Consider the following 68,665-nt stretch of genomic DNA (forward strand, 5'->3'; position numbering starts at 1 on the left):
CTTAGAGAAAGCTTTTGACAATGTTGATTGGAATACTCTCTTTCCAATTCTGAAGGTGGCAGGGGTAAAATACAGGGAGGGAAAGGCTATTTACAATTTGTACAGAAGGCAGATGGCAGTTATAAGAGTCGAGGGGTATGAAAGGGATGCAGTGGTTGGGAAGGGAGTGAGACAGGGTTGTAGCCTATCCCCGATGTTATTCAATCTGTATATTGAGCAAGCAATAAAGGAAACAAAAGAAAAGTTCGGAGTAGGAATTAAAATCCATGGAGAAGAAATAAAACTTTGAGAATCAAAATATCCGCAGGTGTACTGCCGGTCCACAGTGTCCAAGGGGCACAATATGATCGCCGAAATATTGTGCCCGTTGGACACTGTAGACCGGCAGTACACCCGTGGATATTTTGATTATCAAATACGCCGGAGAAACTCAAGAATCACAAAAACTTTGAGGTTCGCCGATGACATTGTAATTCTGTCAGAGACAGCAAAGGACTTGGAGGAGCAGTTGAACGGAATGGACAGTGTCTTGAAAGGATGATAGAAGATGAACATCAACAAAAGCAAAACGAGGGTAATGGAACGTAGCCAAATTAAATTGGGTGATGCTGAGGGAATTAGATTAGGAAATGAGACGCTTAAAGTAGTGACTGAGTATTGCTATTTGGGGAGGAAAATAACTGATGATGATCGAAGTAGAGAGGATATAAAATGTAGACAGGCAATGGCAAGGAAAGTATTTCTGAAGAAGAGAAATTTATTACCATCGAGTATAGATTTAAATGTCAGGAAGTCGTTTCTGAAAGTATTTGCGTGGAGTGTAGCCATGTATGGAAGTGAAACATGGATGATAAATAGTTTAGACAAGAAGAGAATAGAAGCTTTCGAAATGTGGTGCTACAAAAGAATGCTGAAGATTAGATGGGTAGATCACATAACTAATGAGGAGGTATTGAATAGAATTGTGGAGAAGAGTAGCTTATGGCACAACTTGACTAGAAGAAGGAATCGGTTGGTAGGACATGTTCTGAGACATCGAGGGATCACCAATTTAGTACTGGAGGGCAGTGTGGAGGGTAAAAATCGTAGAGGGAGACCAAGAGATGAATACACTAAGGAGATTCAGAAGGCTGTAGGCTGCAGTAGGTACTGGGAGATGAAGAAGCTTGCACAGGATAGAGTAGCGTGGAGAGCTGCATGACCACAATAACAACAACAGCCGGTTTTACAGACCGACCAACGCGCGTTTATTGTCGGGATGTCGGACAAGTAGGAACGTCCGACACCCGACCCCCACACCGCTGCACTCAGCAAATAATGCCGTGGGTCATGCCAGCCTTCCGGTAAAAGTTCGTCTTTTGTCTCTGCATGCAGGATAAAATGCTGTTATAATATACACTCCTGGAAATGGAAAAAAGAACACATTGACACCGGTGTGTCAGACCCACCATACTTGCTCCGGACACTGCGAGAGGGCTGTACAAGCAATGATCACACGCACGGCACAGCGGACACACCAGGAACCGCGGTGTTGGCCGTCGAATGGCGCTAGCTGCGCAGCATTTGTGCACCACCGCCGTCAGTGTCAGCCAGTTTGCCGTGGCATACGGAGCTCCATCGCAGTCTTTAACACTGGTAGCATGCCGCGACAGCGTGGACGTGAACCGTATGTGCAGTTGACGGACTTTGAGCGAGGGCGTATAGTGGGCATGCGGGAGGCCGGGTGGTCGTACCGCCGAATTGCTCAACACGTGGGGCGTGAGGTCTCCACAGTACATCGATGTTGTCGCCAGTGGTCGGCGGAAGGTGCACGTGCCCGTCGACCTGGGACCGGACCACAGCGACGCACGGATGCACGCCAAGACCGTAGGATCCTACGCAGTGCCGTAGGGGACCGCACCGCCACTTCCCAGCAAATTAGGGACACTGTTGCTCCTGGGGTATCAGCGAGGACCATTCGCAACCGTCTCCATGAAGCTGGGCTACGGTCCCGCACACCGTTAGGCCGTCTTGCGCTCACGCCCCAACATCGTGCAGCCCGCCTCCAGTGGTGTCGCGACAGGCGTGAATGGAGGGACGAATGGAGACGTGTCGTCTTCAGCGATGAGAGTCGCTTCTGCCTTGGTGCCAATGATGGTCGTATGCGTGTTTGGCGCCGTGCAGGTGAGCGCCACAATCAGGACTGCATACGACCGAGGCACACAGGGCCAACACCCGGCATCATGGTGTGGGGAGCGATCTCCTACACTGGCCGTACACCACTGGTGATCGTCGAGGGGACACTGAATAGTGCACGGTACATCCAAACCGTCATCGAACCCATCGTTCTACCATTCCTAGACCGGCAAGGGAACTTGGTGTTCCAACAGGACAATGCACGTCCGCATGTATCCCGTGCCACCCAACGTGCTCTAGAAGGTGTAAGTCAACTACCCTGGCCAGCAAGATCTCCGGATCTGTCCCCCATTGAGCATGTTTGGGACTGGATGAAGCGTCGTCTCACGCGGTCTGCACGTCCAGCACGAACGCTGGTCCAACTGAGGCGCCAGGTGGAAATGGCATGGCAAGCCGTTCCACGGGACTACATCCAGCATCTCTATGATCGTCTCCATGGGAGAATAGCAGCCTGCATTGCTGCGAAAGGTGGATATACACTGTACTAGTGCCGACATTGTGCATGCTCTGTTGCCTGTGTCTATGTGCCTGTGGTTCTGTCAGTGTGATCATGTGATGTATCTGACCCCAGGAATGTGTCAATAAAGTTTCCCCTTCCTGGGACAATGAATTCACGGTGTTCTTATTTCAATTTCCAGGAGTGTATATGACTAGGTACGAGGCGGGAGAAACGTTAAGGACTTTGTTTCTGAAGAAATTTAAAGACTGTAGATGTTTGTGGAATACATCTTGCAAGGAATAACGAATCTGTAATGGTTTCATGTGGCACTTAGAGAGAATAAAAGTGCATCGATATTCTGAATTTTTGTTTTTAAGTTTTATTTTCGATACTTATCGTTAATGAAATATAAAAACCGAAATATCAACATTCTATGGTTGTTAATTCAGTCCAGCCTATGACAAATTCCTCTGCTATGAAGACCAAGATTGCGGGATTTTTTTACAGATCTAATAGCTGCTAAGTGCTTCGTTTCTAATATACAGGGCGATTCACGAAGATATGCACATATTTAAATATTTTATTCAGCAAGTAAAACTAATGAGAAAAGTTGATATAAACATAGGTCCAAAAAAGTTTAGTTACGGAGTTACGGCTAATTAAAGATTTTGCTTGAAATTTAGCAACTTCACTAATATGAAGCCATAACCAAACTGTATGAGGTTAAAGTAAAGCACGATTTCCATTTATTTTGTTGCTATTGGTCTGGTGAATCTAATAAAATATGTCCCAGACATGCTTCTGCGTTAGTTCTCCAGAACATCCACAGAAGCAAAGATTATTATACAAGTAAATTTGTTTACTTTCCATTAAGAATGTAGAAACGTTTATGTCATTGTTTGCAACCGTTGGTGAGTTGTTTCAGTCGTTTTCCTAACCTTGAAAGGAGATGGGAGTTTATGAGGACAAAGCCAATATACATTTGGCATTACTTGCTCGCATCATGAATGCAATAGACAAAATTAAGAACAACCCTGTGAAACTGAAATAAGCAACAAAATCTGTTCATACACGTATAGCTAAATGCATTGAACTTGGTGGAGACATTTTGGAACATTTATTGTGAATGTATTGTGAAATTGTATGTACACTGTACAGCTTCCTTAACAATGAGCTTTGTTTTTTCCTGTTTAACACGAATTCACGTGTACTATGGTATTAATAAGAGCAGATTATCTGATACATTCATACAGTTTCTGTTAACGTTATTACCATCATTTTTCCAAAATTAAATTTCTGCGTCTTCTGTTGAAAACTTTGTGCAATTGTCTAGATTTAAAAAAAACAAATTGGGCAAAGTAGTTAGTAAATTTAAAAAATTAAGATATTACTTCTTTGCTTCTCTGGATGTTCTGGAAAACTACTGCAGAGACATGTCTGGGACATGTTTTATTAGATAACCAGATCAATAACAACAAAATAAACGAAAATCCTAGTTTCCTTTAACCTGGTACAGTTTTACAATAGCTTCATATTAGCGAAGTTTCTAGATTTCAGCAAAATCTTTTATTAGCTGTAACTCCATAACTAAACATTTGCAGACCTATGTTCATCTGAACTTTTTTCATTAGTTTTGCTTGTAGAATAACACATTAAAATATTTGCATATCTTCATGAATCACCCTTTATATAGAGATTGTGGGTATATAACTTCACTGAATGTGAGGTCTTCCTCACTACTGTCAGTCGCTAGAAATCATAAAGTAACTAAAAGTCTCTCTCATGACAGTATTATTTTTCGTTTGCAATGGATTGATGACGTTAAGCGACTCAGAATTGTATGAGTCAATCAGTATTATATAATAACAAAAATCATCGGACTCCCGTTATTTAAGTAACACAATGTGTGTGACTTTCTTCCCTTGAATTAGCCAATTCTTTGCCAACAGCTTTCTCTCGGCTTTTTTTGGCCTTGTTATGTCTAAAACAGTTAAGGGAAATCCTCGTTTTTCTTCCTGTGTAAAACCAAAAGGGATATCGTAGAATGAACTTAAAATAAACAAATCACAACAACATGGCGGCGAAGGAACTGCTGAGTGCAGTCGGTTGGCGCTTGTATAGGCTGCCACGAAATTGGTAGGTCGGCCGATAAATTAGTGCATGTCTAGAGGCCTTAATATCTACATCTTCATCTATAGTCTGCAACCCACTGTGAGGTGCATGACAGAGGGTACATGCCAATGCACCAGTTATTAGGGCTTCTTCTTATTGGCTTCATGTGTTGAGTGCAGGAAGAATGATGGTCTGAATACCTCTGTGCTTGCTGTAACTATTCTAATCTTATCCTCATGATTCCTATGTGAGCCATACGAAGGGGACTGCAGTATATCTTTAGAGTCATCATTTAAAGGCGGTTTTTTAAACCTTTGGCAGTAGACATTCTTGGGATAGTTTACGTCTATCTTCAAGTCTGCCAGTTCCATTTGCTCAGTATCTCTGTGACACTCTCCTATAGTTCAAACACTTCAGTGACCATTTGTGCTGCCCTTCCCTGTGTACGTTCAGTATCCCTGTCAGTCCTATTCAGTATGAATCCCACACACTTGATCAATATTCTAGAAATGTTCGCATGAGTGATTTGTGAGTGTCGCCTATGTAGGCTACACTTCCTCAGTATTTTAATAGTAAAACGAAGTCTGCCACCTGCTTTATGCACCACTGAGACTATATGATCGTTTCATTTCATATCCCTACAAGGTATTTGTTTGGGTTTGCTGGTTCCAACAGTGACTCATTGGCATTATAGTCATAGGATGTTACGTTATATCGTTTTGTGAAGTGCACAGTTTTACATTTCTAAACATGTAATGCAACTTGGCAATCTTTGCGCCACTTTGAAATCTTACCAAGATCTAACTGAATATTTTTGCAGCTTCTTTCAGATAGTACTTCATTATAGATAAGTGCCTCATCTACAAAATGTCTGAGGTTACTTTTAATATTGCCGAAAAGATAATTAATATGCAACATGAACAGCAGGGATCCCAACTGATTTTCCTGGGACACACCTGCAGTTACTCCTACATCTGACGATGACTCTCCACCTCTCTCCAAAAGTCTCTCAATCCAGTCACAAATTTCAGTTGAAACCCCATATGATCGTACTTTTGACAATAAGCATAGGTGTAGTACTGAGTAAAATACTTTTCGGAAATTAAGAGCTTTCAGTATGCGATGTGAGAAAAGTGTGAATTGAATTTCTTATGATCGATGTTTTCAGAAGCTATGCTGGTTGGCATGGCGGAGGTCATTCTGTTCAAGATACCTCATTATGTTTCAGTTCAGAATATGTTCTTAGATACTACAAGAAATTGATGTCAAGGATACTGGATGGTAGTTTTGTGGATCACTTCTACTACCATTCTTACAGGCAGGTGTGGCATTTGCTCTTTTCAAAGAACTGTGCATGTTTTCTCAATTTCAGTTCCTGTCTCATTCAGTAGAGACTGGTCACTAACTTTAGTGCCATTAAAACCTTTACATATGACCATAATTTCTTTGGATTTTGTGAAAGATCATTTGCTACGGTAGTCACTGAAGGGCTCATTCACTGCTCTCTTGAGAACCAAATTGTTTTCATTCATATCTCTCTCTCTATAACCCTATGCTTTGCTTTACGCCTACTACGCAGGCATCTCTTCGGAAGTTTCATTACAGTGACTGTATACCATAGTGGTTCCCTTCTATTATGTGCTGTTCTGCTAGGAATCTATCTTTCCAGCGAATGGTCAACTATGATTTAAAAATTTGATACATAGTTCCTCTGTATGCTCCTGTCCTGTGCAGAAAGTTTCAAGTTCGTCACTGAGATATGACACAACTGATTTTTAATCTAGTTTGCTGAACATATATGGCTTTTGTTTGTCTTAGTTGTACTTTGTACTTTGGTAATCATTGTTGCCACAACCACATCATTGTCACTATCAGTTTCGATGTGGTGATGTGGACATCCTCTAAGAGGCCAGGTCTATTTCTTCCATTAGATACAATATATTTCCATCATGAGTTATGTTCCTATCATTTCTAGGTAGTTTCCAAAGAAGGCATTTAATAATGTTTCACAGTATGTCTTATCATGCCCACCACTAACAAACTGTAATTTTCCTAGTTAATTGTTGGGTGATTAAACTCTCCACCGATGATTACAACATGATTGCTTAACTTATGTACAAGTGAACAGAAGTTTCCTCTAAAGTTTTCAGTTACTTTAGGAGATGAGTCTGGTCGGCGACAGAAGGATCCAGTTATCTTTTTATGGCCACTCCTGATACTAAGTCTTGCCCCAACGATCTTCTCACATGCAGCTTCAACTTCTATTCCGGTGGATTTGAGTTTCTTGTTTACTGAGACAAATACACCATTTCCATTTCCCATTAGCCTATCCTTACGACATACAATTACATTTTCCCTAAAATTCTCACTGCCATCAATTTCAGGTTTCAGCCACCTTTTTGTCTGTAGTATTATGTCAGCTTCACTGCTTTTCAGGAATGCTTCAAACTCTGGCATTTTGTTGTGAATGCTTTCTCAGTTAACCATTAGGATTTTAATATTCTCTCCTGTGAGTGGTAATTTTTTATCTTACACTGATACTTCTGTGTTTCCTACAGCTATCGTTGTCTGGACGGGTTTGGGGACTCACTTAATCTAAAAAACAAAAAACTGGTGTGCACCACACACATGCACTCAGCTACCTGAGCAGCAGCCTATGATGTGTAGTGCACATCTCACCAATTTAGGAGGACCTTACAGATCTCAACGCTGTGGTGCAAGTCCAGGTAGTTGCATCCTAGCTTGTCACAGTACCTCCGAAGTCTCTAGTTCAGTCTTTCAACTCAACTCAGAACCTAAGGGATTTGATCTGTTCTGGGGACAATGCTGCAAATTGTGAGCTTCGTTGACACTTCATGTCCAAGGCTGGTCTTCTCAACCATCTCTGCCAGTCGTTGGAATGAGCCAAGTATGACTTTGGAACCCAGACGATGGGCATCATTTGTTCCAATGTGTGCTACAGTATGGTTGCACCCTGTTCTCTCAATGGCTGCTGGAATAGACTCTTCAACATCTTGAATGAAGCCCCCAGGCATATACACTGAGTGCAGCTGCTGCCCTTTCCTGTCTCTTTCTGCCATTTCTGTAAGGAGAAGTATCATTTGCTGTACGTTTGAACTGCCAAAAATTAATAGACTTCTACACTTTTGCATTTAACTTCTCTTGACCTCAGCCGAAACAGGTGAAGTGAGTTCCACTGACTCAGTTCCAGTTTCAGTGAAAGACAGCACCTCAAACTTGATGATTAGGGGGATCAGAACAACACTGTGAGCTCTCCCTGATTCCCATCCACCTTGTACAGGATGTGTAGCTGTACCACTGAAACGCCACTCAAAGGCAAATGGACGGGAAATAACAGGCCCCATACATTCTGCAGAGGAGACAGATCCACAAGAGCAGACAGTGCTTGAGATAGCTTAGGTACTGGTACCACAGGTACGAGTCTCGGGAGCTTTTCCAACACACCGATTTGCAGCAACTACCAATCGGTTGATGGTAGTCAGGGCAATCTGCAGCTACTTATGAATGTCAAGCAACTCCTTCCATGTCCGAGAAACAGAATTCACAGAAAATTCCGAAGTCGGCTTTTATATATAAATAAAGGTGCTTATTGCACGGATTTTTCACTTAGCAGTTTCTGTGCATAGTTCTACAGCGGCGTGCCGAAGAAGGACTCTTCAGCGTGAGATTATCTCGGTCAAAATCGCTAATATGAGCAGCACCAACAAAGTTCGTCTTCTGCTAGCACCCCTTGTGGATACAGGGGATGCTGCTTCTGCCTGTTGCAGCCGAACTATTCTTACGGCGCTCACTAACGTTTTTCCGTCAGTAGGCCAGCTGGAATGACAGGGAGCCACTACGCCCACTACGGTGTTTCGACAAGCCACTTGACTCACCGATGCGATGGAGGGGATGTGTACATGCAAGTGATTAATGCCAGCCAATCATATCAAAGCAGAAACTGATCCGTACCGCAGTGTTAAATGTCAACTGCAGGATGGCGCCAGAATCGAAAAGCTTTGTTTACGTCCAAAGGTTCCCGTAATCGTTTTTGTTTCCGCAGTTTGATTGTGGTTTTTGAGGTATTTGCTTTAACTGTGTCTGCGCGATTAAGATCATTATAAAACCGCAACGAGGGTGTGATGGAGAACAGAAGAGCAAGACTTTACGGAAAGACGTTATCAACTATATCAGAAAAAATATTTCCTGGTTTGTCTACATGTTCCGCCCAAACATTAAACAGCCTGGAGGGAGTAGGTCAGAATTTTTCAGTAATTTTTTACATTCTGTTTGCAGTTCGTTTTCCTGTTCCTTACCACTGATTTTTTGAATTAAATTATTTTTCTATTACGCTGAGCCATATCGGGAAGCAAGAATCTTGATTGGCCATTGATTATTTTACAGTATTGAGTCGTTGACATTGATAACTGTTCATAATAATGTATACAAGTATTGCACGCAAAAATTACACACACGAAGGAAAAAACTTGCTTTAGTTATACCAAAATGCATCGTAGTAATAGAAACGGAGTAGGCGCACATACATTTTGCTTATTGGTGTTAATTTCTATTTATTTTACATTTTATATAAATAATCTTTAACTGTATAGTAAGTTTTTTTTGAGACGGTGTGCGTAAACTTCTTTTTAGCAGTCTGTTCCTCATGCTTCTTTAATGTCTTTTTATGTAATGTATTATATGATTTTAACAGTTATAATGTGTTGTCCCCCATTTCCCCATCCCCCTTCCCATGAAATCTTGGTTGTATTGGCAAACCGATTTCTAGCTCGACCCTAGGTCTAGGTTATGTTGGATGGTGACAATTTGATTGTGAGTTGGCAAAGCTAATGAATGCGAAAGCAGAAAGTTTGGTTGTAACAAATTAACTTTTAATGAATCATAATGCTTACATATAATTTGGTTGAGAGTTGGCAAAGCCAACAAATGCGAAAGTAAAATGAAGGTTGTGGTAGCAAATTGGTCGGTAGCGCAGCCTAATATTTACGTCCATGCTATATTGAAAAGTGCAAGGGGGATCAATAGTTAACACTGTTACTGTTTTGTGTTTTCTTTCTAAATGTATTCATTCTCTGGTTCTTGTTTGTGTATAGAGCTATTTGTGGCAGGTTGATGTATGGTTTTTTTCCTGATGTGCACTCATGTTTAGAAAATATATAACATGCAGGGGACGTTGAAATCCACAGGTCTTTAAAAAAATTCCGGGCAGTGGGCTCCCTTGTTCTTTTTCATTATTCTAGGATGACTCAATTTGTAAACTGAAAATTTCTTTTAAATGTTTTCTGTTAGTGGCCTAGAAAATTGCGCTGTCATTAGTGACTGAGTGATCATACGCATAATTTTTTATTTTGAGGCAGTTGTTATGACACAGTCTTTGTCTTCTTAATGTTAAGTGTTACTATATGCTGCTCCTACCATTTGTGTTTGGTAAGGTGTCCTAAAACTGATACAAATAAATGATAAACCCAGGCTCTGCAGAAGAAAACCATACATATCACAAATGTTCCAACTGTTATTTGTGCTGCCATTTTTTAGGAAGTGTCAGTGATATTTTTTCTGTTATTTACTTTACTTTCAATGTAACTGCAATAGCTGTGAAAGCGTACACAAGTGCGCGTGCAAATGCATGTGCCATCTGCTCTTCGCAGGTGAACTTCCTGTCAGTGATGTAACCAAGAAGTTTCGTGTCATCTGTATTAGGCCTTCCCAAGAATCCAGTGCCACCAAGACTACATAATACCCATGCAGCATATTGTCTTAATTTATTTTAATCTAGTCTACTGTGAACCATTCTTGGGCCATATTGAATTATAAAACCGCCTCATGAAATGCCTAATTACGGTCTTTCCCACTAGGTAATAATATTATCTTGTCAGTGAATAGTAATATCTGATCTCTACATCCAGTCATGTAGAAATTCTATCAATAAGGAGAAGCTCAAGTGCAGATCCCAGAGTGATGGTGTATTCTAGCTCCTTTTCACACAATATTGCTCTTTGGTCAGGTACAATCTGTCACCTTGTTTTGAAGTAGAGTTGTGTGATTGTCAGACTACAATCAACACCATAGTGTGGAAGTGTCTTAGTGCGGCTTTTCCAAGGCCACAGTGTCAGTGCTACTTACACTTTTACAATGCTATATCTTCCTTTCTTAAATCCGTGGCGTATATTGTAGAATATGCTACTTAACATGTAAATGGAAAAACTTATTTTTCAGTGCAGATTCCATCACTTTAGGCTGTACAGGAATGATTGATATTGGACTCCAGCATAACATTGTAATCAGGTCATCCTTTTCTGTAAACTGTTGTTACAGCTACTGGGGGAAGCATTTGTTTATTACTGTGACTAGCTGATAAATCCAAAATTGCCTGGATATTCATTTCGCCAATTTTGTATTAGAAATGAGAACAAAAAACAACTGTGTTTGTAGTGTAATATTGAAAAAATTTCAGTTCTATGTATTTGTGAAAACACCTTTGAGATTATGATACAGTTGTACAAGAAGTAGGCAGATTGTACCAATGTAAAAGTACAGCCCCTTCATCTATGACAGTACAGTTTCGTAAACATCTCTATGACAATGCCTCTTCATGGCTCTATAAATGGCTATAGTTTTCAACTATAGCTGTTTGTGATTCACAGTTGAAACCTGTTGAAAACACTGTCAGATGTCAGGAATTTCCTTACTTTGACTTGGCTGTAGGAGTGTCTTAGTAGGAAAGAATAAATTAATTAAAACTGTTTATGATGCGGCATTTTTCACGTATCTCAGTGTTTGTAATGTCATATGTCTTGAACTGTGTGTCTTATAATGATACATTGGGTGAATATATTCAGCAGCAAATGTGGATACTGTATCCGAATTATGTTGCAAATAGTTAGTAGCAAAGAAGCAATAAATTTAAACATTGTGCACAATGCAGCATTTTTTCACACATTTTAGTGTTTATGGCGCCGTTTCTCCTGAAGTATGTGTGGTACCATGATATAATTTTGTTGGTGCATTTAACAGCATACATAGATGTTGTAGTTGTGGTCTTCAGTCCTGAGACTGGTTTGATGCAGCTCTCCATGCTACTCTATCCTGTGCAAGCTTCTTCATCTCCCAGTACCTACTGCAGCCTACATCCTTCTGAATCTGCTTGGTGTATTCATCTCTTGGTCTCCCTGTACGATTTTTACCCTCTACGCTGCCCTCCAACACTAAATTGGTGATCCCTTGATGCCTCAGAACATGTCCTACCAACCGGTCCCTTCTTCTTTTCAAGTTGTGCCACAAACTCCTATTCTCCCCAATCCTATTCAACACCTCCTCATTAGTTATGTGATCTACCCATCTAATCTTCAGCATTCTTCTGTAGCACCACATTTCGAAAGCTTCTATTCTCTTCTCTAAACTATTTATCATCCATGTTTCACTTCCATACATGGCTACACTCCATACAAATACTTTCAGAAACGACTTCCTGACACTTAAATCTATACTCGATGTTAACAAATTTCTCTTCTTCAGAAACGCTTTCCTTCCCATTGCCAGTCTACACTCTATATCCTCTCTACTTCGACCATCATGTTATTTTGCTCTCCAAATAGCAAAACTCCTTTACTACATTAAGTGTCTCATTTCTTAATCTAATTCCTTCAGCATCACCCGACTTAATTCGACTACATTCCATTATCCTCATTTTGCTTTTGTTGATGTTCATCTTATATCCTCCTTTCAAGACACTATCCATTCCGTTCAACTGCTCTTCCAAGTCCTTTGCTGTCTCTGACAGAATTAAAATGTCATCGGCGAACCTCAAAGTTTTTATTTCTTCTCCATGGATTTTAATACGTACTCCGAATTTTTCTTTTATTTCCTTCAGTGCTTGCTCAATATACAGATTGAATAATGTCGGGGAGAGGCTACGACCCTGTCTCACTCCCTTCCCAACGACTGCTTCCCTTTCATGCCCCTCATCTCTTATAACTGCCATTTGGTTTCTATACAAATTGTAAATAGCCTTTCGCTCCATGTATTTTACCCCTGTCACCTTCAGAATTTGAAAGAGAGTATTCCTGTCAACATTGTCAAAAGCTTTCTCTAAGTCTACAAATGCTAGAAATGTAGGTTTGCCTTTCCTTAATCTAGCTTCTAAGATGAGTCGTAGAGTCAGTATTGCCTCACGTGTTCCAATATTTCTACGGAATCCAAACAGATCTTCCCCTAGGTCGGCTTCTACTAGTTTTTCCATTCGTTTGTAAATAATTCGCATTAGTATTTTGCAGCCATGACTTATGAAACTGATAGTTCGGTAATTTTCACACCTGTCAACACCTGCTTTCTTTGGGATTGGAATTATTATATTCTTCTTGACGTCTGAGGGTATTTCGCCTGTCTCATACATCTTGCTCACCAGATGGTAGAGTTTTGTCAGGACTGGCTCTCCCAAGACCATCAGTACTTCTAATGGAATGTTGTCTACTCCTGGGGCCTTGTTTTGACTCAGGTCTTTCAGTGCTCTGTCAAACTCTTCACACAGTATCATATCTCCCATTTCATCTTCATCTACATTCTCTTCCACTTCCATAATATTGTCCTCAAGTACATCACCCTTGTATAGACCCTCTATATACTCCTTCCACCTTTCTGCTTTCCCTTCTTTGCTTAGAACTGGGTTTCCATCTGAGCTCTTGATATTCATACAAGTGGTTCCCTTTTCTCCAAAGGTCTCTTTAATTTCCTGTAGTCAGTATCTATCCTACCCCTAGTGAGAAAAGCCTCTACATCCTTACATTTATCCTCTAGCCATCCCTGCTTACCATTTTGCACTTCCTGTCGATATCATTTTTGAGACGTTTGTATTCCTTTTTGCCTGCTTCATTTACTGCATTTTTATATTTTCTCCTTTCATAAATTAAATTCAATATTTCTTCTGTTGCCCAAGGATTTGTACCAGCACTTGTCTTTTTATCTACTTGAACCTCTGCTGCCTCCACTATTTCGTCCCTCAGATCTACCCATTCTTCTTCTACTGTATTTCTTTCCCGCATTCCTGCCATTTGTTCCCTTACGCTCTCCCTGAAACTCTGTAAAACCTCTGGTGCTTTCAGTTTATCCAGCTCCCATCTCCTTAAATTCCCACCTTTTTGCAGTTTCTTCAGTTTTAATCTACAGTTCATAACCAATAGATTGTGGTCAGAGTCCACATCTGCCCCTGGAAATGTCTTAAAATTTAAAACCTGGTTCCTAAATCTCTGTCTTACCATTATATAATCTATCCGAAATCTGTCAGTATCTCCAGGCTTCTTTCATGTAGTCAACCTTCTTTTATGATTCATGTACCAAGTGTTAGCTATGATCAAGTTGTGCTCTGTGCAAAATTATACCAGGCGGCTTCCTCTTTCATTTCTTAGCCCCAATCGATATTCACCTACTACGTTTCCTTCTCTCCCTTTTCCTACTACCGAATTCCAGTCACCCATGACTATTAAATTTTCGTCTCCCTTCACTACCTGAATAATTTCTTTTATCTCATCATACATTTCTTCAATTTATTCGTCATCTGCAGAGCTAGTTGGCATATAAACTTGTACTACTGTAGTAGGCATGGGCTTCGTGTCTATCTTGGACACAGTAATGCGTTCACTATGCTGTTTGTAGTAGCTTACCCGCACTCCTATTTTTTAATTAATTATTAAACCTACTCCTGCATTACCCCTATTTGATTTTGTATTTATAACCCTGTATTCACCTGACCAAAAGTCTTGTTCCTCCTGCCACCAAAGTTCACTAATTCCCACTATATCTAATTTTAACCTATCCATTTCCCTTTTTAAATTCTCTATCCTACCTGCCCAATTAAGGGATCTGACATTCCACGCTCCGATCCGTAGAACACCAGTTTTCTTTCTCCTAATAACGACGTCCTCCTGAGTAGTCCCCGCCTGGAGATCCGAATGGGGGACTATTTTACCTCCGGAATATTTTACCCAAGAGGACACCATCATCATTATCCATACAGTAAAGCTGCATGCCCTCGGGAAAAATTACGCCTGTAGTTTCCCCTTGCTTTCAACTGTTCGCAGTACCAGCACGGCGAGGCTGTTTTGGTTAGTGTTACAAGGCCAGATCAGTCAATCATCCAGACTGTTGCCTCTGCAACTACTGAAAAGGCTGCTGCCCCTCTTCAGGAACCACATGTTTGTCTGGCCTCTCAACAGATACCCCTCCGTTGTGGTTGCACCTACGGTACGGCTATCTGTATCGCTGAGGCACGCAAGCCTCCCCACCAGCGGGAAGGTCTATGGTTCATGGGTTGGCATACATAGATACTGTCTGCGAAATTTATTGCGAATAATGTTAGTAGCAGAGAAGTAATAAATTTAAATGTTATATATGATATGGCAACTTTTTGTGCTCGTTGTTTATGATGCCTTACCTCCTGAACTATGGTAGGTAGGTGGCTCTTACCCTCACAGCGATTGCTACCTGGCCGTTAGGGATGTATGTACCAAGTTCTGTTGAAATTGGTCCAGTGGTTCAAAAGGAGCAGTGGGACATATACATACATCCATTTTTATAATGTGTAGTTTATTGGTTTTGGAATTTCAAAAGTAATTTTCTTCAGGGAAGCACATGACACACCATAGGTATCTGGACTCTTCAAAGGCTTTTAAGTTTACACAATGCTAATGATAGTTTATGGTGCACTTTCTCCCATTCACTAATGGAACAATGGAATAGACCTGCTTGTAGGGCCAATAATCAAGCTTGGGATCTAAGTTTTTCAATTATTCTACAAAGAACTCATCAAATTAAGTAGAACTACTAAAAATATGAAAACGATAGTGTGCTACTCACCACACAGAGAAGGCGATGAGTTGCAGACAAATATAATGAAAATATTGCTAAACTTATAGATTTTAGGCAAAAAAAGTCCATCCCCAGAAGCAGAACACACACACACACACACACACACACACACACACACACACACACACACACAAAATAACTATCAGCTGTTTAGTTAGTCTTATGCCCATTGACTAGATCCCAAGCTCCTTTGCACAGCTTGTGGGCCTTTTCAGTGCAATTGAATCCTTTTTAGCCTCTTTACTCTACCTGTTGTACATTCCTTTTGCTTGTAAATAATGCAACAACACATATTCCTTATACTGAACTCTGTTGCCACTTTGAGGTGTTCATTTATTATTGGTGCAATGCATTTTTTATTAACTAGTTTAGGAATGTACTGTGGTTTTTGTTTGGTTACTTTTTGTCTTGAAATTTGCTCATAGGGTCTTTCTTAGGGAGTAGTGGGAAATGCTTTAAATTTAGCCGTGAGGACATTGAATACACTTGTTCTCCCTTAAGCTTATTGTTGCCAGTTAACAAATGTGATGCAGGTTTCAGATGATATACTTTCTCCTTTTTAATGATTCTGCTGCTGAACACCTACTTTAAACACCGAGAAATATTTGGTAAATTAATTACAGAATTTATACTTGGCATTCAAATGAATGGTTGGTTCCACTGTATTTATCCTGTTTCCCCAAGTAGTTTGACAAATAATAACAATTTCAATACGGACATCTCTTGTCAAAATGTACTTGTGGGTTAAATGAAGAGACATGAAATGTATCACATGTGGTTGTAAAATGACTATACAATTGATTCGTATGAGCACACTGAGTAAGTGTATCAATGTTTTTTAATTAAATCATTGGTGGTAGGTGGACAAATGTTTATTCACACATTGGTATATTTATAAGTATTGTGGACTTTTACCGCCCGTGCAAATGAAAATTACAGTACAGGATGACAAGAGTTCCCACCTATAAGGGGCATCGGCAGCAGCTGGTGGAGCAGTGACGCATAAAGCAGTTGCTGGCCCACCAATGAAGCCCCAAATACCTAAGCTCCTACCGGAGAAGACAGGTTAGATTTAGAATTCACACAGAACATCATTACAGAAAATTACACTTAATTTTGCAGTGGCTGTCAATAGCCTGGATGCAAGAGCAATAGAGACAGTGTCCAATGTTAAAATTAAAACTGCCCACACAAGACTGGTACCAACTCTTGAGAGACACAGTAAGACAACACCTATGCAAAACCACAAATCAACAGACGCAGCAGTTCCTGCACCCCAGAATGTATTGGTGATAGGACACCTAAGTTTTGGCGGCATCTCCGAAGTATTGTAGAGGAGAAGACAATGCCGAATGGCACATTAAGGCATGTATGGCTCACACAGCTGCCACTGTAGCTAAAAACAACGGTGATCACATGTAGCACTGATATCAATGCTGTGCTGTCGGTGGCGGAGAAAATACATGCAATAGAAGGACAAGAAGGCACATTCGTGACAATGGAAGATGGAGGCTGCAGGTGTAAGGCAAGTACTGAGAGTGAACGTAGACTTGCAACTCCGTGATCTAAGCTACAGACTCATACAATGCAGAAGCAGCTGTCAACACTAGAGGTGAAGAAACTTGGCTTCCCTGGATGACAGAGCCAGACACTGTGGGAATGAGATGACCAGATATGTTTCTACCACAAATAGTTTGCTCACTTTGCCTTGCTCTTTCCCAGATGAGCTCAACAACCTGCAATAGGCACAGTAGGCCACATGTTTTCTGAAAGTCGCCAAGATACAAATGAAAAAATCAACCCCCACAACTATAGTAGCTGAGAGTGAAGTTGTAGGAGATGAACAGGGTTCTGCACCAGTGATTGGACTGATTACATGTGACAGTTTATCCAGGAGTGAACAGACATAGGAAAATGTTTGCCCATTCACTTTGTTCCAGTGCCTGTACATTATAGACTGGGAGACCCTGTGGGGATTATAGTACATTAAACACAAGGACAAACCTGGACCACTATGCTGTTTCCAATCTACGTGTTAGCCGAAACCATTTTTTTCAGTGTAGTAGGTTGTAAAAAGGCCTACAACCAGATTCCGGGGGCTGAAGTAGACATTCTCAGGGCTGCCATCATAACACCTTTCGGTCTCTTAGAGTTTTGCTGCGTGCTGCTCAGTCTAAAAAACGCAGCCCAGTCTTGGCAGAGATTCATTGATGAGGTACTGAGGAGACTAAATTTCTGTTTTGCGTACCCGGACAGTATATTGATATTTTCATAAACGCCCAGATTACATGAAGACCACCACAAGACAGTGTTTCAGAGAATCCGGATGTTGTTGTTGTTGTGGTCTTCAGTCCAGAGACTGGTTTGATTCAGCTCTCCATGCTACTCTATCCTGTGCAAGATTCTTAGTCTCCCAGTACCTACTGCAACCTACATCCTTCTGAATCTGCTTGGTGTATTCATCTCTTGGTCTCCCTCTACGATTTTTGCCCTCCATGCTGCCCTCCAATACTAAATTGGTGATCCCATGAACTAGAAATAAACGAAGCTAAGTGTGTCCTCCGGCAGAAGCAAATCTGATTCATAGGGCATGAAGCGTCAGTGTTGGGGATATGTCCTCTCAAAGAACAAGTTGAGGCCATTAAAAAATCCCGTCGCCAACATGTTACCGTCAGTTTAGGAGGTTCCTGGGGATCATCAGCTTTCACAAGACACTATTTACCTGGGGCAGAGAAGATGCAGCAATTACTCATGGATGCGCTAGCGGGTAACAGGCACACTGGTTTTGTAATGCATCTTTGGTGGTTGTAGTGGACACCAGACAGTCTGCAATCGGTGTTGCCCTGTATTAAAAAGTTGAAAGTAGTTGGGAAACCTTCAGGGTTTTTCTCAAAAAATCTTTCAAAAGCACAAGCTGAGTGGTGTGCGTATGATAGGGAGCTGCTGACCGTTTATGAAGCTATCCAGTACTTCTGCCCTTTTGTCGAAGCTCACTCTTTTACTGTTTCTACCAACCATAACCTGATGACCTTCACCACTGAGGAGAGGAAAGAAGGTTATTCTGCACAACAATTCCACGAGCTGGAATTCATCGGGTAGTTTACCATTGATATTAAGCCCAAAAGGGACAGATAATATAGTGGCAGATTTTTTCCCAATAGTTGTTTGCAATTTATGAATTGTGAGATTACAATCAGCTAAGAAAAGAGCAAGCCACTGATGAACAGCTACAGCAGTTATTACAGGACACCTCAACATCCCTTAAACTCAAGCAAGTAGGAATATTAGGGAAGAAGGCACTTAATTTGGTGCGACATGTCCAAACACCATCTGACACCATTCGGTCCTATGAGGATGCGATGCTTGGTGTTTGACAGCACTTGCAACCTCACACTTCCAGGTGCTAACACAACCATCAGATTGTTGACAGAGAAATTTGTGTGGTCTGGTATAAAAGAAGTTGCCACATGTGGTTGAGGACATGCCCATCCAGCCAAAGGTGTAAAGTTGGTAGATATGCGTAAGATTTTAGGAGACTTTCTGGAAACAGGAAATCAGTTCTTCCATGTGCACACAGGTCTTGTAGGTACATTGCTACCACCTGAGGGATACTGGTCTTTGTTCATAGCATGTGACAGATATACGTGACGGTCAGAGGCAGTATCTGTCAGTGAGAGATTGGTGAAGACTACAGCAAGGGCCTTCTTGAACACATGGGTGTTACAATTCAGGCATCACCTGTGATCAAGGATGATAGTTTGGATCAATGGGGAAACATTGTGCCTGCTAGTGGAATTTTTCATAACTCAACCAACTGATAAGTCACCAGAATCATTGTATATGCTGCAGCAGGTTAAGGACACGTAAACCTACACAGCACCCTTCCACAGCCTCCATTACATGGAGAAAGAAAAGTGTTGGTACAGAAGGACATTGCAACATGTTTGTAACATGTTACGTTACAAACAGATATAGTATGCATGCTGTTACAACCACCTTATTTGGGTCCTTTCTGGATAGCACAACGAACATACAGTATATTTAGCATACAAGGATAAGCTGCTGATGGTATTATGGAAACGAGTGATGCCAACCTATGTGTTCAGTCCAGAAGCACCTGTACAGCAACAAGGTCAAGGAACAGCTACACCACGTACAGCAGCTGAACCTGAAGTGGGAAATGGGCAACCAACAGCAGCACAGCTGGTGAGTTTAGAAGAACAACAACAAATGTTAGTGAATTTCACAGGTGCAGATTGGTCGGTTTGTCATAAGGACCCGCACATACCAGGAGCTCCGCTCTACTGCAGAGGGGCTGTTTGGGAAGCGCCTGATATGGACGATGACTAGAAAGACATTTTTATTATTCTTTGGTCGGGCAGCTGAGTTGTAACAAAGTTATTGTGAAATTGCTGAACTGAAGTTTTGAGAGAAATATATAGTAGTGGTGTTCACAATTGCCTTTACATGCAGTAGAGAGATCCCAATGAGCTATACCTATAACACAAATACCCTGCATGTATTGTGAACTACATAGTGGAAGATACTTTTTACTGTCATTTGTTTACTAAACAGAGGAAACAATATTTAACATTCCATTGAGTTCGTTAGACTGAATAGTACAGGGTTATTACAAATGATTGAAGCGATTTCACAGCTCTACAATAACTTTATTATTTGAGATATTTTCACAATGCTTTGCACACACATACAAAAACTCAAAAAGTTTTTTTAGGCATTCACAAATGTTCGATATGTGCCCCTTTAGTGATTCGGCAGACATCAAGCCGATAATCAAGTTCCTCCCACACTCGGCGCAGCATGTCCCCATCAATGAGTTCGAAAGCATCATTGATGTGAGCTCGCAGTTCTGGCACGTTTCTTGGTAGAGGAGGCTTAAACACTGAATCTTTCACATAACCCCACAGAAAGAAATCGCATGGGGTTAAGTCGGGAGAGCGTGGAGGCCATGACATGAATTGCTGATCATGATCTCCACCACGACCGATCCATCGGTTTTCCAGTCTCCTGTTTAAGAAATGTCGAACATCATGATGGTAGTGCAGTGGAGCACCATCCTGTTGAAAGATGAAGTCGGCGCTGTCTGTCTCCAGTTGTGGCATGAGCCAGTTTTCCTGCATGTCCAGATACACGTGTCCTGTAACGTTTTTTTCGCAGAAGAAAAAGGGGCCATAAACTTTAAACCATGAGATTGCACAAAACACGTTAACTTTTGGTGAATTGCGAATTTGCTGCACGAATGCGTGAGGATTCTCTACCGCCCAGATTCCCACATTGTGTCTGTTCCCTTCATCATTAAGAAAAAATGTTGCTTCATCACTGAAAACAAGTTTCGCACTGAACGCATCCTCTTCCATGAGCTGTTGCAACCGCGCCGAAAATTCAAAGCATTTGACTTTGTCATCGGGTGTCAGAGCTTGTAGCAATTGTAAACGCTAAGGCTTCTGCTTTAGCCTTTTCCGTAAGATTTTCCAAACCGTCGGTTGTGGTGCGTTTAGCTCCCTGCTTGCTTTATTCGTCGACTTCCGCAGGCTACGGGTGAAACTTGCCCGCACGCGTTCAACCATTTCTTCGCTCACTGCAGGCTGACCCGTTGATTTCCCCTTACAGAGGCATGAAGCTTTAAACTGCGCATACCATCGCCAAATGGAGTTAGCAGTTGGTGGATCTTTGTTGAACTTCGACCTGAAATGTCGTTACACTGTTATGACTGACTGATGTGAGTGCATATCAAGCACGACATAGGCTTTCTCGGCTCCTCTCGAGTGCTCTGGCGGCAGAAACCTGAAGTGCAGCTTCAGCCGAACAAAACTTTATGAGTTTTTCTACGTATCTGTAGTGTGTCGTGACCATATGTCAATGAATGGAGCTACAGTGAATTTATGAAATCGCTTCAATCATTTGTAATAGCCCTGTAGTTCTGAATCTATAAGAACAAAGAATAGAATTTTGTTACGCCTACGTTTAAGGAGCTCCCCCAGCATTTGACTTAAGTGATTTACTTAAACCTATATGAGAATGGATGGGCAGGGTTTGAAGCCAAGCCCTCCATTTGGTCAAATATCAATTCTTTAACTTTCCTGAATAGTGTTTGGGAAAGGGTAACTGTGTTTTCGAAAGATTCTCGTGTAATATCTCTGAGCATCCCTAACATTCTCCTTCTGTCTGATCTGGCAGTTACAAATAAAGCAGCATGTCTAAGAATTGCTTGGGCAACATACTATAAACTAAGCTGATGACAGTGCCATATGCTCAGGATGTTCCGATGACTGTATTACATAAGAATCTTGAATGGCGTCATTGCAGCTACATTGCTTTTTTCCTGTCTAATTTGTCCATTTTCCATCCCTACAGTTGATTTTGTGTACTTCATCTTATGTAATATACCTTTGTTGCTAGGAGTATGAGTGTCGGGGCTTGACAGAGGTAAAGAAGAATTGTGTTCAAGGGAGAAGGGATAGATGACAATCCTGTGTAAAATTTTAAAAATCAGCGGGCATGTGGCAACCAAATGATAAATTAGGTTAGTGTGTAGAATTAAGACACTGGAAACGTAATGCTGGACTTTTGGAAAAATATCCACACAATCCTGAAAATAGCAAGGGTAGATTTATGTGAGATCTATTGCACACTGAGCTTTTACAGTTAAAGCAACCAAGTTTCTGTCCAATGTAATATACAGAAGAATAAAAAAGAAAACTGAGGATCTATTAAATGATAAGTTTGGCTGTAGGAAAGGTACAGGCACTAGACGGCCATTTCTAATAATGTACTTGATATTGGAAATAAGACCTAAGAAAATCACATCCACTTTCGTATGATTTGTTCACCAAGAAAAAGTTATCATAATATAAAATGGCGCAAAGTATTTGAAACACTCAGAAAAATACGTGAATACTACAGGGAAAGACAGGTATCAGGTGGTTAATACGAAAGTGCAGTTACTCACAGAGGTCCAATATGTGCTGTAATTATCATACGACAGCGAAACTTTGTAGATGTTGTAATGCTATTGAAAAAACTAGTTCCAATTTTAGCCACCAGTTGCAAATCTGGCACTGCAAATGCAAGAAAGATGTATAGAAATGTTTCCATATGTAATGGATTAGGAACAATTCATGGGCAGAAAAGGTCAAACAAGTGAGTAAAGGATAACATTGATTTTACTGTTAACTGCCGCTTGAACAGTTTGTTCAGTATGAGCATTGGAGGTGTTGATGAGGTGCTGCATGCATAAAATAACTTGATCAACAGTTGCTCGCAGCAGTTCTGGTGGAGTCTGATCAATGTGTTTCTTCTTACTGGCCCGAATGTGTCCCTGGTAAATGGATTCTTTTCATTATCCCCAGAGCTAAAAGTCACATGGATTCAGATAACGTGATCTTGCTGTCCATGCATCTGGAAAACCTCCAGAGGTAACATGTCCATGGAGAGTTGCATTGAGCAGATCTTTCACTGGGCAAGTGACATGAGGTGTTGCCCCAGTATTGCATAAAAACAGTGAGTTCCTCACATTTTCACTCTTCTAAAGGAGGAATCATGTCCTGTACAAGGAGGTGTTGATAACATGCAGACATCACAGCACATCTGACAGGCCCTCTGGATGTATTCTCTTCAAAGAAGAATGGACCAAGAATAAAGGTGCTTGTAAATCCACAGCAGTCAGTCACGTAAGGCGAATGCAATAGCTCTTAATGCACAACATGTGCTTTAACAGTACCCCCAGTGCGGCAGTTCTATCTGTTCACTGCACTGTGGAGTGTATAAAGTGCCTTGTTACTCCAGTGTTGAGTCACATGTCATCTACTTCATTCTGTGCTAGTAACCGAAGAGCAAATTCAGAATGTTGCTGTGGATAATGGGGTTTCAGTTGCTGCACCATCTGAATCTTGTATGGGTACCAGTGTAAAATAGACTGCAAAACTTTCTGTGCTGTTGACTAGGGGTTGGACAATTCTTGTGGCATTGCACAAGCACTAGCACATGCTGCCTGATCAGTTACAGCAACAGCAACTTCGTCCTTAACTTCCACTGGGATAGGATGGATTCGTCTTACAGGTGCCACACCAAGCTTACCGTGTTTCTGATTTCATAATCTTCTTTAAACCATGTAGTGACATTAGGCCTCTCCTCAACCTTTGTCAGTGATACTTTCCCTGTACAGCACTGTAATTGCTGCCAAATACAGAAAACAGTTTCCCGAACCGTGCACAGTTTCTTTTCTTGATAGCCACACTGTTCACTCGTGTGATGGCCTGTCATATGACAGTGTGGGTGTCATATTGTCATACAAACAGTGTACAGTGCCAGATTTGCAGCTAGTGGCTGCAATTGGACCTAATTTATTTCCCAGCATAAATAGATTCTGCATTAACATATCAGCAAATGTACCAAGTTTCCCTGGCATGTGATAATTCAGCCCATACTGGACCTCTGTGAGTAGCTGCACTTTAATTATAACAACACGGTATTATACAATGTATACAAGAACAAAGATGGAACAAAAATATTGGAGACCAAGAGAGACGTGTTCTTTCTCTCTTGTTAAACATTTATATTGAAGATGGAATGAAGGGAATAAAAGGAAGGCTCAGAACTAGTATAAAATATAGAATGAGAGGATAATGAGGAAACATTGCAGGGCATGTTTAGTGTTATTTACAGTGTGCTGAGCACATAGTATGGGTTGAGAGCAAATTGAAGGAAGATAGTATTGAAGAGTAGCAGGAGTGTGATTGGCAACTAACTTGACTTAAAAATTGGGAACCATGTAATAGAGAAAGTTAAGGAATTCCCCTTCTGTGGAAGCAAAACGACATCATTTATGAAGTGTGGAAGATTTAAGAAGTGTACTATCATAGATAAGGAAAGTATTCCTCCTCAAAATAAGTCTACTACTGTCATATACCAGTCCCATTGGGGCTCACAACTCTCTTGTGAGCAAGTGCTTGGCAAGCATGGAGCCCCCAGTCCTTGCAGTACTATTTCCTTTCCCACACTGCGAGTCTGTCGTTCTACTGCTATTTCCATGCTATTCTCCCTTTCTTTTTTTGGGCTCTGATTTATTAGATTTTCGCTCTGCTTCAATGAATGTTTGAAGTCGTTCGTTTTTTCTTCTCTCTTCACCACTTGTGTGATCCTGAAGGCCAGCTCATGCATTTGATGTGCAAAGGTTAACAGGGTAATGTGTAATTCCCAACATCTGTGTTGACAGTTAGGAGTCCCACATATCCCCTGTTAAAGGCTGGGCCCAGGGAGGAGTGATTGCCTGGGCTGGCACCTTTCCAACTGACAATTGACGGGGTCAGTGCAACAGTGGTCTAAGCCACTTTTTTAAGAAATAGAGAAAGAGAAGGTCAAAGTTATACAATTGTGGTTGATCTTGGAATTTGGAAATAGCAATTTTTTGATAGTGGTGTATTCCATTACAATTGATTAACTTAACCACAATGTTATAAAGTCTTTTGTGAATTAGTTTTAGAAATAGTGCAGTTTTTATGAGGCACCTGCAACTCGTTTTTTTGGTTAGGCCACTGTTGCACTGACATTTTTGTGTACATCAGAAAGAATAAAAAATGTTATTCAAATAAATGTAATGTAATTAATCATATGTTCATCCTAATAGTTCTTTTACAAGTTTTAATATGAATTTAAAGTAACAACACATTACACAAAGTGGTTCTGTCAGTAAAATATTAAGATTATAAACTTATCATTACAAGCAAGAGCTTTCTTTTTCAATATACTTTTTCAGTATGTGTTTTGCAAGATTACACATTAGGCCTACTAAACATAATCAGGAATATCAAAAATGTCTTCACTGTCAACCTCTACAATATGTTGAATATTTTCATCTTCCTCAGTTCTATTTTGAGATAAAAGACTATTGTAAAATGAATGGTAAATGGGTGGAACATATTTCAAAAGGTCATTAATATCTTTAAGTCTCTTTGGGTTAATTGGCCTTGGGTTGGAATACTTTGGCACTAGCTGAACATGTTGTAATTCAAGGGTGTGATTATTCTTGAATAACAATATCTGAAACAATATTTCCATGGGTTGTTCAGCACAGATTTTCAGCATTGAAATGCGACTGAAAGCAACGGGTTCTTTATCCTCAGTAAATTTAAGATTATTTATTTTATCAGATAAAGGCTTTGAACTTATGAAATCAACCTGTTGTATTTCAGTTACATTAAATTTTCTTTTACCTGTCCTAGTATTTTTTATAAGATATACCCACCCAGCGAGTGTATACACATATTTTTCCAATCTCTTTTTCTTCTCTATGAGTCCAAAGTCCCTATCACAGGGTAGGTAGCTGTGACCTGATACTAGATACTTGTGAACTATTTCCTTAACATATTGTTTGTGAATAAGTTGCAACCAAAAACATACTAAGGATATGTTCTTATTTTGAGCAAAACAGTTACCAGAATACACGATTAATTTATCAATATTTTGAAGATTGTTGGAAGTATATTTAATTAAACATGATATTTCATCAGCACACCATCCTGCAATATGTTCTGGCTATACATACATGTGCACATCATCTGAAGTACAATCATGCACGCAAGAGTTATAAGCCCACAACTGTCTCTTATAGAAAACTTCACTAGTGTGTAGATGGGGAGTAGGCAGAGCTTGTTGTAAATTGAATTCTATCACTTTCACAGAACTGTGGTCTTTGGATTATTATGTGCTTGTTGCGCTTTTAATTGATGCAGATCTAACTCTTTTTGTATGTTAGCTTTTTCAACATCTTCCTCCGCATGTGAAAGTTTTATGCGCAATGAATCACACACCTCGTATGTGTCAGTAGATGGTGAGGAAAAAGAGAGGTTGAATTTTGTATTTAAAATATCCCTGTAAATATACTCACTAACAATATCTTCAGGATTATGTTCCTTTTTCATCCAAGTAACAAAGTTTATACATCATAGCTGCATTTAGACCTTCAGGCAAATATTTTCTGTGTGGAGCAGAAGCTCTCAAATAATGTTGTAAATCGAATGCTATCACTTTCACAGAACTGTGGTCTTTAGAATAAGCTGTAACTGTCTTTAGATTATTATTCACACAATGGAAAACTATTAACATGATTTACAACTAAATTGGATTGATGATCACTAATTTTATTGGGTCTATTTCCATGTCTTCCACGACCATCCTGTTTTGGTGTTCCCTCAGTCTGTTTCTGTGAAACTGCCCTCGAAAGTCTACCATTACTGATTCCAATCAAAGATATGAATGCCTGTTTGCAAACTCTTTTATCACTACCATGTAATGTAATATAATACTCATGGGTGTGTTGTCTCCTGCTCTCATTTCCTTTTGCTCCATATCTTTTCTTCACTAGGTTTACTTTCACACACCCACTAATATATGCATTTTGTAAACGAAAGTCACACGTATTCCAAAACCTTTTGAACACTGTTTCGCATTGTTCTTCACTGAAACATGCGTAACACTTATGTTGACAACCACTTGGTGGGCCTTGTTTATGTTTGTGGACTTCCTTGCCTGTTCTCCCTACATATTCTTCTCCTGCATTTCTTTTCCTCTTCTTTATATTCCTGTCCCAGGAGTGTATACACCTTGTCCTTTTTCTTCCACAGTTTTCCACTGTTTCTTCATTATAGTCATTGCTTGAGACATCACTCTTGCCCTGAATGTCAGCCGTACTCGATGTTATTACATGTGATCCAGATACTGACCCCTCATTGGCTGTTTGAAGTTGGACCAATGTTGCACTCAAACAAAATGGAAGTTTGTTCGAGGGAAGAAGTTAGTGGCTTCTAAACAATATGTAAAAGGTGATATTGGTGTATGCCACATTATAGAAAGTTAGTTAACCTCACTAGACAACAGGTGGCACCAGTATCTCATTTTCCATATTGGAGAGGGTTAGACCACTGTTGCTCCAACCCCCTCAATTGGTCCCTCTTCCTATAGTTTGGTAGGTGTGAATATTCGTGTAAGATGTGTGGATATTCGTGTAAGATGTGTGGATATTCGTGTAAGATGTGTGGATATTCGTGTAAGATGTGTGGATATTCGTGTAAGATGTGTGGATATTCGTGTAAGATGTGTGGATATTCGTGTAAGATGTGTTAGTACCCCTGTATGGAAAACCCCAGAATGAAGGACCATGCAATCAATGACTCTGGCAACATGAGGGATCATATCACAGTGAGCATACCAAACCAGTCCTCTCAGAATCTGTCTGACAAACTGAAATGGAAAGAAAGGAAGGAAATAATGAATCATCCAGTTGCATCATACACAAAAAAGGGTAATGGTTTTGTTAAGTTAAATTTGTTCACCATTCAGTGAGGAGTGGATACAATTGCAGGTCCCATGAAGCCAAGCTCTCGTCTGTGAAATGGAACCCTGCTAAATGAGACACACAGTGTGTCTCATACCCAGAAACTGTTGGATCCTATACTCCTCCACGGATTCGTTTAGAGGTCCATTTTGTGCTAAATTACTTGCATGGAGTTGTTACCACATGGATGCTTGGCAGTCTGACGGAGAGAGAAATACAAGGTTACCTTTCCGATTAGGGCACGATCACGGTCTGTCGAGTCATAAAGAGGATAGCCAGTGAATTAGTGCCTATCGGATCCCTATTCTGTACACTTACCAGCTGAAGCTACTGTTGAAGATCAAGGCAGGCAATGATGTCATGGATTGCTATTCTGTATACACACAGGCTATGATGTCATCAATGTAAGACCCATTGTACATAGCCCAATGCATGTTACCAGTGTCATTGTTTGTCATATGTACATGTTCTGTGAAAATACAGCCAAATGTGTAAATACAGCCAGCATGTAGAAGTTAAAAAGAAGTGAGACCAAACCAGAACCAAGTGGGGTAGCACAATTTATTTTGTGAATTCTACTATTAGATTTCTCTGAGGATACCTGTAAGCATCTGTTATTCAATGTGTTGCCAAGTAGAGTGGTTGGTCTCTGACACAAAATGATGCTGATGAATTTGAGCGGAGTCTATCACGCTTGATGATATTGTAGGCTGCAGTTAGGTCTAAGAAGACCCTCATGTTTATCTTCTGCTTCTCATAGCAGTTTTTTATGAGAGTTACTATTGGCGCCTGTACTTCACATCCTCCTTCTGATCCAAATCCAGCTTGCTGTATACATACAATTTTGTTTATGGCTGAGTAGATTCTGTTACGAATGAGCATCTCCTAGAGCTTTGAATGTGACGCTGAGGGGAGAAATGGAATGGTAGTTTTCAACTTCTGAGGTATCTTTGTTTGGCTGTGACATAGCAGTGATCTTAGTTTTCTTGAAGAGAGGAGACAGATGACAGGTTTCTAAGATATTTGAAAAGATGGTGTTCAGCCATTTGACAGTAGGAACATAGTGCAACAGGAAGTCAGGGTAAGTACCATCAGTGCTTTCTGTTTTTTAGATTTTATGTTCTTCATACCTTCTGTGGTGTCTTCCAGTTCAAATGGACAGAAAACTCAAGTACTGAACCATATGTCACTAAATTGTAAAATGATAAAAATTAGTTAAGGTGCTTAATCTTCCTTTCTTTCTTGCTTTCTTACTTGCTTAAGGAGTATATAGTACATCTTAATACTTTGTGAACCCACGGTAACGACAGATTTTGTTTTTTATGTACACTGATGAGCCAAAACGTTATGACCACCTGCTTAATAACTTGTTTGTCCATCTTCCGAATCAAATACATCACTGATTCTGCATATTGGGGATCTGACAGCTTATCTGTAGGTCTGTGGAGGTATGTGGCAGTGGATGTCCATGCACAGGTCATGGTAATTCGCGTAAGTAACGGCCCGGTGATTTGCATACGCGGTGATGGTACCCGATAGCAACCCGGATGGGTTTCTTAGGATTTACATCAGGCAGATTTGGTTGCCAAGACAGCAATGTGAGATCAGTACAGTGCCCTTCAAACCATGTAGCATGCTTCTGACTCTGAGACACAGACAATTATACTGCTGAAAGATGAGATCGCTGTCGGGGAAGACATCAATTATAAAGGGATGCAGGTGGTTCACAGCTGTCAGGGTGTATTTGATTACTACCACAGGTCTCATGCAAGTGCAGGAGAATGTCTCCCATAGCATAATACTGCTCAAACCAGCTTGTGTCAGTGGTACACTGCATGTTTCAAGCTGCCGTTCACCTCAATAACAGCACTTGTGGAGATGACCAGCGACCTAGTGTAGCAAAAATGTGTGTCACCCGAAGAGCCGACACATTTCCATTGGTCGATGGTCAAATCCTGATGGTCCTGTGTCCACTGCAACAATAACTGATGGTGTCGTTGGGTCAACATGTGAGCACAAAGGGGTAGGCTACTGTGGAGCTCCATGTTCAACAATGTACTATGAACGATGTGCTCCAAAACACTTGTGTGTCCACCAGCATTGTGCTCTTTCGGCAGAGGTGCCACAATTCACCATCTATTCTACTTTACAGAGCAGACAAGCATCTGAACCCCATGTTCTGTCAAGATCATGGATGTCCAACCTTTTAGCACTTAGTGGTAGTTTCACTGTCCTTCAACCTCTTTCTGTAGAAATTCATGACAGTGGCATGTGAACATTCAACCAGCTTTGCCATTTTCAAGATACTCATTGAGAGACTGCATAATAATAATAATAATAATAATAATAATAATAATAATAATTTTTAACCAGACTTAACGTCTGAGAAAGTAAAGAAATAATAATAATAATAAACCCCGTGGAGGCCCGGGAAAAGAATAGGCCTCCGGTATGTTCTGCCAGTCGTAAAAGGCGACGAAAAGAACAAACCACTAATAGTGCTAACCCCCCTTTTAGTGTGATTACTTGGTTCAGGACAGAACTAAAGAAGCCTCGGACAAGCGCCGTCATGGTCGGGGACGACGCTTGAACCCTATGCCCGCCCACAAAGGTAATGACACTGCTAGCCAACTGGAAAATGATTCAAATCCAAATAGAGGTGTTTTGCAGGATATGCTTCCTGCAACCACCCTAGAAGGAAAACAAAGACAGAGGATGAGGTGGTCAGATAAAGTTAATCAACACCTCATGTTCTGTTATTACCAAACAACAAACCTAGGAACCAACACAACTGGATACAGATCACAAGTATACACAAAATTTATTACCAGATACCCGGAATTAAAATTTTTAACAGAACAACGACTAGCTGATCAGATCCGTGTAATAACAAAAAATAACAGTATACCCCAGTCAGAATTAGAAAACATCAAACAACAAGTACAACAAATACTGGAACAAAATAATGTGCAATCAGAAGAAGAAGAAGAAGAAGAAAATGCAGTAATGGACTCAAACATCCCAAAGCAAACAAACAAAGGACAACACGCATCAATTAAACAATCAGAGGAAAACGAAATCTTAAGACAGCCACCAGAACAAGTACAAATAGAACACGAAGTGACACACATGTTAGATATAGAAGAAAAATTTCAGCTGACATATATAGAATACAAAGACACAAATACAGACATTAGACCATTCTTGCATAGACCGCCAAATAACCCACAAGTCGAAACAACAATAAAAACTATCAACACAATCATACACAACAAAATAAATGAAAATACAGCTATGGAAGAGTTACAACTACTGGTTTATGTAGGAGCACTCACTACACTAAATATACACACTAGGCAGAGATCAGAACCAACCGACACACAGAAGAAACCCACAAAACCAGCATGGCAACACAGGCTACAGATCAGAATAGAAAAACTGAGAAAAGACATCTGACAGCTAACACAATTTATAGGAAGTGAAATGTCAGAAAAAAAGGAAAAAGGTTAGGTAAAATCTCACAACAAGAAGCGATAGAGCAATTAGATGAAAAGAAGCAGAAATTACAAGCATTGGCCAAGCAACTTAGAAGATACAAAAAAAGTGAAAATAGAAGGAAACAAAACGAAACATTCAACACAAACCAAAAGAAATTTTACCAGACAATAGATAACACACTCATTAAAATAGACAATCCACCGAACATAACAGACATGGAACACTTCTGGAGCAACATATGGCCAAACCCGGTACAACATAACAGGCATGCACTGTGGATACAAGCAGAAACAGATGCATACAAGATGATAACCACAAATGCCTGAAGTGATAATTTTGCAACATGAAGTCACCCAAGCAATTAATTCTACTCACAATTGGAAAGCCCCTGGAAATGATAAAATAGCAAATTTCTGGCTAAAGAAGTTCAGCTCAACACATTCACATCTAACTAAATTATTTAACAGTTACATTACAGACCCATACACATTCCCTGGTACACTTACACATGGAATAACTTATCTGAAACCTAAAGATCAAGCAGACACAGCAAACCCAGCTAAATATCGCCCCATAACATGCCTATCAACAATATACAAAATATTAACTTCTAAATGATTAATGGAAAATCTCATATGAGATGTGAAACAAATACTAACAAAGAGATAGAGGGGCTGGCCAGTACTTACCTCAGCTCAGTACAGCCGATAGATACACATAAAACAGAACCGAAAATTTACGTTCCTAGCTTTTGGAACAAATGTTCCTTCATCGGGGAGGAGAGAGGGGAAAGAAAGGGAAGAAGGGAAAGGAGATTCAGTTACTCACAACCCAGGTTATGAAGCAACAGGGAAAGGAAAATAGGGAGGATAGCAAGGATGGAGGCATGGTTGTCAGAGGGAAGCCAAAGATATTCTACTGTAAGTACTGTGCCAGCTTCAAACCAAAGAGGATGCATACAGAAGTAAAGAGGTATATAGTATAAAGATAAACACAACTATGTAGGATGAAAAGATGCGTGAATGGCTAAAGAGGAAAGGGAAAGAGGAGAAGACTGAAGAGTAAATGGGATTGAGGTTGTTTAACGTAAGATCAGTCCAGGGGGATGGCGGGATGAAAGGATGTGTTGGAGTGCAATTTCCCATCTCCGCTGCATCCTCTTCGGTTTGAAGCTGGCGCAGTACTTACAGTAGAATATCTTTGGCTTCCCTCTGACAACCATGCCTCCATCCTTGCTACCCTCCCTATTTTCCTTTCCCTGTTGCTTCATAACCTGGGTTGTGAGTAAATGAATCTCCTTTCCCTTCTTCCCTTTCTTTCCCCTCTCTCCTCCCCGATGAAGGAACATTTGTTCCGAAAGCTAGGAACGTAAATTTTCGGTTCTGTTTTGTGTGTTTTATGTGTATCTATCGGCTGTACTGAGCTGAGGTAAGTACTGGCCAGCCCCTCTATCTCTTTGTTAAAATATTAACTTCAGTCATTACACAGAAATTAATAACACATAGAACACAGAACAAAATTATAAATGAAGAACAAAAAGGCTGTTGCAAAGGAGCACGAGGATGTAAAGAGCAACTGATAATAGATGCAGAGGTGACATATCAAGCTAAAACTAAACAAAGTTCGCTACACTACGCATACATTGATTACCAAAAAGCTTTTGATACTGTACCCCACTCATGGTTACTACAAATATTGGAAATATACAAAGTAGATCCTAAATTGATACAGTTCCTAAACATAGTAATGAAAAATTGGAAAACCACACTTAATATCCAAACAAATTTAAATAATATCACATCACAGCCAATACAGATTAAGCATGGAATATACCAAGGAGACTCATTAATTCCTTTCTGGTTCTGCCTTGCTCTGAACCCACTATGCAACATGCTAAATAATACAAATTATGGATACAATATTACTGGAACATACCCACACAAAATCACACATTTGCTATACATGGATGATCTAAAACTACTGGCAGCAACAAATCAACAACTCAACCAATTACTAAAGATAACAGAACAGAAGTATTCAGCAATGATATAAATATGGCTTTTGGAACAGACAAATGTAAGAAAAATAGCACTGTCGAGGGAAAACACACTAAACAAGAAGATTACATATTGGATAACCACAGTGACTGCATAGAAGCGATGGAAAAACAGATGCCTATAAATATCTAGGATACAGACAAAAAATAGGAATAGATAATACAAAAATTAAAGAAGTAGGTGTAGGTGTAGATTCATAGGTTGATATCAGGTGGTTTGTCCTTTGATGCCAATTCTTTAGACAGTTAATATTATCTGGATTTGTCATAAGGAATTATTAATTAATGAGGAAGCTTATAATTTTTGATATGTTGCTCGTATTGGCAGTTATATTGTGTGTTAATGAGGATACATTGTGCCATTATTGCCAACTTACCAGCTGCAATATCATTAAATTTTAGGAGCAGTTAGTTGTTGGTTTACATATCAAGCACTCTATTCTTTTGTAGCAACTAAATAAGGAATATTTTGTGATATGGTAGTTTGCAGAAGGCACAGATGTGATGATTACTGCTGGACATGTAATGAATTGCGTCAAATTATTCTATTGCGCTATGTTGTGCAGTGAAGAGAAGGTTCTTTGAAAGAGCAAAACTTACATCCATTCCTACTAATTAAAATAAGAATAATTAATAAAATTTGTATCATTCCCTTTCAGTTTTGGCAAAAAACACAAAAGTATGCAGTATGCTGGGAAGCTTATAGGCCTACTGACTCACTCTTGACACAAACGAGGCATAGTATTGGATTGACACTCACTTGGAAGCAGCACTTGTCACTAAATCATCATAATAGACACACAAAAATAACAAAATAACGCCTCTCTCTCTCTCTCTCTCTCTCTCTCTCTCTCTCTCTCTCTGTGTGTGTGTGTGTGTGTGTGTGTGTGTGTGTGTGTGTGTGTTGGAAAGAAATTAGTACATATGGAAAAATTATGTCGATTTTATCCGATGATGGCACATGGCACCTGTGGGATAGTGGATGTACTGATAATCTTTTCCGTGTCATCTGCCAGCAGATAGCGTAGTGACTTAGCTACCACTGTGCCATCTGTGTCTACCCTTTAAAAAGGAATGATCTAAGAAAGAAGAATTGTGTGCTGCAGACATTTGAAGCAAGCAGGCAACCATGCCACAGATACTTACTTGTGCTTGCTACAACAAGGGAGTGAGTTTGAAAGAGGTCAGATTGTGGCTTTCCGAGTGGTGGGATGGACTTTTAGGAGAATGGCCACACAAGTTGGACATTCTGCGCGTCAGTTGTGCAACGGTGGTGATATTCGCAGTCACATGAACATTCCCACTTCTGTAGATGAGGCACTGGATGTCCACACAACACAGTCGCCTACCAAGATCGTCATATTGTAAGGGCAGCAGTGGCTGATCGTACAGCTACCACAGCATAGATAAGACATGTCAGCAAGAACTGTAGCAAATCAGTTATTACCAGTGGGACTATGGGCATGTACATCCCTAGCTCATTTTCCACACGTGCCACAGCATTGACTTGCGTAGCTCGACTGGTGCCATCAGAGGATCACATGGAAGTGATTGTAAGGTCATCCGAAGACCAGTATCAGTTGCAAAGCGTCTTAGAAAAGATTGTTGTATGGTGTGGCAGGTGGCAGTTGACGCTAAATAACGAAAAGTGTGAGGTGATCCACATGAGTTCCAAAAGAAATCCGTTGGAATTCGATTACTCGATAAATAGTACAATTCTCAAGGCTGTAATTCAACTAAGTACCTGGGTGTTAAAATTATGAACAACTTCAGTTGGAAAGACCACATAGATATTATTGTGGGGAAGGCGAGCCAAAGGTTGCGTTTCATTGGCAGGACACTTAGAAGATGCAACAAGTCCACTAAAGAGACAGCTTACACTACACCCGTTCGTCCTCTGTTAGAATATTGCTGCGCGGTGTGGGATCCTTACCATGTGGTATTGACGGAGGACATCGAAAGGGTGCAAAAAAGGGCAGCCCGTTTTGTATTATCACGTAATAGGGGAGAGAGTGTGGCAGATATGATACGCGAGTTGGAATGGAAGTCATTAAAGCAAAGATGTTTTTCGTCGCGGCGAGATGTATTTACGAAATTTCAGTCACCAACTTTCTCTTCTGAATGCAAAAATATTTTGTTGAGCCCAACTTACATAGGTAGGAATGATCATCAAAATAAAATAAGAGAAATCAGAGCTCGAACAGAAAGGTTTAGGTGTTCGTTTTTCCTGCGCTGTTCGGGAGTGGAATGGTAGAGAGGTAGTATGATTGTGGTTCGATGAACCCTCTGCCAAGCACTTAAATGTGAATTGCAGAGTAATCATGTAGATGTAGATGTACGATGGGACGAGAAGTGACTTGTGCAACTCGTCAGCCAACAATTTTTACAGAACTATGTGAACACGTTGAGCAGGTGTGGCATAACATATCCCAGGACAGTATTTGCCATATGTACGAGTGACTGGATGCCATAGTCAGTGCCTGCATGCCCACCCATGCAGTAATATGAGTATTTCAGCATGGATCAATATCTGGTACCTAAAATCTTCTTGTGCTATTGATCTGTAAATGTAATCATTTCATGTACTTCATCTGCACTGTTGCAACAATAAATCTTAGGTGAACTGGAAAGCTCTAAAATGGTGTACTATTTTTTTTTTTTGCACCACCCCATACATTTTTGTGGCAATATTAAATAGCAGCTTTATGAGACAAGTTTACTATTTGCAGGAACAGAAGCACTTTCCAGCCTTCCTCTACAGATGGCGTTGTACTTCAGTGTGATCTTCTTCCCAGTTTGGCTTTCTTCTATGACAGTTATGTTTCATTTCAAGGTACTGTATCATTAGGTGTTTTATGTAATGAACAATTGTAATAGTCATTTGTTGTTGTTGTTGTGGTCTTCAGTCCTGAGACTGGTTTGATGCAGCTCTCCATGCTACCCTATCCTGTGCAAGCTTCTTCATCTCCCAGTTGTTACTGCAACCCATATCCTTCTGAATCTGCTTAGTGTATTCATCTCTTGGTCTCCCTCTACGATTTTTACCCTTCACGCTGCCCTCCAATGCTAAATTTGTGATCCCTTGAGGCCTCAGAACATGTCCTACTAACCAGTCCCTCCTTTTTGTCAAGTTGTGCCACATACTCCTCTTCTCCCCAATTCTATTCAATACTTCATCATTAGTTATGTGATCTACCCATCTAATTTTCAGCATTTTTCTGTAGCACCACATTTCGAAAGCTTCTATTCTCTTCTTGTCCAAACGATTTATCGTCCATGTTTCACTTCCATACATGGCTACACTCCATACAAATACTTTCAGAAACGACTTCCTGACACTTAAATCTATACTCGAAGTTAACAAATTTCTCTTCTTCAGAAACGCTTTCCTTGCCATTGCCTGTCTACATTTTATATCCTCTCTACTTTGACCATCATCAGTTATTTTGCTCCCCAAATAGCAAAACTCATTTACTACTTTATGTGTGTCATTTCCTAATCTGATTCCCTCAGCATCAGTTGATTTAATTCGACTACATTCCATTATCCTCATTTTGCTTTTGTTAACTTTCATCTCAAATCCTCCTTTCAAGACACTGTCCATTCCGTTCAGCTGCTCTTCCAGGTCCTTTCCTGTCTCTGACAGAATTACAATTTCATCAGCAAACCTCAAAGTTTTTATTTCTTCTCCATGCACTTTCATTCCTACTCCAAATTTTTCTTTTGTTTCCTTTACTGCTTGCTCAGTATACAAATTGAATAACATCGGGGAGAGGCTACAACCCTGTCTCACTCCCTTCCCAACCACTGCTTCCCTTTCATGCCCCTCGACTCTTACAACTGCCATCTGGTTTCTGTACAAATTGTAAATAGCCTTTCGCTCCCTGTATTTTACCCCTGCCACCTTTAGAATTTGAAAGAGAGTATTCCAGTCAACATTGTCAAAAGCTTTCTCTAAGTCTACAAATGCTAGAAACGTAGGTTTGGCTTTCCTTAATCTTTCTTCTAAGATAAGTCGTAAGGTCAGTATTGCCTCACGTGTTCCCATATTTCTACGGAATCCAAACTGATCTTCCCCGAGGTTGGCTTCTACCAGTTTTTCCATTCGTATGTAAAGAATTCGCGTTAGTATTTTGCAGCTGTGACTTATGAAACTGATAGTTCGGTAATTTTCACATCTGTCAACACCTGCTTTCTTTGGGATTGGGATTATTATATTCTTCTTGAAGTCTGAGGGTATTTTGCCTGTCTCATACATCTTGCTCACCGGATGGTAGAGTTTTGTCATGACTGGCTCTCCCAAGACCATCAGTAGTTCTAATGGAATGTTGTCTACTCCCGGGGCCTTATTTCGACTCAGGTCTTTCAGTGCTCTGTCAAACTCTTCACGCAGTATCGTATCTCCCATTTCATCTTCATGTACATCCTCTTCCATTTCCATAATATTGCCCTCAAGTACATCGCCCTTGTATAGACCCTCTACATACTCCTTCCACCTCTCTGCTTTCCCTTCTTTGCTTAGAACTGGGTTTCCATCTGAGCTCTTGATATTCATACAAGTGGTTCTCTTTTCTCCAAAGGTCTCTTTAATTTTCCTGTAGGCGGTATCTATCTTACCCCTAGTGAGATAAGCCTCTACATCCTTACATTTGTCCTCTAGCCATCCCTGCTTAGCCATTTTGCACTTCCTGTCGATATCATTTTTGAGACGTTTGTATTCCTTTTTGCCTGCTTCATTTACTGCATTTTTATGTTTTCTCCTTTCATCAATTAAGTTCAATATTTCTTCTGTTACCCAAGGAGTTCTACTAGCCCTCGTCTTTTTACCTACTTAATCCTCTGCTGCCTTCACTACGTCATCCCTCAGAGCTACCCATTCCTTTTCTGCTGTACTTCTTTCCCCCATTCCTGTTAATTGTTCCCTTATGCTCTCCCTGAAACTCTGTAAAACCTCTGGTTCTTTCAGTTTATCCAGGTCCCATCTCCTTAAATTCCCACCTTTTTGCAGTTTCTTCAGTTTTAATCTACAGTTCATAACCAATAGATTGTGGTCAGATTCCACATCTGCCCCTGGAAATGTCTTACAATTTAAGACCTGGTTCCTAAATCTCTGTCTTATCATTATATAATCTATCCGATACCTTCTAGTATCTCCAGGATTCTTCCATGTATACAACCTTCTTTCATGATTCTTGAACCAGGTGTTAGCTATGATTAAGTTATGCTCTGTGCAAAACTCTACCAGGCGGCTTCCTCTTTCATTTCTTAGCCCCAATCCATATTCACCTACTACGTTTCCTTCTCTCCCTTTTCCTACTCTCGAATTCCAGTCACCCATGATTATTAAATTTTCGTCTCCCTTCACTACCTGAATAATTTCTTTTATCTCATCATACATTTCATCAATTTCTTCATCATCTGCAGAGATAGTTGGCATATAAACTTGTACTACTGTAGTAGGCGTGGGCTTTGTGTCTATCTTGGCCACAATAATGCGTTCACTATGCTGTTTGTAGTAGCTTACTCGCACTCCTATTTTTTTATTCATTATTAAATCTACTCCTGCATTACCCGTATTTGATTTTGTGTTTATAACCCTGTATTCACCTGACCAAAAGTCTTGTTCCTCCTGCCACCGAACTTCACTAATTCCCACTATATCTAACTTTAACCTATCCATTTCCCTTTTCAAATTTTCTAATCTACCTGCCCAGTTAAGGGATCTGACATTCCACGCTCCGATCCGTAGAATGCCAGTTTTCTTTTTCCTGATAATGACGTCCTCCTGAGTAGTCCCCGCCCAGAGATCCGAATGGGGGACTATTTTACCTCCAGAATATTTTACCCAAGAGGATGCCATCGTCATTTATCCATACAGTAAAGCTGCATGCCCTCGGGAAAAATTACGGCCGTAGTTTCCCCTTGCTTTCAGCCGTTCGCAGTACCAGCACAGCAAGGCCGTTTTGGTTAATGTTGCAAGGCCAGGTCAGTCAATCATCCAGACTGTTGCCCCTGTAACTACTGAAAAGGCTGCTGCCCCTCTTCAGGAACCACACGATTGTCTGGCCATGCGGTGGTCTAGCGGTTCAGGCGCTCAGTCCGGAACCGCGGGACAGCTACGGTCGCAGGTTCGAATCCTGCCTCGGGCATGGATGTGTGTGATGTCCTTAGGTTAGTTAGGTTTAAGTAGTTCTAAGTTCTAGGGGACTGATGACCACAGATGTTATGTCCCATAGTGCTCAGAGCCATTTTTTGTCTGGCCTCTCAACAGATACCCCTCTGTTGTGGTTGCACCTACGGTACGGCCATCTGTATCGCTGAGGTACGCAAGCCTCCCCACCAACGGCAAGGTCCATGGTTCATGGGGAAGAATAGTCATGTAGAATAACAAAACTGTAAAATATAAATTATTTAGCTGTAGAAGCTAATGAGAATCGTGTGGTTTTTCTAAGCACACTTCTTGTAGGCCTATACATTAACAGTTATGGAATTCAGCTATAGTGGTGATATTATATTTTATTTTTTAAAATCTGTATGAATGTTGTCTCACGACTAAGTAGTGTAGCATTCTGACACTAATAATAATTAAATGAAGCCTTCCTTTTGTGATGATAGATTTCATTTGTTCTCTGCCTGACAGTCAGACAATACATCTTCCACTTTGTAGAAAAATTGTGATAGAATATGTGATATAACATGAATACTTTTGAATTAAACACGCATGATGAGAGGCAGGAAGAGGGGTTGGAGTGAGGGGATAGCAGCTCGGTGGGAGGCAACAAGCCTACCAGCTATGAATGAGGGAGGAAAGGACGGCAGGAGCACCAGCTAGGCACGTGATGCAAAGTTGTCGGAGCTGATGGGGAGTGGCGCATGCTGAAGGTGATGTCAGGACATGAATCTGGGATAGGGTAATGGGATGGAGGAAGGGGAAAATGTTGAGTGGAGTGTGTGGGTACAGTGGTTTACTGGAGTTTGAGACCAGGACGATTGCAGGAGCGAAGGATGTGTTACAAGGAGAACTCCCATCTCTGTAGCTTAGAGGTGCAGGGAAGGATCCAGATGGTCTGTGTTGTGAAGCAGCCATTGAAAGAGAGTATGTTATACATAGCTACATGTTGTGCCACTGGATGGTCAACTTTGTTCTTAGCAACAGTTATGCAGTGGCCATTCAATGGACAGCTGAATGATAGTCATACCTAATTAAAAGGCTGTGCAGTGTTGTGCAGCAAAGTTGGTATATGACGTGGTTGCTTTCACAGGTGGCCTGGCCTCAAAAGTGGTAGGATAAGCCTGTGACAGGACTGGAGTAGAAAGTGCTGTATCTGTGGATTGGACAGGCCTTGCACCTTCTCATTCCAGAGGGATATGATTTCTGTGGTAACTGGTTCGTGGTTCGGACGGCAGATAGCATAGTGGTGGACTAGGATGTTGTGTAGGTTGGGTGGGCGATGGAACACCACTTCAGGAAAGAGTGGGAAGGATCTTGTGTAGGATGTATCCCATTTCAGGACATGATGAAGGATGTGGTTCAGTACTTCTAGTCCAGTATCATACTGGGTGACTTGGGAAAGCTCCTGTGTAGTTTATTCTTGGGAATGGTCGGTAGATTGGGAGAGTGTGAGGATATGGCACAGGAAATTTGTTTGTGGATGAGGTAGTAGTGACTGTCTGTGAAGACTTTCATGAGATCTGCAGCATGCTGAGCAAGGGGATTCTTGTTACTGCAGATATGTTGTCGATGAGTGGCTAGGCTGTATGGAGAGAGGGGGGGGGGGGGTTGGTGTGAAAGGGATGGCAGATGTCGAAAGATAGTAGCTGTTGGTGGATAGTGGGTTTATGTGGTCAGAGGTTTGGATGGAACCATCAAAGAGGTTGAAGGTACATCAGGGAAGGTGGCATGTTGGGTTGAGGGGGATCAAATGAAGTGGGTGGTAGAGAAGGTGTTGAGGTTGTGAAGCAATAATGACTCAAAACCAAGATGCCCTATCCTCATCCCTTCACAACTTCAATACCTTCTGCCCCATCCTGTGCGCGACTTTCCTCGATGTGGACCTCAATGTCTGATGGCTCCATCCACACCTTTGTTTGTGTTAAATCAACTAACCACCAACACTTCATACATTTCAGCTGTCATTTCTTCCGCACAAAAAAATCCCTACCATAGATCATGGGCACCCACAGTCATCTTATCTGCAGTGATGGGAACTCACCTGCCCAGTGTGTTGAAGGTCTCGCAAAGGCCTTCACAGAGAGGCACTATGCAGTTGACCTAGTCCGCAGACATATTTCCTGTGCCATATCCTCGCACATTCCCAATCTTCCCGCCATTCCCAAAAATAAACTACAGAGGAGCACCCTCAAGTCAACAACTATCACCGTGCACTGGAACAACTTAGTATCCTTCATCAGGGCTTTGGTTACCTCTCATCAGTCCCTGAAATGAGGGACATCCCACCCCAAACCCTTCCCACCCATCCTAAAGTGGTGTTCGATCGCCCATCCATCCTACACAACATTCTATCCCACCCCTATGCCACCTCCACTCCCAGCCTTTTCTGAACTATGTAGATGGGAGTTATACTTGCAACACATTCTTTGCTCCTGTAATTGTCTTGGCCTCAATTTCCAGTTACCCACTGCATCCACACCTTCCACTCAATATTTCCCCTTCTGTCCTGTCAGCACTTCCCAAATTAAAACCGACATGACATTTAGCATGCGTCTCTCCCCACTGGCTCCGACAACTGTGCATCACATGCCTAGCCCATGCTCCTGCCATCCCTCCCACCCTCTCTCATTCCTAGCTGGCAAACTGCCTCCTGCTGAGCCACTAGTCACTCACCCCTAGTCCCTCTCGCCACCTCCCACCTCCCTCCCCCTACCCCTCTCCCCTCCACTCGACACAACCCCCAACTGCAACAACCTAGTCCACCTGTCAAAATGCAGTATTGTGCATCCAGTCGGCACTATGGAGGTGTGTGTGTGTGTGTGAGTGGGAGTGTGAATGTGAGAGAGAGAGGAGATTACTGTGAAAACTAGCAAGTTTTTTCTCTTTGTGTGTGTGCCTGTTAACAACTCAAAACGTGTGCTTTTTGAGGAATGTTCTCCTTTAATCCAAAAGTATTCATTTCCTTTAGTTTCTTATTCAGAACACTGAATATCTCCTGACAGAGTCTAGAAACATGCCTCAGCAGAGCTAGTCTCTTTAAGGCTGTCTTCATGTAAATTGCGGAAACCTTAAATGTTTCCTGAAAATGATGCACATTTGGTTCGCTGTTTTTGAACAAGTTCATGTATGCCACATAATTTTCTCTTCATCTTAGGTTCAAATTAGTGGAGCGATGTCTCATCTTGTGTCACATCTTATGTGACAGTCATTTCCATTTCTTGTATTGTGTCAAATGTATACTGTCACTTGAGTTTGTTTTTGGGTACATGAACATTCTTGGAATTTATTTGACACAGACTTTTCCAAAACGTGTATTGTGATATTCTGCACATGCTTGCTTCTCCAGTTACCAATAAAATTAGATTTTTATGCCATGTGTTTCTCCTCAGGAGCGCATTTGATTTGATTTGATTTGGATTGTGTGAGGAACAATAATATTGCCATTGCCTTCTTTGATACATAATCTGTACACCCAGCTGCTGCAACTCACTTTCTCATCTTGGTACACATTTTTAAGTATTGTGTGCTAGTTATTACAGTCTACGTTTCCAAAGGGCCAGCTAATGCATTTTACGCGTAAAGGGTGATTAGGTAATACGTAATTCCCAGCACCTGGGTCAACAGGTAGGGATCGCACATACATCCTGGTATAGGCCAGGCCCAGGGAGAGGTAATAGCTTGACATGATACCTTTCCAGTTGCAAATTGTTGCTCTGTCTGGAATTGGGCAGGTGTAACCTGAGGTGTCAACAGTTACCCAAGATGGGTTACTCTCTCTATGTGGGAAACCACCAGAAGGAGAGAGCTAACCATCAGAGACACACTGTCACTCTAGGGGGGCTCTCAAATTACAATGAGCACACCAATCCCATCCTCTCTGCCTCCGTTTAACAAATGAAAATAGAAAGAAATCAAGAAAATTACAAATATTCCAGTGGCATTGTGCTACTTGTGACACGCACCGAATAAGGTTAAGAGTTCTGTTCATGTAAAACCATTCATTTTTCAGCAAGGAGTGGACACAGTTGCCGGTCCAGTGGTGCTTACTCATGCCCCATTCCTGACATTTAATGGGATACAGCTTCTGCTGAAGATAAGGCTAGGGCTATGCCATTACTAGGACCCTACATACTCAATCTGATGCATTGCTACCAGTGTCAGTGTTTAAGTCATACTTGTAAGTCCTCTTAAGATGCAGTCAAACTCATACATTGTGGCAGAGATACAGAGGAGGGAGACTGCACATCCCCTGTCTCTCACTGCATTAACTGCACAGGAGGCCATGCTGCCACGAATGCCCTCTGTACTTGCTATACAGGATGTCTGTGCACGGGAAAAGGTTTCATTTACTGGTGCTTGGAAAATGTTTGCCATCTGAAAGGGTTACATATCACCATCTTGCACTAACAGCACTTTTGTGGCTACACCACAATCAAAGTGAATATGTCTACACAGACCTGCTACTGCCTATTCAGGATTCTAAAGTCCTCGAGCTCTAAAGTAGCATCCTTGTCTGTTACTACTGTACCTCCACAACAATTTATCAAATCTTCACCCACACAGAGAAGTCTCATGTGACACATATAGAATACCAAAAATTGAACAGAGAATACTGTCAAGAAAGTTTATTGTTTATCTCTTGTACCAACGTCCAGGTCGTCATCTAACAAATGCAAGAGGAATTGTTCCTTGCATTCCCCAACTCGGAAATCCTCTTCAACTTCAGCGCTGTGCCCTAACCTTGTTCGGTCAATCTCCACTTCACCGACACAAATCGTCTACTGATCCTAAACCTTAAAGACAACTAATCGACTGGGGAAGCTCCACTTCTGAAGAAATAATGGAACAGAATCCTCCTCCTCCTCCTGAAACCTGTATTCCAGTGCATATAGAATTGAGCTGTCCAAAGCTGCAAGGTTGATCACTAACCCTACTGTCACCTGACATCCTTAAATTTGGTTATCTTCCAGTTGAATGTATGCAGCATCAGATCACATACCACTGAATTTCAGTTGCTTTTACATTCATGGTCCCTAGCTGTTATATGCGTGTAAGAAACAAAAATATGGCCCCAAGACCACTTCAACCTGTCACACATCGTCATGCATTTCTACCAGTGTCGGTGTTTCAGTCATGCTTGCAAGTCCTGTTAAGATGCAGCCAAACTCATACATTGTGGTAGACACACACATGAGGGAGATTGCACATTTCCTTTCTGTCACTGCATTAACTGCAGAGGAGACTGTGCTGCACAAATGCCCTCTGAAATTTAAGTGGGCTATGCAGGATATCTGGGTGAGGGAAAAGGTTTCACTTACTGTTGCTATGACCTTCCTCCTGAGAAGGTTTTTTGTTTGTTGTTTGTATTTCCCTTCCCAGGATAAAATTTTTTCTCTGCGTCAACTGTGCACTCCTCTCAATTGTTCATAACAGAGTGGAAATACTACAGCTTACTGGTCAGCTCCCAACACCAGTCTTCCTGCTCAGCAATTGCAATGGCCACCATCCTATTTGCGGCTCTCCAAGAGCCAGTGCAAGGGACACACTCCTGGCAGATGATCTAGAGCAGATTAATATGACTTCCCTTACTATAGGTGAACCCACATTTCTTTCAGATTCCACACATTATTCATTGTCACACCTGGACCTCTCCATCTGCAGTAGATAGCTAGTTTACCGTGTAGAGAAGAAGTCTGTCGTCTTGGACACACACACTATGTGATCAAACGTATCCAGACACCTGTGTGAAAATGACTTAAAAGTTCGTGGCACCCTCCATCAACAATGCTGGAATTCAATACAGTGTTGGTCCACCTTTGGCCTTGATGACAGCTTCCACTCTCGGAGACATATGTTCAATCAGGTGCTGAGACATATGTTCAATCAGGTGCTGGAAGGTTTCTTGGGAAATGGCAACCCATTCTTCACGGAGTGCTGCAGTGAGGAGAAGTTGGTCGGTGAGGCCTGGCACGAAGTCGGCGTTCCAAAACACCCCAAAGGTGTTCTATTGGATTCAGGCCAGGACTCTGTGCAGGCCAGTCCATTACAGGGATGTTACTGTCATGTAACCACTCTGCCACAGGCCGTGCATTATGAACAGGTGTTCGATCATGTTGAAAAATGCAGTCGCCATCCCTGAATTGCTCTTCAACAGTGGGAAGTAAGAATGTGCCTAAAACATGAATGTAGACCGGTGCTGTGGTAGGGCCATGTAAAACAAGGGGTGCAAGCCCCCTCCATGAAAAACACGACCACACCATAACACCACTGCCTCCGAATTTTACTGTTGGCACTACACATGCTGGCAGATGATGTTCACTGGGCATTCACCATACCCACACCGTGCCATCGGATCGCCATATTGTGTACCGTGATTCGTCACTCCACACAACATTATTTCACTGTTCAGTCATCCAATGTTTATGCTCCTTACACCAAGTGAGGCATTGTTTGGCATTTACTGGCATGCTGTGTGGCGTATGAACAGCTGCTCGACCATGAAATCCAAGTTTTCTCACCTTCTGTCTAACTCTACATCTACATTTATACTCCGCAAGCCACACAACGGTGTGTGGCGGAGGGCACCCTACATGCCACTGTCATTACCTCCCTTTCCTGTTCCAGTCGCGTATGGTTCATGGGAAGAACGACTGCCGGAAAGCCTCCGTGTGCACTCGAATCTCTCTAATTTTACATTCGTGATCTCCTCGTGAGGTATAAGTAGGGGGAAGCAATATATTCGATACCTCACCCAGAAACGCACCCTCTCAAAACCTGGACAGCAAACTACACCGTGATGCAGAGCGCCTCTCTTGCAGAGTCTGCCACTGGAGTTTGCTAAACATCTCCATAACGCTATCACGCTTACCAAATAACCCTGTGACGAAACATGCCGTTCTTCTTTGGATCTTCTCTATCTCCTCTGTCAACCCGACCTGGTACAGATCCCACACTGATGAACAATACTCAAGTATAGGTCGAACGAATGTTTTGTAAGCCACCTCCTTTGTTGATGGACTACATTTTCTAAGGACTCTCCCAATGAATCTCAACCCGGCACCCACCTTACCAACAATTAATTTTATATGATCATTCCACTTCAAATCGTTCCATATGCATACTCCCAGATATTTTACAGAAGTAACTGCTATCAGTGTTTGTTCCGCTATCATATAATAATACAATAAAGGATCCTTCTTTCTATGTATTCACAATACATTACATTTGTCTATGTTAAGGGTCAGTTGCCACTCCCTGCTCAAAGTGCCTATCCGCTGCAGATCTTTCGCTGAAATTTTCTTATGCTACAACTTCTCTGTATACTACAGCATCATCCGCGAGAAGCTGCGTGGAACTTCCGACACTATCTACGATGTTATTTATATATATTATGAAAAGCAATGGTCCCATAACACTCCCCTATGGCACGCCAGAGGTTACTTAACGTATGTAGACGTCTCTCCGTTGAGAACAACATGCTGTGTTCTGTTTGCGAAAAACTCTTCAATCCAGACACACAGCTGGTCTGATATTCCGTAGGCTCTTACTTTGTTTATCAGGCGACCGTGTGGAACTGTATCAAATGCCTTCCGGAAGTCAAGGAAAATGGCATCTACCTGTGAGCCTGTATCTAATATTTTCAGGGTCTCATGAACAAATAAAGCGAGTTGGGTCTCACACGATCGCTGTTTCTGGAATCCATGTTGATTCCTACATAGTAGATTCTGGGTTTCCAGAAATGACGATACGTGAGCAAAAAACATGTTCTAAAACTCTACGACAGATCTTTGTCAGAGATATAGGCCTATAGTTCTGCGCATCTGCTCGACGACCCTTCTTGAAAACTGGAACTACCTTTGGTCTTTTTCCAATCATTTGGAACCTTCCGTTCCTGTAGAGACTTGCGGTACACGGCTGTTATAAGGGGGCCAAGTTCTTTCGCATACTATGTGTAGAATCGAATTGGCATCCCGTCAGGTCCAGTGGACTCTCCTCTGTTGAGTGATTTCAGTTGCTTTTCTATACCTTGGACACTTATTTTGATGTCAGCCATTTTTTCGTTTGTGCGAGGATTTAGAGAAGGAACTGCAGTGCGGTCTTCCTCTGTGAAACAGCTTTGGAAAAAAGTGTTTAGTATTTCAGCTTTACACGTGTCATCCTCTGTTTCAATGCCATTATCATCCCAGAGTGTCTGGATATGCTGTTTCGATCCACTTACTGATTTAACGTAAGACCAGAACTTCCTAGGATTTTCTGCCAAGCCAGTACGTAGAGTTTTACTTCTGAATTCACTGAACACTTCAAGCATAGGCCTCCTTACGCTAACTTTGACATCGTTTAGCTCCTGTTTGTCTGAGAGGTTTTGGCTGCGTTTAAATTTGCAGTGAAGCTCTCTTTGCTTTTGCAGTAGTTTCCTAACTTTGTTGTTGAACCACGGTGGGTTTTTCCCGCCCCTCACAGTTTTACTTGGTACGTACCTGTCTAAAACGCATTTTACGATTGCCTTGAACTTTTTCCATAAACACTCAACATTGTCAGTGTCGGAACAGAAATTTTCATTTTGATCCGTTAGGTAGTCTGAAATCTGCCTCCTATTACTTGTGCTAAACAGATAAACCTTTTTTTTTATATTCCTATTTACTTCCATATTCCTATTTACTTCCATATTCAGGGATACTGCAACGACCTTATGATCTGCGCTTACAGATTCGAAAAGTTAGGGTCTGTTTGTTATCAGTAGGTCCAAGACATCTCCATGAATCGGATTCCTGTTTAATTGCTCGAGGTAACTTTCGGACAGTGCACTCAGTATAATGTCACTCGATGCTCTGTCCCTACCACCCGTCCTAAACATCTGAGTGTACCAGTCTATATCTGGTAAATTGAAATCTCCACCTAAGACTATTACATGCTGAGGAAATTTATGTGAAATGTATTCCAGATTTTCTGTCAGTTGTTCTGCCACTAATGCTGCTGAGGCGGGAGGTCGGTAAAAGGAGCCAATTATTAACCTAGCTCGGTTATTGAGTATAACCTCCATCCATAAGAATTCACAGGAACTATCCACTTCTACTTCACTACACGATAAACTACTACTAACAGTGACAAACATGCCACCATTGGGTGCATGCAATCTATCCTTTCTAAACACCGTCTGTGCTTTTGTAAAAATTTCGGCAGAATTTATCTCTGGCTTCAGCCAGCTTTCTGTACTTATAACAATTTCAGCTTTGGTGCTTTCTATCAGCACTTGAAGTTCCGGTACTTTACCAACGCAGCTTCGACAGTTTACAGTTACAATACCGATTGCTGCTTGGTCCCTGCATGTCCTGATTTTGCCCCGCACCCTTTGAGGCTGTTGTCCTTTCTGTACTTGCCAGAGGCCATCTAACCTAAAAAAAACACCCAGTCCACGCCACACAACCCCTGTTACCCGTGTAGCTGCCTCTCATAGTACTTGCAGTGGATCCTGATGCAGTTTGGTATTCCTGTGTGATAGTGTGGATAGATGTCTGCCTATTACACATTACAACCCCTTCAACTGTCGGCGGTCTCTGTTAGTCAACAGACGAGATCGGCCTGTGTGCTTTTGTGCTGTATGTGTCCCTTCACATTTCCATTTCACTATCGCATCAGAAAAAGTAGACCTAGGGATGTTTGGGAGTGAGGAAATCTCACATAAAAACGTATAACACAAGTGACACCCAATCACCTGATCACATTTGAAGTTTGCGAGTTCTGCAAAGCACCCCATTCTGTTCTCTCACAATGTCTATTAGACTACTGAGGTCGCTGATATGGAGTATCTGGCAGTAGGTGGTAGCACAATGTGCCTAATATGAAAAACATTTGTTTTTGGGGGTGTGCATATACTTTTGATTACATAGTTTACCTGAGTGACCATTCTGTGTGCATAATTTGCTTCCTGAACCATGTACAATCCATGTGCAAAACAGTGCATCAGCTTCTGAAACCTGACTGGAAGCTCTACTCCTTACTAGATACCTTTGACAATCAAAAATTCCCCAGCAGTGGTAACCAGGTAGAGTATTTCACAAATGTTATCCTCTCTGTCACTGAATGCCTCTTGGATCTCTATTGTTGCTTCTCGTTATTGTTATACTAGGAGAAACTAGAAACAGCCCTTTCTACAATGTCAACCTACTACAAAAAGAATTCTCTAAAACCCAATCCCTCCAAAACTCAAGTGAGTGCATTCCATCTGAACTCGAGGCAGGCAAAGTACAGGCTCAATGTTACGTGGGATGGGACGCTACTAGAACACACAGATACTCCCACCTACCATGGCGTCGTGCTGGGCAGAACATTAACATACAAATATCATTGTGAAAAAACATGCAAAAAAGTAGAAGCGCAAAATTCCCTAATAAGAAAGCTGTCCAATAGCAAATCGGGTGCCAAACCTACCGTGGTCAGAATTTCAGCCCAAGAGCTTTGTGCTTCTCAACTGCCGAATATGCCTGCCCGGTATGGTGCAGATCCGCCCACGTAAAAAAGGTAGATATTAGCTTGAATGAAACATGCAGGATAGTGACAGGCTGCATGGAACCAACCCCCATAGAAAATCTTCACAGGGCCGCAGGTTTCACAAACCCTGACTCACGTAGGAAAGCCCATGAACATACCGAGAAGCTAAAGCAAACCTTTGATGCCCATCACTCAATATTTGGCCTAGAGTGTGGCCCCAGAAGACTTAAATCCAGACGCCGTTTCCTAAGTTGCGCCTTAGATGAGCCCCCCATCTACTATCCACTAAGAGAGGACCCACCAAGCGGCGTTTTTGGTGATAGGAAAACCTGGAGAATGCTTAACTGCATCAGAACTGGGGTGGCTCCTGTGAAATCTAATCTGATCAAATGGGGTTTGTTGGACGAAAATGACAACAAATGCGACTGCGGCACTCGACAGGACACGGAACATCTTCTACAATGCCCTGCTTGCCTCCACAGATGCACCCTCAAAGATCTATGGCTGGCTAAAGAAGAAGCATTGGAGATTGCCCAATACTGGGCAAACAAATTGTAGCTTCCGGACACGAAAAAGTAAAAGTAAGTTATACTTCCTCTTCTGTCTTTGGGGATAAACTTCATTATGTTGCTGGAAAAAGATCTATCTTCCAAAACACATTGTTAACAATGTTGTAGTGGACCTTGTTTGATATGTCCAACACTTTGGGACTGCACTTTGCATAGGTTTCAAAATCGTCCCATTACTATCCTGCCCTTCTACCTTGGAAGTGAGTGGTGGAGGCCCAGGAGATATCTCTCAAGTCTCAAAATCGTGAGTACTATATTATTGTTCTTGCTGCGAAGCAGCTAGAGCACACTTTTTTGTCACCGTGTTCCTCTGTTCCAGGACCACATTCCGTTCACATTCAGATGATGTAGAATCTGTGTCCTGATGGCTAATGTTTTCTCCTCCATACTTGCAATTGTTCCTGGAAGGGGAACACATTTCATACACATTGGTGTGAAGCCACTGACTGTAATCCCTATATCTCAGCCTAGTAAAGGCAAACTTGGGAAACTTTCCCTCGTGTGTCGTATCGTAGGGGCATAATTTTAATTAGTGTGTGTATTGGGCACGGTCATTTCAGCCATTCTCATATGTTAAAGTGGTGACAGTGTGACCCTTTGCTCTTACTGTAACGAACCACTGATGGTGCATCACTTTCTAACTCAATGTCAGTGTTTTAACTGTATATGCATTTTTCATTTGAACTATGCAATGTTTTAGCAGATATAGCTCAAGGTGTAGAATGCAGTCTATTCTTCATGTCTGTAGCCACAGAGTGAAAGAGATTTAAATTTTGACTGGTCACCAGTTGTCCTAGATACGCGTGGCGAATGGCCCCTTAAAGAAAGGAGGTTTCTTGTAATAATTTATTTTATCTTTCTACCATGTTTGTTGCTTTGTAACTAGCATTATAGGATCATTATTGTTATTCATCTTAGTTTTACCCACCTGCTTGGGTATATATGTCAACTTGTAACACCATAGTTAAGATCCTAAATATTTTTTTCTGATTAATTATGCTTTATATAAAGTATGTTTTCTTTGGTATGTAATCTTTGATATGCTGTAAAGATGTAGAAAGACATGCACTATGTTTCCTCTTCACTGTTAGAACACTTTGCATCATTTGGCGGAGGATGACTTTAAGTATATGTATTTTTTGTTGATTTATTAATATGTGTAAATGGAAGGATTTTGTAAAAGGTATGAATATACAACAAAGTATGTGCTGAGTCACACTTAAGACTTTTGAATTGTATAAATGAAAACTTGGTGAGCTTCTCCCCTGAAACTAAAGTGAGTTAGCACACGCAAAATGTGGTTGGTGCAAGGGAAAAGGTGGAACGATAGTCATTCGGAGACTAGCAACAGTACAGTCGGCAGCTAGCAATTGGAAGGTGCTTTGTGCAGGAGCCGAGTGAGGCTTTCAGTGCTCGGAAATATTATGGAAAAGCCTCGGGTGGATGAATGGCTCTAATACATTGCTCTGTTGTTGGAAAATACCATAAAAGCTTATGATTGTTGCCAAGAAGAAAATAACAGAGCATATTACTTCCAACAGGAAGTCCACCTGTCGTCATGTACTCGCAGCCACCATTGCGCAATCATGTAAGCAGAGAGGAGAAGTCTAACTTTTGTAAAGTGTTGGATCAGCTTATTTAGTATGTGAAAATATAAGGTAACTCATGGTAAATTCATGTACCTACCTTGAAATGTTTCCTATCATAATACAACTTAGGATCCTCTCATTTTGATCAATGATTTCTGAGTGCCCTGAGTATGAGAACTGATAATCAAAAACAAGTGTTTGATTACTTTTGCTTGAAATTGAGTGCAAAAAGTTACCTAAAATTACTGCGGATTATGTTGAAGTTGAGGGAGGAAGTAAGTGTTGCTTTTATGAAAGCCTCCCTAGTAATTGAATTGCTTCAGTTTAAAGTTTTGTGGTTTTAAAGATTACTTGCTTAAATTATGGCTATGAAAGGAAATGATTGTGCTGATAACGAACAGTTAACAAGACATGTTGAGTTAGTTAAAATAAATGTTTTCAAAGGTAGATTTGAAATACAATACCTGGTAAAATTATCTGCTGTATTAACTGTTGAAAAAGCATATATGGTGAATCAAATTTATGAAAGAGTGCTATCAAAGTTTACTGGTTTTAATTTGCTTCAGAAAAGTGTGTCCAGTTTGCTTTATAATAGCAGTCGAAATTAAGAGCCCCCATTGTAAGTTTTTCAAAATGCATAAAGTTACTTGATTAATGAATATTTTGAAGTTTATGTTGAGTTTTGTGCACATTGTGTGATAAAAAGTGTAATATCAGATTGGGAGCCGCCTACTTACTGTTTCTATTACTGAAGGTAAAGCTACTATGAGTGCCCTTATTCACAAAACAGTTAAAACATTGCATAGTAAGGAATGTGTGAATCTTAATGCAAGTGAATTTTAATTAAATTTTTTGCTGTGTAGAAAGCATCTGATGAAATAAGACTAGACTCATGCCCTTTTCTAGTTTAGTAATGAATTGCAATTGCTGTGATGATGAAATTACTGAGGTTTGGCAAAGTATTTACTGTTGATGAATGTTAAAAGTGTCATTTGTGTTTGTGAAAACTTGAATATCTTACAAAACTGCTTTTATCCACCATAACATTTTCCTGCTTGCGATAGGGTTCATTGCACTTCCGTAAGAAAGGAGTATAGGAGTATAGGTGGTGTTTTTCCACCAAAACTATTTACTTTTTCTTTAAAAGAAATGTTTAATGTTTCCATGCCTAATTAGGCTGGCGACCATATTCCATTTCATTTGAGTAAATTTGATTAGTTAAAACATTATCTAAATTGGATCTGGGATCTGATACTTCCTATGTTTTACATAACTTTAATTTCAAATCCGATAAGCAAAATCCCCCCCCCCCCCCCCCCCCCCCCATGAACCACTGGTGGTGAGGCTTGCGTGCCTCAGCGATACAGATAGCCGTACTGTAGGTGCAACCACAACGGAGGCGTATCTGTTGAGAGGCCAGACAAACGTGTGGTTCCTGAAGAGGGGCAGCAGGCTTTTCAGTAGTTGCAGGCAACAGTCTGGATGATTGACTGATCTGGCCTTGTAACACTAACCAAAACGGCCTTGCTGTGCTGGTACTGCAAACAGCTGAAAGCAAGGGGAAACTACGGCCGTAATTTTTCCCGAGGGCATGCAGCTTTACTGTATGGATAAATGATGATGACGTCCTCTTGGGTAAAATATTCCGGAGGTAAAATAGTCCCCCATTCGGATCTCCGGGTGGGGACTAATCAGGAGGACGTTGTTATCAGGAGAAAGAAAGCTGGCATTCTATGGATCGGAGCTTGGAATGTCAGATCCCTTAATCGTGGAGGTAGGTTAGAAAATTTGAAAAGGGAAATGGATAGGTTAAAGTTAGATATAGTGGGAATTAGTGAAGTTCGGTGGCAGGAGGAACAAGACTTCTGGTCAGGTGAATACAGGGTTATAAATACAAAATCAAATAGGGGTAATGCAGGAGTAGGTTTAATAATGAAGAGGAAAATAGGAATGCAGGTAACCTACTACAAACAGCATAGTGAACGTATCATTGTGTGTGGCCAAGATAGGTAGGAAGCCCACGCCTACCACAGTAGTAAAAGTTTATATGCCCACTAGCTCCGGAGATGACGAAGAGATTGATTGAAATGTACGATGAGATAAAAGAAACTATTCAGATAGTGAAGGGAGACAAAAATTGAATAGTCATGGGTGACTGGAATTTGATAGTCGGAAAAGGGAGAGAAGGAAATGTAGTAGGTGAATATGGATTGAGGGGAAGAAATGAAAGAGGAAGCCGCCTGGTAGAATTTTGCACAGAGTGTAACTTAATCATAGCTATCACTTCGTTCAAGAATCATAAAAGAAGGTTGCATACATGGAAGAAGCCTGGAGATACTGACAGGTTTCAAATAGATTATATAATGGTAAGACAGAGATTCAGGAACCAGTTTTGGTTATGAACCATAGATTAAAACTGAAGAAACTGCAAAAAGGTGAGAATTTGAGGAGATGGGACCTGGATAAAGTGAAATAACCAGAGGTTGTAGAGAGCTTCAGGGAGAGCATTAGGGAACGATTCACAAGAGTTGGGGAAAGAAATACAGTAGAAGATGAATGTGTAGCTGTGAGAGACGAAATAGTGAAGGTAGCAGAGAATCAAGTAGGTAAAAAGACAAGGGCTAATACAAATCCTTGTGTAACAGAAGAGATATTGAATTTAATTGGTGAAAGGAGAAAATATAAAAATGCAGTAAATGAAGCAGGCAAAAAGGAATACAAACTTCTCAAAAATGAGGTCAACAGGAAGTGCAAAATGGCTAAGCAGGGATGGCTAGAGGACAAATTTAAGGATGTAGAGGCTTATCTCACTAGGGGTAGGGTAGATGCTGCCTATAGAAAAATTAAAGAGACCTTTGGAGGAAAGTGAACCACTTGTCAATATCAAGAGCTCAGATGAAAACCCAGTTCTAAGCAAAGAAGGGAAAGCCGAAAGGTGGAAGGAGTATATAGAGGGTCTATACAAGGGCGATGTTCTTGAGGACAATATCACAGAAATGGAAGAGAATGTAGATGAAGATGAAATGGGAGATATGATACTGTGTGAAGAGTCTGACAAAGCACTGAAAGATCTAAGTTAAAAGAAGGCCCCCGGGAGTAGACAACATTCCATTAGAACTACTGACAGCCTTGGGAGAGCCAGGCCTAACAAAACTCTACCACCTGGTGAGCAAGATGTATGAGACAGGCGAAATACCCTCAGACTTCAAGAAGAATGTAATAATTCCAATCCCAAAGAAAGCAGGTGTTGACAGATGTGAAAATTTCCGAACTATCAGCTTAATAAATCACGGCTGCAAAATACTAACACGAATTCTTTATAGACGAATGGAAAAACTGGTAGAAGCCGACCTCGGGGAAGATAAATTTGGATTCCGTAGAAATGTTGGAACACGTGAGGCAATACTGACCCTACGACTTATCTTAGAAAATAGATTAAGGGAAGGCAAACCTATGTTTCTAGCATTTGTAGACTTAGAGAAAGCTTTTGACAATGTCGACTGGAATACTCTCTTTCAAATTCTGAAGGTGGCAGGGGTAAAATACAGGGATCGAAAGGCTATTTACAATTTGTACAGAAACCAGATGGCAGTTATAAGAATTGAGGGCCACGAAAGGGAAGCAGTGGTTGGGAAGGGAGTGAGACAGGGTTGTAGCCTCTCCTCGATCTTATTCAATCTGTATATTGAGCAAACAGTAAAGGAAACAAAAGGAAAATTTGGAGTAGGAATTAAAATCCATGGAGAAGAAATAAAAACTTTGAGGTTCGCCGAAGACATTGTAATTCTGTCAAAGGACTTGGAGGAGCAGTTGTACGGAATGGACAGTGTCTTGAAAGGAGGATATAAGATGAACATCAACAAAAGCAAAACGAGGATAATGGAATGTAGTCGAATTAAGTCGGGTGATGCTGAGGGAATTCGGTTAGGAAATGAGACACTTTAAGTAGTAAAGGAGTATTGCTATTTGGGGAGCAAAATAACTGATGATGGTCGAAGTAGAGAGGATATAAAATGTAGACAGGCAATGGCAAGGAAAGCGTTTCTGAAGAAGAGAAATTTGTTAACATCGAGTATTTATTTATTTGTCAGGAAGTCGTTTCTGAAAGTATTTGTATGGAGTGTAGCGATGTATGGAAGTGAAACATGGACGATAAATAGTCTAGACAAGAAGAGAATAGAAGCTTTTGAAATGTGGTGCTACAGAAGAATGCTGAAGATTAGGTGGGTAGATCACATAACTAATGAGGAGGTATTGAATAGAATTATAGAGAACAGAAATTTGTGGCACAACTTGACTAGAAGAAGGGATCGGTTGGTAAGGCATATTCTGAGGCATCAAGGGATCACGAATTTAGTATTGGAGGGCAGCGTGGAGGGAAAAAATCCCAGAGGGAGACCACGAGATGAATACACTACACAGATTCAGAAGGATGTAGGTTGCAGTAGGTACTGGGAGATGAAGAACCTTGCACAGGATAGAGTAGCGTGGAGAGCTGCATCAAACCAGTATCTGGACTGAAGACAACAGCAACAAGCAAAATCCTTTAGACATTTCACAGTTAAATCTGTAAAAATCCTCCCAGAGGATAACATTATACTGCACGCGAACACCAAAATCGAGTGTTATACATATGCTGACATAGCAAAATGGTGCAGTGATAGTGTTATAAACTAATTTCAAGAACCATGAAGTACTATGCCAAGTAAATGAATAATCAAAAAAGACTCTTCCCTCCATTACCAAGTTGACTATATTTTACGCCTCAGGATTTGTTGTATAAACTGACCCATTTCTAGTTAATAGTTCTTTGATCTACCCATCTAATCTTCAGCATTCTACTGAAGAGTCAGATTTTAAATGCTTCTTCTTGTTTTAACTGCTTATCATCCATGTTTCGCAGCACGTTTTTTGTAGAAACGATCATTTCCATCCAACTACTCTTCCAAAACCTTTGCCGTGTGACAGAATTACAATGTCGTTAGCAAATCTCAGAGTTTTTATTTCTTCTCTCTGTAGTGTAGTTCTTTCCATACTACTCCTTGGTTTCTTTTATTGTCTGTTCGATGTAGACATTGAATAACATCAGTGCCAACTACAATCCTGTTTCTCCCCCATCTCGACTGCTAATGAGTAATATGGAAAGAGAATTACACTTCAGAGGGAAGAAATAAAAACTCTTAGATGCCCTTCAACTCTTGTAACTGCAATGAAGTTTCTGCAAACACAGCTTTATGTTGACAGTCTTTTTGTTGTGCCTATCTGCGACTCAGCATCTCCGCTATATGGTGAGTAGCAACTTTCCCTTTCATAATATCTGAATATCGTGAAGTTGTGGAAACACATTGGTCCTTTTTTTTTTTTTTTTTTTTTTAAAGACCCTAGTCACTATTCATATAGGCAAAAGTTATTTGAGATGCAAAGGTTAACTGCTTCCCCTGTGTAATGGAATGTTACACAAACAATAATGTATTCTAGATATTATCAAGAGACTAAACTATAGAATAAGTACCTAACAAACAGAATACTACCAAGCTAGCTGATTAGAAGTAATTACTGGTAGTGTATGTAAACACAAATAAGTGACATATTAATTTGTTTACAGTATGGGTGCCTTACTGTTTTATATCGGTTCCTCGTTTCTACAGTTCTTCTGACAGCGGCGGTTAATGAATGTCTTAGACTGTACCTTGGGTACATTGGTAACCTATCAGACAAGGTAAGACAGAATCTTTTGAGCATTGGTTTTCCTTTTAATGGACTTTGAGAGAGAGAATTTTAGATCTTTATCAATATTAAACCTGAGTAAACTGAAATAATGAGCTGTAATTATTTGAGAGACTGGAGGGAAACTGTTCAAGAACTCTCATAATAATGTACAGGTAGTCAGATCTAAATCTCTTCATTAGAAGGAGAGCTGTTTAGTTTTATCACAGTTGGTATGACAGGTAATGCTACCAATGAATTTAACAATGAAGAAAACATTGTTGTGAACTTGTTTTATTGAATGTTTGCTATGTTGAAATGTGTAAAATTACCTAGTCGTGAATGAGCTACTTGTAATGTGTCTTTTCTCCTGCAACAAATTACGCCATCAATCACATGTTTTATGTGCAGGTACCTGAACTGGCTGGATTCTGGTTGCTGTCACTGGTTCCACAGCTTCCTCTCCAGCTGTTTTTGTTGCTTAATCAGAACATTATGCTACAACCACTGGAGCAAATAGTCCAGTCATTTTCTGTACTTTTATTAATTATTCAGTTACTGACTGGCTTTTTTGCACTACGCCATTCTTCAAAGATCCATGCTGAGCAGTCTCGTTTGCGTGTACTACTTTCTACACAGCAGAAGGATGATTAATAAAGAATTACTCTTACTCAACATTACAGAAGGACTCATTATTTCACAGATGTATTCACAGGGCTGCCCCAAGTTCTGGAAATCAGGGAATTTCAAAAGTGTCAGGGAAATTTGGAAAAAAAAAAAAAAAAAACTGGAAAAATCTCGTTTTTCTCTCAGTAGAGGAAATGGTTTGTTCACTGATTTGTCATACATCATCGCTGGCTGGGCACGGTTAAGTACGTGGGCCGCTTCCCCACTCCTTCATTATTCCTGCTTCTCCCCTTTCTGCCACTCCCCTCAGCTTGCAGTCAGTGCTGCTGATGAGAGGCAGGGAGATGTGAGGAGTGGTTTGTTTGGAGCTGATTCTGAGACTATTGACACAGCGGCTGGAGACAGCAGTCATGCATTAGTTGTGTATGAATGATTATGTGAATATGTGTGTGTGTGTGTGTGTGTGTGTGTGTGTGTGTGTGTGTGTGTGTGTGTGTGCTCTTGTTTTGTGACAAAGGCTATGGCCAAAAATTTAATTGTGAGAGTGTGATTGTCTTCTATATGTGCCTGTCAGTGGCTGAGCAATCATATGAAAAATTCAGTGGAGAGAAGTCCCAAGACACCTACAATATCGTTACAGGTGATGAAACGTGGGTCTAACATTATGACCCTGAAACGAAGAGACAGTCTTCTGTGTGGTGCTTTCCAGGGGAGGAACCACCCACAAAAGTTCGACGAAGTCGGAGCTCTGGAAAAAAGATGGTGGCAACTTTTTTCACAAAGATCGGGCATCTCACCTCTGTGACCTTGGACATGCGTCGTACAGTCAATGCTGAATGGTATGTGAATGATTGTCTTCCAAAAGTCATCGCCACATGGAAGTCACAGCATCTAAAGTCTAAGAGTGGGCACCTTCTGCTGCATCACGACAATGCATCTGCACACAGGGGTGCCAGAACAATGGACTTTCTGGCGAAGGAAAAAGTGCGAGTGTTACCCCATCCCCCCTATTCACCTGACCTGACCCCCTGTGACTTCTTTCTGTTCTCTAAGACTAAGGAAAAAATTCGAGGGCAGCGGTTTTCATCAAATGAAGAGGCCATAGCAGCGTACGAGAGTGCACTAAGTGACATCCCAAAAGAAGCTTGGACTGACACATTTTCTAAGTGGTTTCAGAGAATGGAAAAATGTATACATGCTAATGGAGAGTATTTTGAAAAGTTGTAAACATTTTTTTGCAAATAAATTTTTTTCACACATTTTGCTAAAAACTTTCGGCATAGCCCTCGTATTTACGGAGAGCTGCTACCTATCCTCATTAGTATTGATCATTAGAGTATTCGTGCACGTTATCTTTTGCATGGACTGGTTACCATGGTCTCATTTCATCAACATAATGTCTGTGACTCGTGAGTAGCTGGCCATATGAGTGGACTTCCATAACAGACAAAAACTGCAGGCCATTTCTTTGGGTATCTCTGACTGATTGGGCATGCTCGTTTCCCACTAATGTGCAGGCTCTGCCCATCTGATCTAGTCTCACCGATTTGCCTGCAGGCCAGGTCTCTTTGTGTGTCGTGTAATGAAGTACATTTTTGTGTTTTATCCATGGACCCAGGACTGCTGTGCTGCTCGGCGGGCCAGAGGCAATGGGCAGTGGGTTTCATGAATTGAGACTGTCTCACCGCAAGTACATTGTACAGTGCGGTGTTTTGTAGTTAGCTTATTTATTCTAATACATTTTGGCACTTCAAAAGTAGTTTATATGTTGGAAAGTATGGACTATAAGAAAGAAGAAAATTGTGGCAGTGGCTGGCAATTTATAAGCTATGTACTCATGTATTCCTTGAAAGAAAAATCACACAGTATCTGTAAAATAACAAACATAACACAGTGGGTAATAACTAATGATAGCGAATATAGTAGAACCAACATTTCATTGGCGGTCACATTTAGTGTTGTTTAAACGATTCTTCTCCACCTTATACATTTCTTTCAAGAGGCCTACTTTTTTCTGAAGTTGTTTCTGAAATCAGTGAAGGTATTTTAAATCTGTCTTGTGACTCCAACAAAATGCATTTTTTTGTCACCAAATGTTTCATTTCATTGAAATAAAACAACATTAGTGGTCTTAATAAAACATACATACCATTTGGCTGCTTTCTCCATCTAAAAGCAATTCGTTACAAGTCCTTACATTTCTTTTAATTTTTTTTATTTTTTAAGTTTTTTTTTACTTACCCTCGAGCTCTCAAAATTTGTCAGGGGAAAATACTAAAACTTGCCTGGAAATATCAGAGAATTTCACTTTGGGAAACTCGTGGCAACCCTGGTTCAGTTGGTAGGTAGGATAAATTACAGCTGTTGGGTTCAGCTAAACTGGTGACTCTCCAATCTTTGCTTAACGTGATTCAGAAGAATAAAGACCTTCAGTTCAGCAACAATAACTTTATTGCGAGGGCATATCTGACGACTCCCGGCATGCATGGACTGATCGGAGTTACAAAATTTGCTTCCGGCCTCTACAGAAGGATCCTTAATCCTGGGAAAACTTCTGTAGTTATTGGAGAAAAAACAGTAATTGTCCACACTAGCCAGGAGGCACGGAACTACCACTTAACTCAAAAAACAAGGAATAATAATAATAAAAAACAGAACTTATATAAAAGCTAGAAAACACAGCGCCTCTAGAGGTTGGGTGCGGAACTACATAGATGTCGTGTACAATAATTACGACTGCACAGCACAGCACCGCACTGATGCGTGCACGTGCGTGTACACACACACACACACACACACACACACACACACACACACACACACACACACACACACACACACACCGGCGAGCTTGAATTAGCGCGCGGCAGTGTCGCTACACAGCCTTACAGCCTTACTATTGATCTGTTATATGAGCAAAATTCTAAAAGTGAAGCACACCGTCCTGCTACAGTATTATTATGGTTATAAAGCTGGGAGTTCGCAATTGTCATAGACTCAGTATCACATACATGTCAAGAGCTACTGCAGCACTCACTCTGGTGGCAACAGGACGTGATAATGAAAAAAGATGGGGTGTACGATAAGGCACCCATGAAGCACAACAGACAATATGTTTGTGTAAGCAGAAATAGTCACACTGAAATGTTAGGGTTGTACAGTGAAGATTTATACTGGCCATAGCAACATATGCACTTAGTACATAGTTTGCTTCAAATCTTTCTGCCACGTCAGCTTCACGACAACCAGTAAGTGTGAAAGCCACCAAATATTTAAGGCATTAAGCAGGTGATAGTAGACAGCTGCAGGAAGCCTCTCCCAACCTTGGCTGAGAGCCTGTATTTTGTGCTTTGTGTGCAATTTAGTTCCTAATAGGTACTTGGGAACATGACACACAACAACATAGTTGAGAGGACATTGGTATGTCTTCACCACTTAGTGTTATCTGGCTGTTAGGCATAATTTCTGGGACTGGAAACTGCGAATCTATGGCATATTTCCACATCATTGACCTTCTCTTGTGCACCACTCAAGAATCTGAAATAAGGTCATCCAGAAGGAAAGACTTCAGGATTGTGATTTCTTATAAATGTGGTGTTTTGTTTGTACTTTTGTCCAAATGGAACAGCTATCAATACTGTAACTGATGCTCTCATCCAACTGCACCATGCTCATTATCACATGTCACCAAACAGGGATGCTGCACATGTCTGGCTATTTAATGACTATGTGGCTTCTTGTTGTGGCTCCATTAATTCTGAGATTGCTTCATCGCCCTTTCATATTGTTATGACTTTGCTTCCTCAGATTATATCTGTTCAAGAAAGTTTTGTGTTTATGGTACAGACATTTCTCATCTGACATAAACATTATGTCGATCACATGCAGTTGGCTATACACTTAGCTGGGATTTTATGAGGAGGTGTTTTGAATCTCTTACCGTGGTGGGTGCAATGTGACAAGATTTCTGGTGCCAACATTGGAGAAATAGTGAAGGAGATGTAGAAAACGTGGAAAGGGGAGAGGGAGAGGGGGGGGGGGAGAGAGAGAGAGAGAGAGAGAGAGAGAGAGAGAGAGAGAGAGAGGGGGGGGAGGAGGGGGGGGGAGGATGAGGAAATGTAATCTCATGTTGATTTGATGTGCACAGGAGAGAGAGAGAGAGAGAGAGAGAGAGAGAGAGAGAGAGAGAGAGAGAGAGAGGAGGAGGGGGGGGGGATGAGGAAATGTAATCTCATGTTGATTTGATGTGCACAGGTAATCACAATTTTAACTGTTTGTTAAAAATAATACAATGGTTAATAACATTATGTTGATGCTGCCCCTAAAAAAGGGCATTTTCAGTATAGTTATATTAACATTAAAAAAAGCATACTCCTTGTTGTAATTTTCACAGAGATTATTGAAGAAATGGTTGCCTTCTCAATGTAGTTAGTTGTTCTTTTAAGTTGCCTTCTTATGAGTCAAGTAGTTGGATGCATTGCATTCTGAGGCTGGGCAAGAGTGAACAGAAACTGGGTTTGCATGTTTGGGAGTCATGAAGTATTTATTTTCCATGCAGTCGGTTATTACCTAGTGTAGAAATCACAATGAGAATGACAACTACAATGTTCAAACTCTAAATATGGTGAGCTGGTGTTCTGTGTTGTCTTGACAATGAACTATGTAGTTTTCAGTTAGGAATTCGTGTATCATAGTAACGGTAAGTATGTCTGTGGATATCAATGACAATTTTATGTTTGGTTGAAAAGTATAGGGCAATGTCAATGTTACAAAACAATTGCATGAAGCAGCTCTGCATTTGGCATGTTACTGAATAGCATTTGGTCAGAATCAACCTCTACATTGTTATCTTATACATATTGTAAATAATTTTATCACAAATGAATTATGAGACAGTTGCTGGCCAGTACTTTACTTTGGGAGATGAAATGTTTAGTACAGCCCATACACAAACAGAAGTGACACACTGTTTAGTTTTCAGAATTAATAGTTCCTTCCTGTAGTGTGAGGGGGGTTATAGGTTTGAGAAGATTAAAAAGGAGATCCTCCTTCGCCTTTGCCCTCACTATAGGCGGGTCCCTGTGATTCTGGGATCTGAGCAACCCGCCCTTCCATTTCAGCCTTCCCCAACCTATCCCACTCTCTCTCTGATCATGGAACTGTTAATTCCAAAAGCTAGGTAGTGTGTCACTTTCACTTTTGCATCTTTGTTGGCAGTGCTACACATTTTGTCTTGTGAAAGTACTGCCCATCACTTCTGTCATAATTTATTATAGTGTAAATGATGTTTGTTAATATACTGAGCAAAACTATGAAATTTCTTCTCATCATAAAGACTGAAACGTAATTAAACAACAAAAATATTGTGCACTACAATGAAGCCCGGAGAAACAAATTTGTTTAACTGTATTAGGATTGACATTATGATTGGGCACAAACCTGATCTCAGAGCTTTAACATATTGAATGTCTTGAAGAGGTTTACAGAATTTTTGTCTCTATGGCTATGCTGTTGATGTGGATAGTATTTCATTTGTTGATGTACATCTCTGTCTATAGATCTCTCTCTGAGTGCACTACATCATAGGCTGCCCAAGTACAGGGTATGTTATAAAATGTGTACACACTTTGAACTGTCAGTCATTTTCATACTTACAAGTGTACTTCCTCATTAAACTAAAAGTTTCAAATGCTGGTTAAAAGAAGTATCCAAATTGTTGGATTTCACCATCAATACATTTTTGTGTAAAAATCATGCCAGATTTTGACTTCGCACCAAAGTGTTGATGAGATTTCTGCTCACACCACTTCAATATTGTAGCAAAGTGTGTCCGTATTATGCAGTTCCACAAGAAAAAAAGGAGCATAAGGTCTGGGGAGTGCAAGAACTGGCCGGGTACATTCTGATTGAGGTGTACTTGTTCGCCCTATGATAGTGAGGTGGGACACCATCTTCTTGAAATGATTTGTCATTACTATATGTTGCATGACTAGAAGGATAAAGCAATTTCACTCACTTTTCAACAGTAATGTGGAGATTACCATAATGTCAGGCAACACATGTATGCCAATTGATAGATCTGTTTAGTTTAAACTAGCGACCTGGGTAGTACTAAGTACCTCCAGTCAGATCGAGTGTATGGCGTAATGGTAAAATTTTATACACAAACCTTTCTCGGGAATCGATCTATGTATCAGTGGAAACCACATCAACATCCCTGCAATATCTGCTGAGATTTGCCTTCACATACAGACGGGATAACATGGTAGATATTTTAATGTAGTAATATGTATAGGTCAGGTGCTCATGGTTGCCATACTGGGCAGATTGAAACTAATGTAGACATTGGGGTATGCTACTGACTAGGGGGAGGGAACTATCGATTTCAGCTGCATCAGGACTTCATGTGGAATCAGCAGTGATGAATGAAAATGTGTGCTAGACTGAGATTTGAACCCAGGATCTCCTGCTTACTGGGCAGCTGCATTAACCCTTGCGCCAACCAGACACAGTGTTTATCACAATTGCAAAGACTATCTCAGTACGCCTCCTGGCTGACACAAATTCCCACCTAGCGCCACCTGTCTGCAGTCTGTGTGTCCATGTCCTCCATGCTCGCTATTTTGAGATTCCCCACAGGAAGTTGAAGATAACTGTTCATCCGCACTGAAGGTGGTGCATTCATTGTCCATTGAGGTGAATCAGTTATATGAATGTGTGGTGTCATTTCTTTCGGACATGTGTGAAAGAACTGGCATCATGCAGTCATATAAAAGTCTACATACTGTATCTCCTTTCCACTTCACAATCAGCTACTAAATAATGCGAAAAGCTATCTTGAAGATAGGATCTATAGTTAGAATATTTATCTGCAGACATAGCATTTCGAATGCCTTATCACAACAAATTGTGCTAAAAGAAGCATTTTGGAGAGTTCTTTAACCCTTTGACTGCTAAGCACAACACTGGCAGTCGCGCAAGCTGTGGCTGCTCTGTTCGGTCGATGGGACTGGGAAGCATTGTACTATCCACCATACTCCATGGACTTAAGTCCTTGTGACTTTAATTTGATTCTGAAGATGAATGAACCACTTCGTGGCATTCGCTTCAGAACTGTTCCAGAGATTCGACAGGCAGTAGACCGCTCCATTTGTGCCATCGACAGAACAGGCTCTGCTAACGGTATACTACAGGTTCTACACAACACTGGTGACTACTTTGAAGGACAGTGACAGGTGCAAACATGTAACACTTTTGTATTGGTTGTGAATAAATAGCTGACCCTATTTAAGTTCCAACCCTTGTACAAATAAAGACATTTACATAGTGATATACTTCTATGTTCTCTCAAAACAAGGTTTAACAGTTTTTTATTACTGAAATTGTGTGTGATAAGTTTTGAAGTACGGATAAGCACAAAGAGTTACATTGCATTCCTTACATCACAACTTAGTTTGTTTCCTAACACCATTTAGAGCACAGACTATGCATGTCTTGTACTTTTACCACTGATCTGTTAAATGTGACTACACATGTTTAGTCTTGCAGAGTACTCTTGACGTTTAGCACCATCTGCTCTCTTGCGATCGACAAAAAAAGTTGCAAAACTTTCTCTAATTACATTGAGATGAAACTTTTCGTACTTCTTTTTCGTCCCATATATCCGGTATAAACAAAAGGCATTGAACATGTCATCAAAATACGTCAATTCACTATGCAAACGCAAGCAAATAATAGGTGGTGTTGGAGCACCTGACACAAATGCTTTGGCGCCACTGGAACCTTAAGTGTCATCTGGGGTCCCTGATGCAGCTGTGCCTTCAGATTCTCATGTCCTGGCTGGTCGAAACTTGCTTGACAGTGTTTGGCAAATAGTGGCAATGTTGCAAATCTCTGGACAGAAAACAAAAGTGGGTACCAGCCACATAGTTGTCCAGTTATGGCTTAAAACCTGGTTTAAGATATTGCCGGCCGCTGAAAGAACCAGCAACAGAAACTGTGCCTGTTGGGACTGGCCATTCTTCCCAAGAGGTTTGGATAAGTGCCGAGGGTGGTACAATGTTAGGCTGGTGATTAGGGCCTGAAGGGAAACAGTGGACAGTTCAGGGAAGGCCAATGTCTGCTCTGCTCGCTGGGGAGTGTTGTCTGAAATGTGAAGGATGCTCTGCTGGCAGCAATTGAGCACACTGGGTGCACACAGCTGTAAATCATAGCCCATGCAGGCACGAATTATGCCTCCTGCCTGGGTTCACAGCCAACCCTCACTTTCTACTGGCAGCTATCTGCTCTGGCAAAGACAGCTAGCCTCGCTCTTGGGGTGAAAGCAGAGTTGTTATTTTGTAGCATCATTCCCAAAACTGATTGCAGTCCTCTGGTGTGGAATCGATTGGAAGCTTAAACCAAAGGCTCAGACAATTCTGTGATTGGATGCTAATTTCTTGACCTCCGTTGTCAGATGGAGACATGTAGAACCTTTCTTGAAAGGTCAGGCATTCACCACACGTAGGAAGTAGCTGCGATGGTAGCAGAGTACTTTTGATGCAACATGTTTTTTTGAGGATAGGAAAATCCCTCCACAGGTGCAATAAGATGTGTTATGATTACAGACATGGTAGCATCTGTCATAGCAATTCAGAAGAAGAAAATGTTAAGTATTGGTTAACCGCAGGAGTGTCTATAGGAAGGTTCTCTAACTAGCCTCACTTACAAACAGTAACAATGAACACACAGTAATAGGACAGGAAAGCTGGCTGAAACCAGATGTTAATAGCAACAAACTTCTAAACTTCTGCTGGAATGTATATCGGAAAGATAGGTTTGAACGCTAGTGGTGGAGGTGTGTTTGCAGCAAAAAAAAAAAAAAAAAAATTGGTGAAAGCAAGTGTGCAAGATGGATCAAATGTGGTCCCTAGTATTGTGTGAATTCCACCACTGTTTAGAGCAGCTTCATACTTGGAGGAATTTTTTGCAAATGCTATGGCAGTTGATTTCTAGGATTTTAGTTCTCTCATCTGTAGGGGATCCGTTAAAGGAGTTTACACTAAACTGTAAGTGGGAGCACCTAAACTACATGTTTGGATGGGCTGGAGATATATCTAATGTAGAAATAATCCTTGTGTGAACCTCCACACACAGTCAGCTGTCAGCTGCCTGGGCAGCAGTCTTGGTCTTGTAGTGCACCCCTGACCTATTTAGTGAGATCCTACAGTTCTCAATTCTACGGTGCAACTGTACGAAAATGTTCAAAGTCTCTGGCTCAAGCCTTCCAATTGACTTAGAGCCACAGGGCCACAATCAGTTCTGGGACAACAGTGCAGATTGTGAGCTTCATTTTAAGATCTAGGGGGAACGTTGATCTTCTCAACCTTCTCTCCCAGTTGCTAGAAAGATTGAAGTATGACCTGTGAGCCGATATAACAGGCATCATTTGTTCCAATGTGTTGAATAATGCCTCCAGATTTATACACAGTGATCCTTTCCATCCCTTCCTTGCCACTTCCTTAAGATTACAAGTATTTGCTGTGCATACAACTTGCTGATGACCGATAGTTTACTACCTTTTGCCTTTGCTTCACTGCCACAGGATACAGCACATTTCCCTAACGGCAGTTGACTTCTTAACAGTGTATTTACATCTCGAAGATAGATTTTCAAATGTATCCTCTGAACAATCTGATCAGTGTGGGGAGAAAAGGTGAAAATATTATGCAAATTGTGACTGAGGGCAAACAATTTTTAAAACTGGATATTGCTTCTGAAATTTTTGGAAAGCCGTAACTCGTAAACATTGATTTACTATGAAATATATTATGCCCAACACTTCAAAAATTCTCAAAAACTTACCTTTATACACGGGAATAAAGTGAACAATTGTTTGGACAAGGATACCATTGGTGATATTGTATAAAGTACAATACACACACATACATACATACAGTCAATGTGAAAAGCATGTTTGCTTTTTAGATAATATTTTAGGACTACATGTTCAAAGAAAATTTGTG

The 68,665-nt window shown here is 40.9% G+C and overlaps 1 protein-coding gene across 1 annotated transcript; it reads left to right on the forward strand.

Annotated features, from left to right (window-relative positions):
• Window positions 1-8,617: 8,617 nt before the first annotated feature.
• Window positions 8,618-59,907, forward strand: LOC126485225 (transmembrane protein 17-like). The gene is made up of 4 exons (XM_050108860.1): window positions 8,618-8,983; window positions 36,240-36,343; window positions 57,934-58,047; window positions 58,446-59,907. Exons 1-4 carry the CDS (start codon window positions 8,869-8,871, stop codon window positions 58,686-58,688), a joined length of 576 nt encoding a protein of 191 aa, XP_049964817.1. The 5' UTR covers window positions 8,618-8,868; the 3' UTR covers window positions 58,689-59,907.
• The last annotated feature ends 8,758 nt before the right edge of the window (window positions 59,908-68,665 follow it).

This window comes from Schistocerca serialis, chromosome 1 (assembly GCF_023864345.2).
Source record: "Schistocerca serialis cubense isolate TAMUIC-IGC-003099 chromosome 1, iqSchSeri2.2, whole genome shotgun sequence".
NCBI classification, from domain to species: Eukaryota; Metazoa; Arthropoda; class Insecta; order Orthoptera; family Acrididae; genus Schistocerca; species Schistocerca serialis.

Coding starts and splice junctions, on each gene's coding strand:
- LOC126485225 (XM_050108860.1), top strand. CDS start 8,869: ATGGAGAACAGAAGAGCAAGACTTTACGGAAAGACGTTATCAACTATA. Junction 8,984..36,239: donor AAACAGCCTGGAGGGAGTAG/GTCAGAATTTTT, acceptor TACTATTTGCAG/GAACAGAAGCACTTTCCAGC. Junction 36,344..57,933: donor CAGTTATGTTTCATTTCAAG/GTACTGTATCAT, acceptor ATTTGTTTACAG/TATGGGTGCCTTACTGTTTT.